Source organism: Bos grunniens, chromosome 7 (genome assembly GCF_055505025.1).
Source record: "Bos grunniens cultivar Pamir isolate PY7600 chromosome 7, Bosgru_T2T1.0, whole genome shotgun sequence".
In the NCBI taxonomy this organism is placed as follows: Eukaryota; Metazoa; Chordata; class Mammalia; order Artiodactyla; family Bovidae; genus Bos; species Bos grunniens.
This window is the reverse complement of record NC_141171.1, coordinates 10605994-10678082: the sequence shown is the minus strand read 5'-3', so window position 1 is coordinate 10678082 and position 72089 is coordinate 10605994. Positions and strand designations below refer to the sequence as shown.

Below are 72089 nucleotides of genomic sequence, written 5' to 3'. Positions count from 1 at the left end.
AATTTTAAGTGAGCTTTTTCATGCTCCTCTTTTACCTTCATCAAGAGGCTCTTTTGTTCCTCTTCACCTTCTGCCATTAGAGTGGTGTCTGCATATCTGAGGTTGTTGATATTTCTCCTGGCAATCTTGATTCAAGCTTGTGATTCATCCAGACCAGCATTTTGCATGATGTACTCTGCATATAAGTTTAATGAGAGGGATGACAATATACAGCCTTGATATATTCCTTTCCCAATTCTGAAACAGTTTTTACATGTTTGGTCCTACTTGCTTCTTGACCCACATACAGGTTTCGCGGGAGACAGGTAAGGTGATCTGCTACTCCTAACTCTTTAAGAATTTTCTGTTTGTTGTGATCCACACAAAGACTTTAGTGTAGCCAAAGAAGCAGAAGTTGATGTTTGTCTGGGACTCCCTTGCTTTCTCTATGATCCAACAAATGTTGGCAATTGATTTCTGGTTCCTCTGCCTCTGCAAAACCCAGCTTGTACATCTGGAAGTTCTCGGTTCACAAACAAGTGAACCCTAGACTGAAGGATTTTGAGAATAACCTTACTAGCATGAGAAATGAGCAAAATTGTACAGTAGTTTGAGCATTCTTTGGCATTGCCTTCCTTTGGGATTGGAATGAAAACTGACCTTTTCCAGTCCTGTGCCACTGCTGAGTTTTCCAAATTTGCTGGCATATTGAGTGCAGCACTTTCACAGCATCATCTTTCAGGATTTGAAATAGCTCAGCTGGAATTCCATCATCTCCACTAGCTTTGTTCATAGTGATGCTTTCTAAGGCCCACTTGACTTTACATTCTAGGATATCTGGCTCTAGGTGAGTGATCACACCATCGTGATTATCTGGGTCATGAAGATCTTTTTTGTACAGTTCTTCTGTGTATTCTTGCCATCTCTTCTTAATATCTTCTACTTCTGTTAGGCCCATACCATTTCTGTCCTTTATCGAGCCCATCTTTGCATGAAATGTTCCCTTGGTATTTCTAATTTTCTTGAAGAGATCTCTAGTCTTTCCCATTCTGTTGTTTTCCCCTGTTTCTTTGCACTGATCACGGAGGAAGGCTTTCTTATCTCTCCTTGCTATTCTTTGGAACTCTGCATTCAGGTGCTTATATCTTTCCTTTTCTCCTTTGCTTTTCACTTTTCTTCTTTTACAGCTATTTGTAAGGCCTCCTCAGACAGCCGTTTTGCTTTTTTGCATTTCTTTTCCATGGGAATGGTCTTGATCCCTGTCTCCTGTACAATGTCATGAACCTCTGTCCATAGTTCATCAGGCACTCTGTCTGTCAGATGTAGTCCCTTAAATCTATTTCTCACTTCCACTGTATAATCATAAGGGATTTGATTTAGGTCATACCTGAATGGTGGAGTGGTTTTCCCTACTTTCTTCAATTTAAGTCTGAATTTGGCAATAACAGGTTTATGATCTGAGCCACAGTCAGCTCCTGGTCTTGTTTTTGCTGACTGTATAGAGCTTCTCCATCTTTGGCTGCAGAGAATATAATCAATCTGATTTCAGTGTTGACCATCTGGTGATGTCCATATGTAGGGTTAGGGTTAGCATCGCTTCCTAATGCCCACTTGACTATTAGGGAAATGCAAATCAAAAACTCAGTGAGCAATCTCCTTATACCCAATAGGATCACTATTCTTAAAATAGCAAGAAATAATGAGTGTTGGATTGGATGTGGAGAAAAGAGAGCCCTCATACACTTTAATGCAGCCACTATGGGGAACAGAATGGAAATTTCTTAAAAATTAAGAATAAAACTGTCATATGATCCACCTATCCAATTTGGGGGTATTTATCCAAAGAGTATGAAAATGCTTTACTAGAAAGATAGATATATGCTCCCCTATATTAATTATGACATTATTTACAATAGCCAATACATGGAAATACCTAAGTACCCATTAGTGATTGGAGAAGGCAGTGGCAACCCACTCCAGTACTCTTGCCTGGCAAATCCTATGGATGGAGGAGCCTGGTGGGCTGCAGTCCATGGGGTCGCTAGGAGTCGGACACAACTGAGCGACTTCACTTTCACTTTTCATTTTTATGCACTGGAGAAGGAAATGGCAACCCACTCCAGTGTTCTTTCCTGGAGAATCCCAAGGGCGGTGGAGCCTGGTGGGCTGCCATCTATGGGGTCGCACAGAGTCGGACACGACTGAAGTGACTTAGCAGCAGCAGCATCAGTGATTTGATAGGAAAAGATGCAATACACACACACACACACACATACATATATATGTGTTTATATAGACACACAATGGAATACCACTAAGCCTTAAAAAGATGATATCTTAACGTTTGTGACAACAGAGATTGGCCTTGAAGATATTATGTAAAGGGAAATAACTCATATATGGAATGTAAAAAACAAATGAGCAAAATAAATGAACAATCCAAACCAAAGAAAAAAACATGTAGATACATGGAACAGAATAGTGATTGCCAGAGGGAAAGGAGTTGGGTACAGTGAGAAATAAGTAAATGAGATCAACAGTATGGTGATGAATAAAACATAATTTTTGGTAGTGCTCATGCTCTAGGGTATACAGAAGTAGAAATGTAAAATCGAATACAAACCTTGTTGTGTGGTTTTGAGCATGCTGTGTAAACTCTAGAACATTTCAGTATTAAATCTTGTTTCTCAAATCTCCCTGATGTTTTTTTCTGAGCTGAGGTCTGTGATCTTATTTAGAACCACACGGACTGATCCAGCCACAATCTTGACCCCAGTGAAGAAAATGTTTTGGGGTCTTGCTATAAATAATATGAAACAGGTGAGTGCCTGAGGCACTCCTAGCTGATAGCATCACTACCAATAGGCTGGATGCAACAGTAGGAGTCTATCTGATAAGCTAGGTGAATTCAGTTTTTTTATTTCTCCTTCTCCATGAACTCTCCTGCCTTTTAGAGCTCAGAACTCCCATCACCTTATCCCAGCCCTGAATTAAAGTTTCATCCAAGGCAGACTTAGGATGGTATCTTGATTAGTCTCCTCGGATCTTCAAAACTTTAACTTGTGGTGTGGACAGAACCTTGGTATCTCCTAGGCTGTTACTATCATGGCTTTCTCATCTCCAGCCACACTGAGCAGAGTAGGAGTGGATACAGCTCAAGCTGGCAAGATAAGTTATGTTTCCTCTAGTTAATGTAGAAATGGTGCCTGGGAATTCCTTTTTCTTTATTAAATAAAGATGATTTCATTCTCATTTGACCCAAGACTGAGAAAACATCACGTGAGCACATTAAAGTTTTGGGCACTGGAAGGTGTAGTTGCCCTGGGTGTTGATGCAGACGCTGTGGCCTTTACAGACTCTGGGTCTGTGCAGACATTTGTCCACATTTGCAAGGGTAAGGAGAGTGTGATGGATACCTGTGGCTGTAGACAGCTTTCCGGGCTGGGGTTTGGCCAAGTTTCCTGGTATAAGCATCCAGAAGAGCCCGCTCTCTCTTCCCCAGTTTGTGGGAGACTTTTCTCATTCCCATGGAGGCTTCCTATGGTTAGCATGGTGGCCCAGATGTTCTGTTGTCCCAATGTGGCCAGAAGTGACCCAGGTCCACCCTGTCTGCCAGCTCTGGCTCCCTCAGCCTCTCTGGGAAGCTCCCAGCTGGGGTGGGGACATCACAGATGCATGTGTCACAGGCTAAGGATTTGGACAAAGGCCTGGGTGGGCCTTCCTGGGAACTGAGTTCAGAGGAAATTCTGTGGTCCCTGAATAAGGCCCATATTGGCTCCCAGTGATGGACTTTGTCTGACTTCTCCAGGGCAAGTGCTGCCAACTTAGTTCACCTTGGATCCTGCTGACCCTGGCAGGACAGCACTCTCCCATCCATGCTAACTCTGCTACTCCAGCTCCATGGAGATGGACCAAGACCCACCCCTGAGCCAGGCTGCTCAAGAATGAGGCTTGTGGGCAGTGGCACAGAAAATGAGCATGATGGTAAAAAGGCCATGGTCAGCTGGGCAGTGGGCACCAGGCTGTGCTGGACACTGGAGCTGATGTCTGATCACACAGGCTTGGGGCTGTGAAAGTGCCTTTTTCTGATTCCCATGAAGGCTTCCCCCAGGCTGGCAGAAAGTGGTAAGAATCCACAGCTGATCAAGGCTTTTAATGATAAGGACTGGGTGGCTGGAGCAGGGAGCAGGTGCCCTTGGGTGAAGGGTGGCAGTTGTTTCTGCCATCTGGCAGTTGGTCTCCCACCAGGGATGTAGACCTGTGCACCCTGCTGAGTGGGGCTCAGCCTCCACCTTCTGTCCCCATGTGTTCTGGGTCATCGTGGGATCTGAGTTGATCTCCTCAGTAGGGGGTCAGGCAATGGGCAGTGATGACTTATCATCTGGTCCAGATGGAAGCGTCTTCATTTACCTGATTCTTCCAGTGGGTTGGGCATTGATGTTACTCTGACACACCCCTGACACAACATCCTCTCAGGCCCCAGTCATCAGAGCTGCCTCAGGTCCATTAACTGAAATTACTGGGGAGGGTCAGGGTGGAGCCTTGGGTGGGGAAATAGATGGGCTGAGCAACTGAGATGTGGGGTCAGGATGACAGGTGTTGTCTTTCCCGGGTGGGCTTTTTACTGGGGGCAGGGCCAGTTGGAAATAGTGGGCCTTTCCTTGATACTTTCTGCTCCCACATTTCTGAACAGGTGACCCGTGTCCACCATGACACAGGGGGTCTGAGAAGTCCCCAGTGAGGGCAGGTTTCTCCCAGCAGTCACTATCGATAGTGAAGAGGACAGATATTGTTCTGGAAACCACAGTGCTGTGACCTCATTGAATATCTTGAATGTCACGCTGTCCTTTGTTTTACACAAATAAGATGCCAGGTGGTGGGGGGATGTTCTGAACATCCAGAAGACACCCTCTGCAGAGGTTCTGAGCCTTAGGGTTCAGAGAGGGTTGGGAGACCAGGTAGGTGCACAGAATGGTCCTCTAATGCCTAGGGAAGGGGGACAAGAAGCCCAAAGAGCAGCCCTGTTCTCCTGCCCATAGCAGACCCCACAGCAGGTCATGGGTAGACACATCCTCAGGTGCAGCAAAGGCTGGAATGCTGAAGTGGTAGTGCACAGACAGTCCAGCTGAGCCTGTCACAGGGCTAAGTCTTCAGGTAACAGGCTTTGCTCCAAAGCCACAGGTTGCTCTTTCAGTCAACCACCTTGAGGTCTGTTAGGGTCCTGTCCCACCCCAGTCTTGTTCATGCATGTCTCTGTAGGGGTTGGCAGCAGTGGGTGGGAGATACTCATAGTCCAGAAACAGTGAGTGGAATTCATGACCACCATGTGCAATTATGCAGGTTATTCACTGCACAAGAGTGTCCAGCCAAGGAGTCAAATGGGAAGAGGAAAATCAGCTCAATCTCCATTCCCCAAACATGCAGCGTTCACCTGGAGATGAGGGGCCTTTATCTAATTCACATGAAGGTTTTGAATTCTGCCAAGGCTACATGTTTAAAGTGCAACATCCACCCACAGGGGACCCTGTGAACTGGCAGAGCCTTCACACAGATGCAGGTCCCCTCATTTCTCCCACCAGGGAGGCTATGCCATCCTCCATCTGCAGGGAAGGAGGGAAAGGGCTGAGACCAAGGTTGTGGACTCTTCTCTCTGCAGCACGGTGGGTCAAAGGACCCTCTTCAGAGTCCTCTGGACCCTGGACTTAGCCACTTCCTCATCTCCCACCTTCACTCTCCTCCCCTCCCTATTCTTGGTATTCAAGTCTAACCCTCTTCATGGACACCTCTTGGAGTTCTGTCTGCCCCACTGCTGGCTACCTCTGCCCCATCCCCTGCGTGTTCCCCATGGAAAGGGGGAAAAGCTTGCTGATATGTGGAGGCTAGGCTCCTCCTATGTCCTTGGTGAGGGGCTGGGCAAACACAACTGCTCTTGAACACCCACACTGGACACAGCCCCCACGGATGACCATCCAGGAGAGGGTGTGTTAGGTCATCATGACCATAATTTAAAAGCCCAATAGCCATCACTGTTTTATGCTTTGTGATCTCGTATACCTTCCCAGCAATTCTCTGCAGTAAACACCATGGTTACCCCCTCTTTATGCATCCCTTTTTTAAAAAAAATTTTATTTTATTTTTAAACTTTACATAATTGTATTAGTTTTGCCAAATATCAAAATGAATCCGCCACAGGTATACATGTGTTCCCCATCCTGAACCCTCCTCCCTCCTCCCTCCCCATACCATCCCTCTGGGTCTTCCCAGTGCACTAGCCCCAAGCATCCAATATCGTGCATCGAACCTCGACTGGCAACTCGTTTCTTACATGATATTTTACATGTTTCAATGCCATTCTCCCAAATCTTCCCACCCTCTCCCTCTCCCACAGAGTCCATAAGACTGTTCTGTACATTAGTGTCTCTTTTGCTGTCTCGTACACTGGGTTATCATTACCATCTTTCTAAATTCCATATATATGCATCTCTTTTTATAGTTAGGTAAGCTGGGGCACAGAGAGGTGAAGTAATTTGTCCAAGATCACACAGTTAACAAAAGGAAAAGTTGCTTTTGTTTTTATCTGTAATGGATAGGGACTCTTAAAAAAGAAAACACTAAATCACAATAATATTATCACATCTCAAAAGTTAAGAAATATTTCTGAATTAGTATCCTGGCCAGTGTCAAACTCACAGCTATCAGGTAGCAAAGCCAGGATTTGGGTCCCTGGCTTATTATGCCACCCTGCCTCTCTGTGCAGGTGAGATAGGAACAGTTACAATTGTCCCAACTGAGATCTGAGTGCTGCACTTGTAACCAGGCCCTGCCCCTTGGATACTGCAGGAATGACTCAGCATTTGGCTGACCCCAAACCTCATGGATGGAGAGGTGGAGGACACAGGGTCATTCTTACCTCAAAATGTGTTACCACTCTCATTCCTGAACATTGTAACCCCAGAAATAAGCTCATATGCTTGGATGAACACGTAGTAGAAGCCTTCTGCCATGTTCCAGCAGTCTGCTAATTTCCCACAGGACACTGTTAAGGGTCCACACTCACTGATGTCTGAACACAGCAAGAAAAATTGTCACTTCACTAAAGTCTGTGATCTCTCAAGGCTGAGATCCCCACACTGTACCTGACTCCCCAGCTCTGGGCCTAATGCTTACTCCATGTCTTTTTGGAAAGAATTAGACTCTTGGGCAATACTGCTGAGTCTAGGCTGCAGCAGGAGCAAACCATTCCTGAAGCTTGTGCAGTCCAGCTCTGTTTTTCTTGGTCCTCCGGCTGGCACCCCAGATGGGACACAGTGGGAAGTACTGATGTGTCGAGTGGGTGGAAGCTCTTCATCCCCCTCCTCATTCCTGAAAGGATAAACTGAGGCACAAACTCCAGACACCTGGAGACACTCTCCTTCCCAGGAAGCTAAGTTTACTCACTTCTTATCTCTCCACCTTCATATCTTTTCTCTTTTTTCAGTCCTTGATGACAGTTCTGAGGAGGAAGGCTGGGGCCCCCAACCAACATCCATGTCTTCCACAAGCGCTGGAGTATACTCCACAATCTCTGCATGCCCCGCCACCACCCCAAACCTCTGTACCATCACAACTGTCCAAGGGGTTGGTGAAGATCTCCCCAGATGAAGAACTGAATGCTGGAGCACAGCGGCAGACGGTGTCACTGATGCATAAGGAGTTCGGACGGCACCATGGAACACAGGCTGTGGGGATGGAGACTTTTTTCAGAGGTTCAAGGAATGAAGGAAACTAGCTATCAGCTACTGGTCCAAGGGCAGAAGGAGGGAGGGAAGGATGAATGGGGGGAAGGGAGGGAGAGGGAAGAGAGGGAAGAAGGGAGAGACATGGCACAATCAAAAGAGGAAGAATTCAGAACACTCTGGGCAGGAAAAAACAACTGCTCTTATTCCCAGAGAACCACTGCTGAACTTCATTTGAAAAATATGCCTCCTTCTCTCCTTTGTTGGTGACAGAACCCAGGCCCTGGCATGTAGTCTCTGTCTTCCCAATGCTCACCTCTAATATTTGAAGTTGCAGGTACCAGTGGCAACAACAGCAGCACCAAGAATCCTGGGCTAGTAAGACAGAGATGAGAAAGATAGGAAAATGGAGCTTCAATTTCAACCCCTTTCCTCATGATTCCACAATCTCATGAAGCAGCTCCTTAAATAAAGTTCTTTCTCTTCTATGCTGCTGCTAAGTCACTTCAGTCGTGTCCGACTCTATGCGACCCCATAGACAGCAACCCACCAGGCTCCTCCGTCCCTGGGGTTCTCCAGGCAAGAACACTGGAGTGGCTTGCCATTTCCTTCTTCAATGCATGAAAGCGAAAAGTGAAAGTGAAGTCGCTCAGTCGTGTCCGACTCTTAGCGACCCCGTGGACTGCAGCCTACCAGGCTCCTCTGTCCATGGGATTTTCCAGGCAAGAGTACTGGAGTGGGGTACCATTGCCTTCTCCATTCTCTGTCCTATAGATTCATCCTATTGGTTTTATTTCTCTTGAGAACCTGGACTAACACAGGTGGTAAAATGAGAAATCTCTGTTAGGTCCCCACACTTCCCTAGGAATAAGTTTCACCAACTTTCTTTTTTGAGAACTTAATATAATTGAGTTAATACCCTTCTTAAAATTCCTTCCTTCCTCTCCCTTATATAAATAGTGGGAGAGCTAGAAATAAAGCAAAAGCTGGATGTAAATCAAAGAAGGGAGGACATTCTGAAATTGGATAAATAGTCCCAGACAGCTTTAGTTGTCTGTCTCCACTGTTATGGTTCTACCTGCTAGCCTTTGAGTGTCCTAAGTCACTGCAGTCATGTCCAACTCTTTGCGATCTTATGGACTGTAGCCAGCCAGGCTCCTTTGTCTATGGAATTCTCCAAGCAAGAATACTGGAGTGAGTTGCCATGCCCTCCTTCAGGGGATCTTCCCAACCCAGGGATCAAACCCATTTCTCTTATGTCTTCTGCATTGGCAGGCAGGTTCTTTACCTGAGAAGCCCATATGTCTACTTACCTGGCAGCATACTTAGATGTCCATTTCTCAAGCTGTGGAGACCAGCAAACCCAGCCATAGAGGACCTTTTATCTTGGTATTTTCAGTATGACTTATGCTTTTCATGACCTGACAGGAAACTACAGGTCTGGATGATTTCTTTCCCCTCATTACATCTCTGAAATTTCAGAGTATTTATATTGCATTACTACTATTTGCACTGCAAGCCTCCTAAAGGTCAGTGTTTATATCTTTTTGACATAGGATAATCTATGACATGAAGAATCATTATATTGGTCTTTGCTCCTATAAGGACTTTTGTTCAGAGTGAATAGAAATATCTATTTATTACTTATTAACAATTTTTTTTTATTTTTAAGTTTATTTTGAAATATAGATTCAGAGGAAGTTGCAAAACACTACCAAAAATACTGTGTAATCTTTACTCATTTTCTCACAAAGATTGTGTTTTCATGTAATTATATAGTCCAATATCCGGGTTTCCTAGGTGGCTCAGTGGTAAAGAATCCATCTGCAATGGAGGAGAAATGGGTTTGATCCCTGGGTTGGGAATATACCCTGGAGAAGGAAATGGCAACCCACTCCAGTATTTTTGCCTGGAAAATCCCATGGGCATAGGAGTCTAGCAGGCTATAGTCCATCAGGTCGTGAAGAGTTGGACACAGACTGAGTGATTCAACAACAAAAGGTCTGATATCTAAACCAAGAAATTGACATTGGTACAATGTGTGTATAATTCCATGCCATTTTATCACGTTTAGATTCCTGTAACTGTTACTGCAATCAAGACACATCAATATTCCATCACCACAAAGATCTCCCTCATGCCACTGCAGCATCCCTAACCTTGGCAGGTCTAAAACTAAGGATTTTATTCTTCAACATGACCCAACATAGTCTGAGATTCATATTTGTTGATGAAAGAAAATATTCTTGATATGTATTTAAAGATGAGAAGAGCATACCCCTCAAACTTTCCAGTAGTCTATGTGATGGAATTATGATAATTTTCTTTGTTTGCAGTTTTTAACTTTTTTTTTTTCTATGTGGCGTGTTTATTAGGTCTGCTAAAGCTGCCACAATAAAATATAGACTGAGTGGCTTAAACAGCAGAAATTTATTTTGTCACAGTTCTGGGGCTAGATGTCCAAGATCAAGTCCTGGAAGGGTTGGTTTCTGATGAAAGCCCTCTCTGGGCTTGTACCTGGCCCTGTTCTCACTGTGCCCTCATATGACCCTTTCCCATCCATGTGGAAAGGCAGTGATCACTGGTGTCCTCCAGTTCTAAAGCTTGAGCTCTTCGTGCTCCATCTCTTAGACATGACAACACCGGTGTCCTATTCCCTCACTCTTCCCTTGGCCTCCATTCCCCTGATGAAGTGCTTCTGTGCTACTCTTTAGTGCCACTGACACCCCAAAATCTCCATACTGTTGTCCATTGTGGCTGTACCAGTTTACATTCCCACCAACATGTAGGAGGGGTCCCTTTTCCCCACATCCTCTCCAGCACTTGTTGTTTGTAGAATTTTTGGTTATGGCCATCCTGACCAGTGTGAGGCGATACTTCTTTACAGTTTTGATTTGCATGTCTCTAATAATTAGTGATGTTGAGTATCATTCATGTCCTTTATGGCCATCTCTATGTAGCTCCATAGGCTTCCTAGGTGGCCCAATGGGTAAAGAATATACCTGCAATGCAGGAGACACAGGATTGATACCTGAGTTGGGAAGATCCCCTGGAGGAGGGCATGGCAACCCACTCCAGTATTCTTTTTTTTTAAAAAAACTAATTTATTTCTTATTGAAGGATAATTGCCTTACAGAGTTTTGCTGTTTTCTGTCAAACCTCAACATGAATTAGCCATAGTTCTCCAGTATTCTTGCCTGGAGAATTCCATGGATAGAGGAGCTTGGTAGGCTACAGTTCATGGGGTTACAAAGAGTCAGACATGACTCATGCTCCCACAAATGTCTTCTTTGGAGAAATGTCTATATAGATCTTCTGCCCACTTTTGTTTTTATTTTATTTTAATATTAAGCTGCATGAACTGTTTGAATATTTTTGAGATTAATGCCTTGTTAGTTGCTGCTTCAGAAAATATTTTCTCCCATTCTGAAGTTGTCATTTAGAAAGAAATTTTATGTATCTGTTTATTTGGCTATGTCAGATCTTATTAATAGTTGTGGAATGTGGGATCTTCATTGCATCATGTGGGATATTTTGTTGCAGTGTGGGCTCAGTAGTTGCATGTGGGCTCAGTCACCCCAAGCATGTGTAATCATAGTTCCCTGACCAGGGATCAGACTCACATCTCCAGCATTGCAAGGTGGATTCTTACCCACTGGACCACAAGGGATTAAAAAGATATCGCTACAATGTCAAAGAGTGTTTTGCCTATGTTTTCCTCTAAGAGTCTTAGAGTATTTGGCCTTACATTTGGGTGTTTAAACCATTTTGAATTTATTTGTGTGGTGTTATGAAGTATTTAAAATTTTTTTTTTTGCATGCAGCTGTCCAGTTTTATCAGCATAATTTATTGAAGAGATTATCTCTTCTTCACTGTATATTTTTGCCTTCTTTGTCAGAGTATGTAACCACAGGTGCGTGTGGGTTTGTCTCTACTTTCTATCCTGTTCCATTGATGTAGATTTCTATTTTTGTGCCAGTACCATATTGTTTTAATAACTGCAGAATTTTAGTACAGTCTGATTTCAGGGACTCTGATTCATCTAGTTCTGTTTATCTTTCTCAAAATTGCTTTTGCTATTCCATACAAATTGAACTTTTTGTTTTAGTTTTGTGAAAAAGAACATATAAAACCAACCCACAGTTAGCATCATACTCAACAGTGGAAAGCTGAACGCATTTTCCTTAATTAAAAAATTTAGATAAATTCCTCTTAACCATTTCTGTAATAGTCACATCATTTTGTGTGTGTGTGTGCATTGCATATGTCAACTGGTGTTCCTGATGGTATCTCTGTGGATGATTTTTTCTTAGAGTTTAGGTTACTTTGTTGTATATCAGCTCTCTCTGGATCCAAGGAAATGTATGACTTTGTAGTTTCTAAGACTATTTCTCATTACTAGCTTGATATTACCTTTTTCCATTTTCTATTTCTTTTTTTTAAATAAAACATAAAAATTATTTACTAGTTAAAATGTGTTACCTTATTTTGCATAAAAATGGTTGATTAATTATCACAATATCTCTTTTGTAAAGTGAAAGCTACATTATCAATTATTATATTTTATTTTTTTTGGCTTAAGACTTTTTTTTTTTAATTTTAATTGGAGGTGAACTACTTTACAATATTGCATTGGCTTTGCCATACATCAACATGAATCCTCCACGGGTATACACGTGTTCCCCATCCTGAACCTCCCTCCTACTTCCCTCCCCGTACCATCCCTCTGGGTTGTCTCAGTGCAGGAGCCCTAGGCATCCAGTATCATGCATTGAATCTGGACTGGCGATTCGTTTCATATATGATATTATACATGTTTCAATGTCATTCTCCCAAATCATCCCACCCTCTCCCTCTCCCACAGAGTCCAAGAGACTGCTCTATACATCTGTGTCTCTTCTGCTGTCTCGCATACATGTTTATCATTACTGTCTTTCTAAATTCCATATATATGTGTTAGTATACTGTATTGGTGTTTTTCTTTCTGGCTTACTTCAACTCTGTATAATAGGCTCCAGTTTCATCCACCTCATTAGAACTGATTCAAATGTATTCTTTTTAATGGCTTAGCCAGATGTGTGAATACCCTCTATTTTCTTTGACATTTTAAAAATTTTGCTTTAATTTTAAGTTTTATACTTTAAATCAACATAGAGCCAAATTCATATATTTATATCAATTTACAAAGTTAGTTTTGTATAAAAAAAGACATCTTTCATAAACCTAAAAATTTATGAGTATATATGCTTTTAGGGAATTGATAACTGATTATACATTTATTTACTTTTATGATAGATTTTATGTATAATTTGAAACATAGAATTTGGTGCAGTGACACACTAAAATCTTATATAGACTACACCTTGAGACCACAATTATTAACACAGCACCACATTATAAAATCTTTCATAATGTGTATACACATATGTTTATTTTGCTGCTGATACTTGATTTTCAGTGGAGACATTATAAAACTTTATTCTTTAAAATGTCTTCATCAAATATTGAAGAATTTATAGAATATGCTAAACATAATGATAATACTAGTATTTCACCCCCCAAAATAAATAATTTCAAAGTAAAATTATCCCAGTTGTCTCCAAAATATTTTTATAATATATATCCAAACCATAAAAATTGACATAAGATTTGACTGTCGTGTTATTTTGTCACTTTGATCTAGGATAGCCTTACGCAACTTTTATAACGATACTGACATTAGAAGAGTCTGCATTTGCCTAATTGTTTCCTCATGATGTCATTTAACTTGTGTGCCTTTCTCCTGTATATCATGTGTACTGAAAGTCTGGTCACAAAGAATAGGTACCTATAAGCTTTTTCTAGAAGTGGCCAGAAGGTAAGTGTTTTTGGCTTTGTAGTCTTGCATTCTCTTTCACAAGCACTCAACTTGATATTGTAGCTTGAAAGCAGCTATGGCATTAGTCCTTCCAATGGATATTCAGGACTGATTTCCTTTACAATTGACTGGTTTGGTCTCCTTGCTGTCCAAGGGACTCTCAAGAGTCTTCTCAAACACCTAAATAAAGCCTGGATTGGTTTTAGGTTAGACTGATTTGCCACAATCTTTTATTTCACAAGTGAGATGTTGTAAACTCATGTTTTATCAGGAAATATAAAATGTCAGACATACTTTTGATGTTGAGATTGATTATTAATTCATCTGGTGGTTGTCTAATCTAATAGTGTAAAATAACACTTTGTTCCTTGTAATTAATCAATTATCTCTTAGGAAATTCTGTGGGATAGTCTTGTCTTTCAACAAGATTTTCCCTTGTGCTTTTAGTGGTGATTTACTAAATACTGTAAAGTTATCATGAACTATTTCTATCCGATCTTCCATATTTATTGGTTGTTACTTTTCTTATCACTATCCTCAAGCTAGGCTTCAGCATTATGCGAACCGGGAACTTCCAGAAGTTCAAGCTGGGTTTAGAAAATGCAGAGTAAACAGAGGTAAAATTACTAACATTCACTGGATCATAGAGAAAGCAAGGCAACCCCCCCCAAAACTTCTGTTTCATCGACTATGCTAAAGCCTTTGACTGTGTCAGTCATAACAAAGTGGGAAAACTTAAAGAGTTGTGAATACCAGACCATCTTAACTGTCTCCTGAGAATCCTGTATGTGGGTCAAGAAGCAACTGTTGAAACCCTGTATGGACAACCGACTGGTTCAGAATTGAGAAAGGATAACGATGAGGTTGTTTATTGTCACCCTGCTTATTTAACTTGTGCACAGAGCACTTCATGCTATATGTCAGCCGGGCTGGATGAGTTACAAGCTGGAATTAAGATTACCAGGACCTCAGATACATGGATGATACCACTCTAATGGCAGAAAGTGAATAGGAACTAAAGAACCTCTTGATGAGGGTGAAGGAAGAGAGGGAAAATGACATCTTAAATGTGGCAGATTCATTTTGATATATGGAAAAGCCAATACAATATTGTAAAGTTAAAAAAAAAAAGAATAGTTAAAAATAAAGAAAAAAAAAACCACTCAATATTCAAAACTAAGATCGTGGCATCAGGTCCCATTACTTCAAGTCAAATAGAAGAGGAAAAGGTGGAAGCTGTGACATATTTCCTCTTCTTGGGCTCTAAAATCATTGCAGTTAGTGACTACAGCCACGAAATTAGAAGACAATTATTTCTTGGCAGGAAAGCTATGACAAACCTAGACAATGTATTAAAAAGCAAAGATACCACTTTGCTGACAAAGGTCTGTATAGTCAAGGCTATGGTCTTTTCAGTAGTCATCTAAGGATGTAAGCCTGGACAATAAAGAAGTCAGAGCATTGAAGAATTGATGCTTTTGAACTGTGGTGCTGGAGAAGGTTCTTGGGAGTCCCTTGGAAAGCAAGGTGATCAAAACGGTCAATCTTTTTTTTTTTAATTTAAATTCTTTAAACCAATTAATTAATTTATTTTACTTTACAATATTGTACTGGTTTTGCCATACATTGACTTGAATCTGCCATGAGTGTACATGTGTTCCCCATCCTGAACCCCCCTCCCACCTCCCTCCTCATACCAAAAACTAGGGTTAGGGTTAGGGTTAGGGTTAGGGTTAGGGATGACCTCTGGGTCATCCCAGTGCACCAGCCCCGAGCATGCTGTATCATGCATCAAACCTGGATTGGCGATTCATTTAACATATGATATTTTACACGTTTCCATGCCATTCTCCCAAACCACCCCACCCTCGCCCTCTCCCACAGAGTCCAAACGACTGTTCTATACATCTGTGTCTCTTTTGCTGTCTCACATACAGGGTTATCGTTACCTTCTTTCTAAATTCCATATATATGTGTTAATATACTGTATTGGTGTTTTTCTTTCTGGCTTACTTCAGTCTGTATAATAGGCTCCAGTTTCAACCACCTCATTAGAACTGATTCAAATGTAGTTTTTAATGGCTGAGTATTATTCCATTGTGTATATGTACCACAGCTTTCTTATCCATTCATTGGCTGATGGACATCTAGGTTGCTTCCATGTCCTGGCTATTATAAACAGTGCTGCGATGAACATTGGGGTACACGTGTCTCTTTCGATTCTGGTTTCTTCAGTGTGTATTCCCAGCAGTGGGATTGCTGGGTCATATGGAGCTCTGTTTCAAGTTTTTTTAAGGAATCTCCACACTGTTTTCCATAGTGGCTGTACTAGTTTGCATTTCCATCAACAGTATAGGAGGGCTCCCTTTTCTCCACTCCCTCTCCAGAATTTATTGCTTGTAGACTTTTGGATTGCAACCATTCTGACTGGCATGAAATGGTACCTCATTGTGGTTTTGATTTGCATTTCTCTGATAATGAGTGATGTTGAGCATCTTTTCATGTGTTTGTTAGCCATCTGTATGTTTTCTTTGGAGAAATGTCTGTTTAGTTCTTTGGCCCACTTTTTGAGTGGTTCTTTTATTTTTCTGGAATCGAGCTGCAGGAGTTGCTTGTATATTTTTGAGATTAATTCTTTGTCCGTTGGTTCATTTGCTATTATTTTCTCCCATTCTAAAGGCTGTCTTTTCATCTTGCTTATAGTTTCCTTTGTTGTGCAGAAGCTTTTAATTTTAATTAGGTCCCACTTGTTTATTTTTGCTTTTATTTCCAATATTCTGGGAGGTGGGTCATAGAGGATCCTGCTGTGGTTTATGTCAGAGAGTGTTTTGCCTATGTTTTCCTCTAGTAGTTTAATAGTGTTTGATCTTACATTTAGATCTTTAATCCATTTTGAGTTTATTTTTGTGTATGGTGTTAGAAAGTGTTCTAGTTTCATTCTTTTAAAAGTGGTTGATCAGTTTTCCCAGCGTCACTTGTTAATAAGATTGTTGTTTCTCCGTTGTATATTCTTGCCCCCTTTGTCAAAGATAAGGTGTCCATAGGTGTGTGGATTTATCTATGGGATTTCTATTTTGTTCTGTTGCTCTATATTTCTGTCTTTGTGCCAGTACCATACTGTCTTGATGACCAATCAACCTTAAATGAAATCAACCCTGAATACTCTTTGGAAGGACTGATGCTGAAAATGAAACTCCAATACTTGGCCACCTGATACAAACAGCTGACTCATTGGAAAAGACCCTGATGCTGGGAAAAACTGAAGGCAGAAGGAGAAGAGGAAGACAGGATGAGATGGTTGGATGGCACCATTGATTCAATGGACAAGAAGTTGAGCAAACTCTGGGAGATGATGAGGGACAGGGAAGCCTGGTGTGCTGCAGTCCATGGGGATGCAGAGTTGGACATGTCTTACTGATTGAAGAACAACATGTACTCATTAATGGGGCTTCCCAGGTGGCTCAGTGGAAAAGAATCCACCTGCCAATGCAGGAGATGTGGGTTTGACCCCTGGGATGGGAGGGTTCCCTGGAGAAGGAAATGGCAATCCACTCCAGTATTCTTGCCTGGGAAATCCCATGGACAGAGGAACCTGGTGGGCTACATTCCATAGGGTTTCAAAAGAGTCAGACATTACTCAGTGAGTAAACAACAACAAGAACTCATGGATATTTTAAAGTTTATATATTATGATAACTTACAGTAATTTTCCATTTTGTTTCAAGTGATACAAAGAGATTAGTGGGTGTTTGCAGGACATTTATTGTAGGCGTAATCCTCTGGTTTAGATCTTGAATAGGTCACAGTTTGAGAAAGAAATAATTTGTTATATACATAAACAAAACAAAACTGTGCAGTAACAATATACACTTTTATTTTGCCAAGCTCAGTTTACAAGATATACAAATTAAGAGATTTTATTCACAGGGTTCTAATTTTACCCTGATAAAGCACTTTATTTATCATATAAGTAAAATTAGAAACTGAAAATCTCTTAATTTAGTGGAGCATATGGTGAATACTAATATATATATTTCTAATGAATAAGTTAGCAATCTTTAGAAATGGAGAGTGAAGAAGTTGAAGCATGTATGTATGGAGACCATCTGTCCTAGGTTGCCTGTAATGAAAATGTTTTTTTAGGACATAATCCAGAAAAATCTTGGGAAACCATATTAGTTGTTTACCTTCTATGTAGGGTTTGACCTATTTCCTCTCTTACTGTATTTTAAGTTTGACTTCTGAAGCTCATTCTCCTTGTCATATATCTTCAATTAGAGGAACTTGGTAGAAAAAAAAAGGTTGAGGCAGATGATTTAATCCAAGGCAACTGGGGCATTGGGTCATAGCTCCTTGATTATGCTGTTAGTGAAGCAGGCATCCCATATGGAACAGAAAACCCAAATTCTCCAGCAATCTGAATATCACATGTTCCCTTCATGCTTTCTTCCACAATGGTTCCATTAAGAGTTACTTGTAACAAACACGAAAAAGTTTTTTTTTTTTTTTTTCCCATTACAGAGGTGACAGTTCAGAATTTTCCTCATTGTCTAGGATACCAGATCATCTGGTTTACTGACTGATCCAATTATCCTGAGAAGAAAAGTGTGAAAAATAATATTTTGTTAGAAAGTGCTAGACTTTTACACGAAAAAATATAAAAGATAGTCAAAAGAAGTCAAAGAAGACCCAAAGAAATAAATAAACTTTCCATGATCATGGGTCAGAAGGCAATATAGTTAATATGGCAGCATTCCCCCAAATTGATCTATAGACTCAACACAATCCTTATCAACATCTCAGCTAACTTTTTTCAGAAATTGACAAGCACTTCTTACAATTTACATGGGACTCCACCCTTATGGCAGAAAGTGAAGAGGAACTAAAATGCATCTTGATGAAACTGAAAGAGGAGAGTGAAAGAGTTGGCTTAAAGCTCAACATTCAGAAAACTAAGATCATGGCATCTGTTCCCATCACTTCATGGGAAATAGATGGGGAAACACTGGAAACAGTGTCAGACTTTATTTTTTTGGGCTCCAAAATCACTGCGGATGGTGATGGCAGCCATGAAATTAAAAGATGCTACTCCTTGGAAGGAAAGTTATGACCAACCTAGATAGCATATTCAAAAGCAGAGACATTACTTTGTCAACAAAAGTCTGTCTAGTCAAGGCTATGGTTTTTCCAGTAGTCATATATGGATGTGAGAGTTGGACTGTGAAGAAGGCTGAGTGCCAAAGAATTGATGCTTTTGAACTGTGATGTTGGAGAAGACTCTTGAGAGTCCCTTGGACTGCAAGGAGATCCAACCAGTCCATTCTGAAGGAGATCAGTCCTGGGTGCTCTTTGGAAAGACTGATGCTAAAGCTGAAACTCCAGTACTTTGGCCACCTCACATGAAGAGTTGACTCTTTGGAAAAGACTCTGATGCTGGGAGGGATTGGGGGCAGGAGGAGAACGGGTTGACAGAGGACAAGATGGCTGGATGGCATCACCGACTGAATGGACATGAGTTTGAGTGAACTCCAGGAATTGGTGATGGACAGGGAGGCCTGGCGTGCTGCGATTCATGGGGTCGCAAAGAGTCGGACACAACTGAGCGACTGAACTGCACTTAACTAATGGGGTTCCAAATAGTTAAAAAATCTTGAGAAAAACTTATTGATAGAGTCAAAGTGAAATTTACTACAAAATACTGGAATCAAGATATATGAATGAAAGAACCTAGAGTACGACATGAACACTTATATTTAAGGTAACTTATTTTGACAAGGCTTTCAGTACAGTTCACTGGGGGAAAGGATAACCTTTTAAACAAATGGTGCTGGGACAACTGCATATCCACATGCTAAAGAATGTGCACCTCACAAAAAAAGTATAAAATTCATATCATTAAAATGTTAATTACAAATTGATATACCTGTGGAAGTCAAAGTGTTAGTTGCTCAGTCATGTTCAATTCTTTGTGATTCCATCGTTTGTAGGTCGTCAGGCTCCAGTGGCCATGGTATTCCCCAGGCAAGAATTCTGGAGTTGTTTGCCATTTCCTCCTCTGGGGGATCTTCCTGACCCAGGGATTGAACCTGGGTCTCCTGCATTGCAGGTAGATTGTTTACCACTAGCGCCACCTGGGAAACAATTACTATACGTAAAACTATATTATTATAATCAATCAGTTCAGTTCAGTCGCTCAGTCGTGTCCGACTCTTTGCAACCCCATGAATTGCAGCACGCCAGGCCTCCCTGTCCATCACCAACTCCCGGAGTTCACTTAAAATCACGTCCATTGAGTCAGTGATGCCATCTAGCAATCTCATCCTCTGTTGTCTCCTTCTCCTCCTGCCCCCAATCCCTCCCAGCATCAGAGTCTTTTCCAATGAGTCAACTCTTTGCATGAGGTGGCCAAAGTACTGGAGTTTCAGCTTTAGCATTATTCCTTCCAAAGAACATTCAGGACTGATCTTCAGAATGGACTGGTTGGATCTCCTTGCAGTCCAAGGGACTCTCAAGAGTCTTCTCCAACACCACAGTTCAAAAGCATCAATTCAGCGCTCAGCTTTCTTCACAGTCCAACTATCACATCCATACATGACCACTGGAAAAACCACAGCTTTGACTAGATGGACCTTTGTTGGCAGAGTAATGTCTCTGCTTTTGAATATGCTATCCAAGTTGGTCATAACCAATACCTATATATAATTACTATAGACAATGCCTATATGCAATTACTAAAAGTTCTGAAGTCTTGGAAGAAACATGCATGCAAATTTTTGTGACCTTGTTGCAGGCCATTGTTTTAAGATAAGACTCCCAAAGGACAAGTGAACAAAAAATGGAGAAATTGGATTTCTTCAAAAATTAAAACTTCTGGGGGATGGTCCCAAGATGGCAGAGGAATAGGATGGGGAGACCACTTTCTCCCCCACAAACTCATCTAAAGATCATTTTAATGCTGAGCAACTTCCACAAAACAACTTCTGAATGCTGGCGAGGACACCAGGCACCCAGAAATGCAGCCCATTCTCTTTGAAAGGAGGTAGGAAAAAATATAAAAGACAAAAAGAGAGACAAAAGAGTTAGGGACAGAGACCCATCATGGGGAGGGAGTCGTGAAGGAGAGGAAGTATCCAAACAGTAGGAAACCCCCTCAAAGGCAGGTCTGTGGGGAGATTTGAAATCTCAGAGGGCAACTTAACTGGGAGGGGAAAAAAAACCCCACAGAGTAGGCGCCTAACTACAACTGCCAGTGGAGAAGTAGCCCAGAAGCCCAGATATACCACCCCTGCTGTGTACAGGCCACCCTGCTGGAGGTAGAGAGGCAGGCATGTGACAGCCAGAGCTGGAAGGCAAGGGGCTGCTCCAGTCTCGGCCTCAGAGACCAGCATCCTCCACCAAACTGTGAGCAGGCTCCCAGTTTCTAACCACATCTTCCTGGGATCCTGGATGGTTGACATCTGCCAGGAAGGTCACAGCCTGACATCAGCTCCCCAGAGGAGACACATAGCACACATGAGACAGTGCTCTCATGCTCCAGGAAACCAAGTCAGGATTGAGAGGTAATTAAGATGCATTACACATCTGGGACAGTGCAGTTGCCAAGCACCTGGTTGCCTGAGCTGCTCGGACCTGGGAAGGGCACAAAACGCATGCCCAATCGAGTGTGTGCCCTTGTGGACTACCCGAGAACCTGAACCTGAGTGATTTAGACCTGGGAAGTGCACGAAGTGCAGGGCCCACTTTGGACAGTGCCCTGCAGAGCACGCTGAAGCCTGAGCAGTGTAGACCGGGAAAGCACATGCTGCTGTGACCTGGGACAAACCCAGTGTGGTCCATACACTGTGAGCACTCCCCACACATGCCAGCGATGTTTGTTTGCAGTGTTCCTCCCTCCCCACAACCCAACTGAACAAGTGAGCCTAAATAAGTGACCGCCTTCACCCCCTTGTGTCAGGGCAGAAATTAGACACCAAAGAGACCTGCAAACAGAGGAAGCCAAAATGAACAAAGAGGGAACCACTGGAAGTAACAGGTACAACAGATTAAAACCTTGTAGTTAACATTGACTAAGCATTGGAGGGGGCCTGTAGACCTTGAGAACAAGTACAAGCTGGAACAAGGAACTATTTGAAACTGAACTGACTCCACACTGCCTACAACAGCTCCAGAGAAATTCCTAGACATAGTTTTCCTATCATCACTTTTTAATTTTTTAAAAATTTATGTTCTTTATTACTCCTTTAATTTTCATTTTTACAACCTACTGTTACCTTGCAAAAAAAGACCTATTTTTAAAGCATATTTCATAAACACATATTTTATAAACACATATTTTATAAATTTTGTTTTGTATTTTTAATATTGTATTTTTGAGAGTCTAACCTCTACTCTAGATTTTTAATCTTTGCTTTTTGGTATTTGTTATCAATTTTGTACCTTTAAGGACCTAACCTTCAGTATCCATTTTCACTTAGGGCTGTTGATTACTGGCTTGATTGCTCTCTCCCCTTTGGACTCTCCCTTTTATCTCCAGGTCACCTCTATCTCCTCCTTCTCTCTTCTCTTTTCTACTTAACTCTGTGAATCTCTCTGGATGTTCTGGGCTGTGGAGAACACTTAGGGAACTGATTACTTGCTAGATTTGTCTCTCCTCTTTTGACTCCCCCCTCTTCTCCTCCTTGTCACCTCTATCTTCCTCATCCCTCTTCTCTTCTCTATGTAACTCTGAACCTTTCTCGGTTTTCCAGACTGTGGAGAGCACATACGGAATTGATTACTGGCTGGGCTGCTACTTCCCCTTTTGACTCTCCCTGTTATCCTCCTGGTCACCATGCTAATTCTCCAGAAAAGCAGGAACACAGCCCTGAGAATTAAAAGACAGGCCGTTCAAAGCCATACCAAGCCCACAGACACCACAACTCTCTACTGGACACTTCATTGCACTCCAGAGAGAAGAGACCCAGCTCCACCCACCAGAACACAGATGCAAGCTCCCCTAACCAGGAAATGCTGATAAGCCACTAGTCCACAATAAAGAGGAACCACAAATTTCCAGCATACAGAATGGACACCCCAAACAGAGCTATCTAAACAAAATGAAAAGGCAGAGAAATATTCAGCAGGTAAAGGAACATGATAAATGCCCACCAGATCAAACAAAAGAGGAGGAGACAGGGAGTCTACCTGAAAAAGAATTCAGAATAATGATAGTAAAGAGGATCCAAAAGCTTGAAAACAAAACGGAGTTACAGATAAATAAATTAGCGACAAGGATTGAGAAGATGCAAGAAATGTTTAACAAGGATCTAGAAGGAATAAAGAAGAGTCAATAAATTATGAACAATGAAATAACTGAGATCAAAAGCACGCTGGAGGGAACCAACAGTAGAATAACTGAGGCAGAAGATAGCATAAGTGAGGTGGAAGATAGAATCAGATCAGATCAGATCAGTCACTCATTGGTGTCCGACTCTTTGCGACCCCATGAATCACAGCACGCCAGGCCTCCCTGTCCATCACCAACTCCTGGAGTTCACTCAGACTCATGTCCATCGAGTCACTGATGCCATCCAGCCATCTCATCCTCTGTCGTCCCCTTCTTCTCCTGCCCTCAATCCCTCCCAGCATCAGAGTCTTTTCCAATGAGTCAACTCTTCACATGAGGTAGCCAAAGTACTGGAGTTTCAGCTTTAGCATCATTCCTTCCAAAGAAATCCCAGGGCTGATCTCCTTCAGAATGGACTGGTTGGATCTCCTTGCAGTCCAAAGGGAATCTCAAGAGTCTTCTCCAACACTACAGTTCAAAAGCATCAATTCTTTGGCACTCAGCCTTCTTCACAGTCCAACTCTCACATCCATACATGACCACAGGAAAAACCATAGCCTTGACTAGACAAATCTTTGTTGGCAAAGTAATGTCTCTGCTTTTGAATGTGCTATCTAGGTTGGTCATAACTTTCCTTCCAAGGAGTAAGCGTCTTTTAATTTCATGGCTGCAATCACCATCTGTAGTGAGTTTGGAGCCCAGAAAAATAAAGTCTGACACTATTTCCACTCTTTCCCCATCTATTTCCCGTGAAGTGGTGGGACCAGATGCCATGAACTTCATTTTCTGAATATTGAGCTTTAAGCCAACTTTTTCACTCTCCACTTTCACTTTCATCAAGAGGCTTTTTAGTTCCTCTTCACTTTCTGCTATAAGGGTGATGTCATCTGCATATCTGAAGTTATTGATATTTCTCCTGGCAATCTTGATTCCAGCTTGTGTTTCTTCCAGTCCAGCGTTTCTCATGATGTACTCTGCATATAAGTTAAATAAGCAGGGTGACAATATACAGCCTTGACGAAATCCTTTTCCTATTTGGAACCAGTCTGTTGTTCCATGTCCAGTTCTAACTGTTGCTTCCTGACCTGCATACAAATTTCTCAAGAGGCAGATCAGGTGTTCTGGTAAGATAGAATAGTGGAAACAAATGAAGCAAAGAAGAAAAAAGAAAAAAAAAAGAATTAAAAGAAATGAGGACAACCTCAGAGACCTCCACCCTTACATTCAAATAATAGGAGCCCCAGAAGAAGAAGACAAAAAGAAAAGGCATGAGAAAATACTTGAGGAGAGAATAGTTGAAAACTTCCCTAGAATGGGGAAGGAAATGGCCATCCAATTTCAAGAAACCCAGAGAATCCAAAACAGAATAAACCCAAGGCAAAACACCCCAAGACACATGCTACTCAAACTAATGAAGAGCAACTATTAAAAGTAGCAAGGGAAAAGCAACAAATAACACACAAGGGGATCCCCATAAGGATAAGAGTTGATCTTTCAATAGAAACTCTTCAGGTCAGGAGAGAATGGCAGGACATGCTTAAAGTGATGAAAGAGAAAAACCTACAACCCAGATTACTATACCAAACAAGGATCTCATTCAAATACGAAGGAGAAATTAAAAGCTTTACAGAGAAGCAAAAGCTGAGAATTCAGTGCCACCAAACCAGCTCTTCAATAAGTGCTAAGTGATCTTCTTTAGACATGAAACACAGAAAAGATGTATAAACTTGAACCCCAAACAACAAAGTAAATGGTAAGAGGACCATACTTATCAATAATTACTTTAAATGTAAATGGGTTGAATGCTGAAACCAAAAGGCAAAGACTGGATACAAAAACAAGCCCCCTATATGTGCTGTTTACAAGAGACCCACCTCAAACCAAGGGACACATACAGATTGAAAGTGAAGGGCTGGAAATAGATATTTCATGCAAAAGAAAGCAGGAGTAGCAATACTCATATCAGATAAAGTAGACTTTGAAATAAAGGCCATGAAAAGATACAAAGAAGGACTCCATACAATGATCAGAGGATCAAACCAAGAAGAAGATACAACAATTATAAATATATATGCACCCAACCTAAGAGCACCTCAATACGTAAAGCAAATGCTAACAAGCATGAAAGGGGAAATTAACAGTAACACAATAAGAGTAGGAGACTTTAATACCCCACTCACACCTATGGATAGATAAACTAAGCAGAAAATTAGCAAGGAAACAAAAAATTTAAATGACACAATGGACCAGTTAGACCTAATTGATATCTATAGGACATTTCACCCCCAAACAATGAATTTCACCTTTTTCACAAGTGCACATGGAACATTCTCCAGGATTTATCACATTCTGGGCATAAGTCTAACCTTAGTAAATTCAAAAAAAATTGAAATCATTTCAAGCCTCTTTTCTGATCATAATGCGGTAAGATTAGATATCAACTCAAAGAAAAGCAATGCCAAAGAACGCTCAAACTACCGCACAATTGCACTAATCTCATACGCTAGTAAAGTAATGCTCAAATTTCTCCAAGCCAGGTTCAGCAATACGTGAACTGTGAACTTCCAGATGTTCAAGCTGAATTTAGAAAAGGCAGAGGAACCAGAGATCAAATTGCCAATATCCGCTGGATCATGGAAAAAGCAAAAGAGTTCCAGAAAAACATCTATTTCTGCTTTATTGACTATGCCAAAGCCTTTGACTGTATGGATCACAATAAACTGTGGAAAATTCTGAAAGAGATGGGAATACCAGACCACCTGATCTGCCTCTTGAGAAACTTGTATGCAGGTCAGGAAGCAACAGTTAGAACTGGACATGGAACAACAGACTGGTTCCAAATAGGAAAAGGAGTACGTCAAGGCTGTATATTGTCATTCCGCTTATTTAATTTATATGCAGAGTACATCATGAGAAATGCTAGGCTGGAGGAAGCACAAGCTGGAATCAAGATTGCAGGGAGAAATATCAATAACCTCAGATATGCAGATGACACCACCCTTATGGCCGAAAGTGAAGAGGAACTCAAAAGCCTCTTAATGAAGGTGAAAGAGGAGAGTGAAAAGGTTGGCTTAAAGCTCAACATTCAGAAAACAAAGATCATGGCATCTGGTCCCATCACTTTATGGCACATAGATGGGGAAACAGTGGAAACAGTGTTGGACTTTATTTTTTTTTGCTCCAAAATCACTGAAGATGGTGATTGTAGCCATGAAATTAAAAGATGCTTACTCCTTGGGAGGAAAGTTATGACCAATCTAGATAGAATATTCAAAAGCAGAGGCATTACTTTGCCAACAAAGGTCCGTCTAGTCAAGGCTATGATTTTTCCAGTGGTCATGTATGGATGTGACAGTTGGACTGTGAAGAAGGCTGAGCACCAAAGAATTGATGCTTTTGAACTGTGGTGTTGGAGAAGACTCCTGAGAGTTCCTTGGACTGCAAGGAGATCCAACCAGTCCATTCTAAAGGAGAGCAGTCCTGGGTGTTCTTTGGGAGGACTGATGCTAAAGCTGAAACTCCAGTACTTTGGCCACCTCATGCGAAGAGTTGACTCATTAGAAAAGACTCTGATTCTGGGAGGGATTGGGGGCAGGAGGAGAAGGGGACGACAGAGGATGAGATGGCTGGATGGCATCAGTGACTTGATGGACATGAGTCTGAGTGAACTCCGGGAGTTGGTGATGGACGGGGAGGCCTGGCATGCTGCAATTCATGGGGTCACACAGTCGGACTCGACTGAGGGACTGAACTGAACTGAACTGAACTGAATAGGGAAAAAACTATTAAAAATACAAACATATGGAGGCTAAACAACACAGTTCTGAATAACCAACCAATCATGGAAGAAATAAAAAAGGAAATCAAAATATGCACAGAAACAAATGAAAATGAAAACATGACAACACAAAACCTATGGGATTCATAGGTTTTGAAAAACCTATCCCCTTAGCAAAAGCACTGCTAAGGGGAAGGTTCATAGCATTACAAGCTTACAAGAGAAAAACCAAATAAATAACCTAACTTTACACCTAAAGCAACTAGAAAAAGAAGAAATGATGAACCCCAGGGTGAGTAGAGGGAAAGAAATAATAAAAATTAAGGCAGAAATCAATGAAAAAGAAATAAAGGTGACTATAGCAAAAATCAACAAAACTAAAAGCTGGTTGTTTGAGAAGATAAGTAAGATAGACAAACCATTAGCTAGACTCATCAAGAAAAAAAGGGAGAAGAATCAAATCAACAAAATTAGAAATGAAAATGGAGAAATCACAGCAGACAACACAGAAATACAAAGGATCATAAAAGAGACTACTATTGGCAGCTATATGCCAATAAAATGGAACCTGGAAGATATGGACGAGTTCTTAGAAAAGTATAACGTTCCAAAACTGAACCAGGAAGAAATAGAAAATCTTAACAGACCTATCACAAGCATGGAATCGAAACTCTAATAAAAAATCTTCCAACAAATAAAACCCCAGGACCAGATGGCTTCACAGCTGAATTCTACCAAAAATTTAGAGAAGAGCTAGCACCTATCCTATTCAAACTCTTCAAGAAAATTTCAGAGGAAGGTAAACTCCCAAACTCATTCTATTGTACCACCATCACCCTAATACAAAAACCAGAAAAAGATGCCATAAAAAAGAAAACTATGGGCCAATATCACTGATGAACATAGATGCAGTAATCCTCAACAGAATTCTAGCAAACAGAATCCAGTAACATATTAAAAAGATCATACATCATGACCAAGTGGGCTTTATCCCAGGAATGCAAGGATTCTTCAATATTCACAAATCAATTAATATGATACACCATATTAACAAATTGAAGGATAAAAACCATATAATTATCTCAATAGATGCAAAGAAAACCTTTAACAAAATTCAACATCCATTTATGATAAAATCCTTCCTGAAAGCAGGCACAGAAAGAACATACCTCAACATAATAAAAGCCATATATGATAAACGCACAGCAAACATTATCCTCAATGGCAAAAAATCAAAAGGATTTCCCATAAAGTCAGAAATAAGACAAGGGTGACCACTCTCATCACTACTATCCAACATAGTTTTCGAAGTTTTAGCCACAGCAATCAGAGCAGAAAAAGAAATAAAAGGAATCTAGATTGGAAAAGAAGAAGTAAAACTCTCACTGTTTGTAGATGACATGATCTTTTACATAGAAAACCATAAAGACTCCACCAGAAAATTACTAGAGCTAATCAATGATTATAGAAAAGTTGCAGGACATAGAATTAATACACAGAAATCCCTTGCATTCCTATACACTAACCATGAAAAAACAGAAGGAGAAATTAAGGAAACAACTCCATTCACTATTGTGATGAAAAGAATAAAATACTTAGGAGTAAATCTACCTAAAGAAACAAAAGACCTATACATAGAAAACTATAAAGCACTGATAACAAAATCAAAGATGAGACTAATAGATGGAGAAATATACCGTGTTCATGTATCAGAAGAATCAACATAGTGAAAATGAGTATACTACACAAAGCAATCTATAGATTCAATGCAATCCCTATCAAGCTATCAGCGGTATTTTTCACAGAACTAGAACAAATAATTTCACAATTTGTATGGAAATACAAAGTCCTCAAATAGCCAGAGCAATCTTGAGAAAGAAGAATGTAACTGGAGGAACCAACCTGCCTGACTTCAGGCTCTATGACAAAGCTACAGTCATCAAGACAGTATGGTACGGGCACAAAAACTGAAATATAGATTAATGGAACAAATAGAAAGCCTAGAAATAAGTCTATGCCCCTATGGACACCTCATCTTTGACAAATGAGTAAAAAATATACAATGGAGAGAATACAATCTCTTTAACAAGTGCTGGGGAAACTGGTCATCCACCTGTAAAAGAATGAAACTAGAACACTTTCTAACACCATACAAAAAAATAAACTCAAAATGGATTAAAGACCTAAATGTAAGATCAGAAAGTTTAAAACTCCTAGAGGAAAACATAGGCAAAACACTCTCTGACATAAATAACACCAAGATCCTGTATGACCCACTTCCCAGAGTAATGGAAATAAAAGCAAAAATAAATGGGACCTAATTAAACTTAGAAGCTTTTGCACAAAGAAGGAAACTATAAGGAAGGTGAAAAGAGAGCGTTCAGAATGGGAGAAAATAATAGCAAACGAAGCAACTGACAAAGAATTTATCTCAGAAATATGCAAACAGCTCATGCAGCTCAATTCCAAAAAATAAACAACCCAATCAAAAAATGGGCCAAAAAACTAAATGGACATTTATTCAAAGACGACAGACAGATGGCTAACAAACACATGAAAAAATGCTCTACATCACTCATTATCAGAGAAATTAAAATCAAAACCACAATGAGGTACCATTTCACGTCAGTCAGAATGGCTGCTATCAAAAAGTCTACAAACAGTAAATGCTGGAGAGGGTGTGGAGAAAAGGGAACCCTGTTACACTGTTGGTGGGAATACAAACTAGTACAGCCACTATGGAGAACAGTGTGGAGATTCCTTAAAAAACTAGAAACAGAACAGCCATACAACCCAGTAATCCCACCGGTGGGCATACACAGGTAGGAAACCAGAATTGAAAGAGACACGTGTACCTCAATGTCCATTGTAGCACTGTTTACAATAGCGAGGACATGGAAGCAAACTAGATGTCCACTGGCAGATGAATGGATAAGAAAGCTGTGGTACATATACACAATGGAGTATTACTCAGCCATTAAAAAGAATACATTTGAATCAGTTCTAATGAGGTGGATGAAACTGGAGCCTATTATACAGAGTGAAGTAAGTCAGAAAGAAAAACACCAATAGAGTATATTCATATATTAATATATATTAATGCATATATATGGAATTTAGAAAGATGGTAACAATGACCTTATATGCGAGACAGTGAAAGAGACACAGATGTAAAGAACAGACTTTTGGACTCTGTGGGAGAAGGCGAGGATGGGATGATTTGAGAGAATAACATTGAAACATGTGTATTACCATTGTGAAACAGATCACCTGTCCGAATTTGATGCATGAAACAGGGCACTCAAAGCTGCTGCATCCCTCTGGACAACCCAGAGGGATGGGATGGGGAGGGACATGGGAGGGAGTTTGAGAGGGTGGATACATGTACACCTGTGTCTTATTCATGTTAATGTACAGCAAAAACCACCACAATATTGTAAAGTAATTAGCCTCCAATTAAAATAAATAAATTAGTTAAAAAAATTAAAACTTCTGTGTATCAGTTGACACTATGAGAGAGTGAAAACATTGAGAGAAATGGTGGGCTGAAGTCCTTGCACAATTCATATAGACCCCATGGGTCTTTGTGTTTTCACCTGTCGAATAGAAACATAGTAATACCTTATCTTCAAGTGGTGATGTGAAGAATATATGAACAGAAAACATGATAACTGTTTTTGTAAACTCAAAAATACAAATTCTTGGTAAGATTCACACTGCCAGGATCTCTCTATGACCTCTGTGATTTTCTGATGTTTTGCATTATTTGTGCGTGTTGCAAATCCCAGGAATGATTAGATACTTTAAAGGAAATTCTCAGTGTCTCTTTTGCTGTCTCGTGCACAGGGTAATTGTTACCATCTTTCTAAATTCCATATATATGCGTTAGTATACTGTATTGGTGTTTTTTTTTCTGGCTTACTTCACTCTGTATAATAGGTTCCAGTTTCATCCATCTCATTAGAACTGATTCAAATGTATTCTTTTTAATGGCTGAGTAATACTCCATTGTATATATGTACCACAGCTTTCTTATCCATTCATCTGCTGATGGGCATCTAGGTTGCTTCCATGTCCTGGCTATTACAAACAGTGCTGCGATGAACATTGGGGTACACGTGTCTCTTTCCCTTCTGGTTTCCTCAGTGTGTATGCCCAGCAGTGGGATTGCTGGATCATAAGGCAGTTCTATTTCCAGTGGGTGGGGAGATTTGGGAGAATAAGAGTGAAACATGTATAATATCATGTATGAAACGAGTCGCCAGTCCAGGTTTGTTGCACAATACTGGATGCTTGGGGCTGGTGCACTGGGATGACCCAGAGGGAGGGTATGGGGAGGGAGGAGGGAGGAGGGTTCAGGATGGGGAACACAGGTATACCTGTGGTGGATTCATTTCGATGTTTGGCAAAACTAATACAATATTGTAAAGTTTAAAATTAAATAAAATTAAAAAAAAGTCACAGAGAATCCAAAAAAAAAAAAAAAAAGGAAATTCTCAAATCTAATGTAATCCTTATACTTTACTTTTATGACTACATAAACCATGTATTTACTGTTTTCTATATACAGGGGTGGCTTCCCAGGGGGCACTAGTGGTAAAGAACCCATCTGCCAATGCAGAAAGATTCGGGAGACAAGCATTCAACACCTGGGTTGAGAAGATCCCCTGGAGAAGGGCATAGCAACCCACTGCAGTATTCTTGCTTGGAGAATCCCATGGACAGAGAAGCCTGGTAGGCTATGGTCCATAGGGTCTCAAAGAGTCAAACGTGACTGAAGCAATTTGGCACACACACATGCATATAGAGGGGTACTGGGGTTGACATGGGTTAAATGATGGTCCCGTGACTCTGGTTAGCTTGTGCGTCTGTGCTTCAGATCCACACAGTTACTGCTTATTGAACTTAACACAGGACTATTCTCTTCCTTAAGTGTTTGTGCATGAAAAAGTCCATGCTGCATGGACAAAATGGGTGCTCAAACCAGGTGGAGAATAAGAAGATAGTTATGTACAAGAGTCAAGATGAGAATAGAAATGCAATGAGCAGAAGTAAGAGGAAGACATTCTTTCATGACAGAGGAATGTCCTGAGTGAGTTTAGACGTAAACCAGTGTGAGTCATCATAGGGTATCACCTGCTTTATACCCAGTTGTCCAGTATGATAGGAATGTGCTGCTCAATGAATCAATCAGTGAAGTGCTCTGGGGCAATGCATGATCTTACCTCACTGTGTTTAGAGGGTTCCAACATGGCCCTGCTGGACAGTGTGTACTCTTCAGACTCAGTTTTCTTTTTCTTGATCCCTTTGAACCATATCTTGTATTGCTCCTGCACCTGTAGAGACAAAGCATGCTCTGCATCAGCTCACAGAGAGAAATGAGGATGAGAAGAGTCCTGAGCAGGAGTCAGACAGTGGTACCTGCTGGCTGAGGAGGCAGTACACCAGGAAGATGAAGAAACCCTGCAGGCTGTTGATGATGGTGAAGAGGTAGGCCATGACGTGGGGAGCTGGTCCCACCTGCAGGATTCCCAGACACCATGTACATCCCAAGATAAAGAGCTGAGCTGTGGCTTTAAATGTTAGCATCCTGAGTAGGAGGACAAAAAAGATTCACGATGCACCCTGACCAACACAATCAAGTCCATCTCTTTTCAACTCAAAGAATGTCTTTGACTCAGTTGTGGCCACTCTGATTTTTACTGTGAATGATTATCTAAAAGAAATGTTTTTTTGTTTCCAGAATGGCATATTGTCTTAGACTGAAGTTGATAGTGAAACTTCATAATGTGGCTTTCAGTAATAGGATGAATATCCCCAGTTTCAATCAACTAATATTACTGTGGATGTTCTGTGCACATGGCTTTGTGCTGGCCCTGTGCATTAAAAATAACAAAGGCAAGATTTCTGATTTCATAAACTTTACCACCTAGTGGGAAGACAAATACAAATGGTCAGTTATACTTGTGAAATTGAAGGTCCCTCTGCCTGGTCCCTCCAATGATGTCCCTATCTTTTCCATCTCCATGAATTGACCCAGAGCATGCTTTGTCAGATGATTCATTATGTGTAAATGAAAAGAAAGCAAAGGACATCCTTGGCTTCTTAGAAGATATGATATGTGGATAATCAACTTGACTTCACCAGGTAGAGCAGGGCAGATGAGGGTAGCGGGACAAACATGAATAAAGACATGGGCATGAAAGGGCATGCTGTGGCCTGTGTCAAGTATGTAAGTGATTTATAAGGATATATATATATTCTTAGGACTTTTCTCATAGGGTCATGGTGGTAATCCCTGTTTATCAGAACAAAATCAATTTCCTCTGTAGTTAAATTAGTTCCATTCTTGGGTTAGAGATGAATGGAATATTTTTGACTTGGGTATCAGCAACAGAACAGTATTCGAACTTCCAAGAAGGGTGGCTGAACTCCTCCTCTCAAGTCCCCTTGAAACCCTGTGAAGGGACACTAGAAGCTTGGAACTCTATGTCCTTGCTCCTGGACCATGCTTTTTATGGTGTGGGGTTGGGGGGGGTGTGGTGGGGTAGGGTGGTGATGTGTACCTCTGATCCATCTCACCTAGTCTTCCGGAGAGTGGACACATCACTGTTGAGTGAGGAGAGCTTCTTTTTCACAATCCAGAATGTTATCAGGAAGAAAACTAAATTAATCTGCAGAAACATCACAAGGGATTTTAAGTGCATCCAGATCTGCTAATCCTTCCCTGTGGCTCACCCAACATCTAAATCAGCAGGTAGGAAGGGTTTGTATTTCATAACAGTGATAGAAAACCAGACTGAACACCCGTAACTCACTTTGCATGGGGATTTACATGTTTAAACACTAAGAATGCCATGTCTAAGGAAATACTCCTTCCTGGTTTTAAAATGGAAATTTCTGCATCCTGGGACCCTCTCATTCCTGAGGTAACTGGAATAATTGGTCAACCTGTCCGCAGCCCTCTTCTTGCTTGTGCTTTAATTCACTCTCACCCAGGGAGGAAAGATCCTCTGATGTCATCCATTACTCACAGAGAAGATGGTGCAGACAGGGCCAAGAAATGTCCATACAAATCCTTTTTCTGTGCTGAGCCAGCATCTAAGAGAGGTGGTTGAGAATCAAGAGTATATTAGCCTTTGTGGATAAAGAATTGATAGATGAACATATCTCTCATTCCTCAAAGTTTTTCCTGACTTCTGTATTATTATTATTATTAATAATTATTATTGGGTTTTTTTGATCAGAATATTTTGCATAAGATCACCCTGGTACAGGGAGGGAGGAAGGAGGAGGGTTCAGGATGGGGAACACGTGTATCCCTGTGGTGGATTCATGTTGATATATGGCAAAACCAATACAATATTGTAGAGTTAAAAAATTAAAAAAAAAATTAAAAAAAAAAAAGATCACCCTTAGCAAATTTCAATACACAACACAATATTAGCCATAGGCACTATGCTCTATAGTAGACTTCCTGAACTTATTTTGCATAATTGAAAGCTTATGTATGTCCTTGATATTAGTAAAGGCCATGGGTGTATACTTATTCCCAATTGTCAGGATATACACATTAATCATGTGCAGCTTTTTTCCATGTAAATCACAATGTAAAAAAGTGGCTTTAAATAAATATAAACTTATTTTAAAAAGCCCATTTAAGTCTTGGCCCTCATATGCTGGCAGAAAAAAATGTACATGTTTTAAAGAAAAAAATCAATAAAAATTAATTTATGGTTTAAAGGAAGTGCAGTCATTAACATAGTAAGCAGTTATTAAGCCAAAAATTTTAGATACTGTGTTACTTAGTGATTTCATATTCCTTAATCTTTCAGAACTTATCTCTCCATCTTCCATGACAGAATTGTATTTTCTCATTTTAAATGCTTTAAAATATGTTTTAATCATTAAAATAATAAACAGCCTTTATGATTAAAAAAATTAATTTATGGTTTATGAGACAAATATTGAGTCTCTCTTTCTCTATCAAGGTCAGTTCTTGGCTCTGAAGATCCAGTTATGATTAAGAGAGTGATCTCTTTCTTCAGGGAGTTCCTAGCTCTGTAGGCTTGTTGATAGTTAGACAATATAAACAATCAAAATGATCAAGCTTAAGATCAAATATGAGGAGCTGTGGGAACACATAAGTGGATCTATAACCTAGTCAAAAGTGTAGGAGGTTCTGATACTGGGAAGGGTTCCCTGAGAGAATTCTGTTGTGTTTATGATGAGAAGTGAAGGATGAGTAGATGTAGATAGGAAAAAATTGGGGACAGCCAAGAAGAGAGAGAGGGAGAGAAAGTGATTGAGAGAGAGAGAGAGAGAATAACAGTAAGCCTGACACTGCTATGTCAGGCTCATGTGCATTATACAATTTATTTCTCATGACAATATAGGTAATCAAATGATTGCAAATCAGGCATCTGAGGCATAAGGATACAGAGTCAGTAACTGAAGTTCACACTGATAGAAATGATAGAATTGGTGCTTGATCCCAAATAGGAACTGTGTGTGATTTGGGAGGTGTTAGGGCCATGCTAGTTGGATCCACCAGGAAGAACCAAAGAGAGAGCTACACAGACAGGGGCTGGCATACTGCAGCCTGTGGTCCACACTAGGCTATTGTCTGATTTTGGAAATGTGTTTTACTGCGTCAGAGTTACACTCATTTTCCTATATCTTTTCTGTGGCTGCTTTTGAACTACAAGGGCAGAGGTAAAAAATTGCAACTGAGACTGACCCACAAAACCAAAATATCTACTACCTTGTGTTTTATAGGGAAAGTTTTCTGACTTTTTTGCTAAACTATCTAGAAAGGCCAGTGATCCAGAAAACATCTGATGCAGGTCAGCATCAATTTTTACCAGCATAAGAATTTGTTGTGACTTCTTTAGTTGCTAGGTTGTGTCCAACTATTTGTGACCCCATGAACTGGTACTCACAACCAATTTCTATGATGGACCATAAGGAAATCTGAATGCCAAAAATTGATGCTTTCAAATTGTGGTTCTGTAGAAGACTCTTAAGACTGCCTTGGCTAGCAAGGAGATCAAACCAGTCAATCTTAAAGGAAACCAACCCTGAACATTCACTGGGAGGACGATGCTGAAGGTGAAGCTCCAATACTTTGGCCACCTGATGCGAAGAGTTGACTCGTTAGAAAAGACTCTTGTTTCTGGGAAAGATTGAGGGCAGGAGAAGGCAGTGACAAGGACGAAATGGTTGGATAGCATCACCAACTAGGTGACATGAGTTTGAGCAAACTCAGGAAGATAGTGAAAGACTGGGAAACCTGAGCGACTGAACTGAACGGAACTGAACTGCAGCACGCCAGGTTTCCCAGGAATCTCAGAGGGCAAAATAACCAAAAAAAAAAAAAAAAAAGAAAAATAAAAAAGTTCACCACACAATACGTGCTGAACCTCAATTACTAGCGGAGAAGCAGCTCAGATGCTCAAGTCCACTGCAGCTAGTGGGGGCTGGGTGCAGAGGTTTGGGCTGCGTGGCTGGTTCTTAGGATAAGGACTGGGTTTGAATGCCCTGTGGACAATCAGAAGGGGTTAATGTAACACAGCAACCCAAACCATGTGAACACCAGAGAGAAAAAGAAAACCAAAGGACCTTTCCTGCAGGAAGGCTCAAGTGCTGCATGGTGACACTTGGCGAGCTAACAGAATAAGTATTGTGCCCAGAGAAGGAAATGGCAACCCACACCAGTGTTCTTGCCTGGAGAATCCCAGGGACGGGGGAGTTGGTGGGCTGCCACCTATGTGGTTGCACAGAGTTGGACATGACTGAAGTGACTTAGCAGCAGCAGCAGCAAATACCAAAGGAGAGTAAGCTGCTGCCATTTATGACCCTCCTTCCCTGGAGTCAGAGAAGTAAGAGTGTGACAGCCAGAGCTGGAATGCAAGGGGCTGCTGCAATCTTGGCCACAGAGACTGCATTTCCCACCAAACTGTGAGCAGGCTGTCAGTCAATAACCACATCTTCCTTGGATCCTGGACAGTTCACATTGGCTGGGAGTGTCACAGTCTGAGACCAGCTCCCCAGAGGAGAAACACAGCACACCTGGCATAGTGCCCTTTTCGTGCAACAGAGAAATTGGACAGCTTGGACTGGGGAGGTGCATAAGATGCATGGCCCACCCAGGACAGTGTTCTCGCCAAGCACCTGGTCGCCGGAGTTGCTTGGACCTGGGAAGGGCACAAAATGCACAGTACACCTGGGTCTGAGCCTTATGGAGGCCACCATCATCCTGATACCAAAACCAGACAAAAACCACAAAAAAGAAAACTACAGGCCAATATCACTGATGAACATAGATGTAAAAATCCTGAACAAAATTCTAGCAAACAGAATCCAACAACATATTAAAAAGATCATACATCATGACCAAGTGGGCTTTACTCCAGGGATGCAAGGATTCTTCAATGTTCTCAAATCAATCAATGTGATACACCATCTTAACAAATTGAAATATAAAAATGGTATGATTATCTCAATAGATGCAGATAAAGCCTTTGACAAAATTCAACATCCGTTTATGATAAAAACTCAAGAAAGTAGGCTGCTGCTGCTGCTGCTAAGTTGCTTCAGTCATGTCCGACTCTGTGTGACCCCATAGACGGCAGCCCACCAGGCCTCCCCATCCCTGGGATTCTCCAGGCAAGAACACTGGAGTGGGTTGCCATTTCCTCCTCCAATGCATGAAAGTGAAAAGTGAAAGTAAAGTCGCTCAGTCATGTCCGACTCTAGCAACCTCATGGACTGCAGCCTACCAGGCTTCTCCGTCCATGGGCTTTTCCAGGCAAAAGTACTGGAGTGGGGTGCCATTGCCTGAGAAAGTAGGCATAGAAGGAATATACCTCAACATAACAAAAACTATATATGACAAACCCACAGCAAAAATTATTCTCAATGGCAAAAAATTGAAAGCATTTCCTCTAAATCAGGAACAAGGCAAGGGTGCGCACTGTTACCACTACTATTCAACATAGCTTTGGAAGTCCTAGCCACAGCAATCAGAGAAGAAAAAGAAATAAAAGGAATCTAGATTGGAAAAGAAGTAAAATGGTCACTGTTTGCTGATGACATGATCCTCTACATAGAAAACCATAAAGATTTCACCAGAAAATTTCTAGAGTTAATCAATGAATATAGCAAAGCTGCAGGATATAAAATTAATGCACAGAAATCCCTTGCATTCCTATATACTAACAATGAAAAATCAGAAAGAGAAATTAAGGAAACAATTCTATATACCATTGCAACATTAAGAATAAAATACTTAGGAATAAATCTACCTAAAGAAACAAAAGATCCATATATAGAAAGGTATAAAACACTTATGAAAGAACTCAAAGATGACACAACTAGATGGAGAAATATGCCATGTTCTTGGAATGAAAGAATCAATATAGTGAAAATAAGTATACTACCTAAAGCAATCTATAGATTCAATGCAATCCCTATGAAACTCCAATGCTGTTTTTCACAGAACTAGAACAAATAATTTCACAATTTGCATGGAAACACGAAAACCGTCAAGTAGCCAGAGGAATCTTGAGAAAGAAGAATGGAACTGGAGGAAACAACTTTCCTGACTTCAGACTACACTACAAAGCTATAGTCATCAAGACAGTATGGTACTGGTGCAAAGACAGAAATACAGATCAATGGAACAAAATAGAAAGTCTGGAGATAAATCCATGCACATATAGACACCTTATCTTTGACAAAGGAAGCAAAAATATACAACGGAGAAAAGACAGTCTATTCAACAAGTGGTGCTTAGAAAACTGATCAAACACCTATAAAACAGTGAAATTAGAACACTTTCTATTTCTGGGAGGTGGGTCATAGAGGATCAAGTGCAGCCACTATGGAGAACAGTGTGGAGATTCCTTAAAAAACTGGAAATAGAACTGCCTTATGATCCAGCAATTCCACTGCTGGGCATACACACTGAGGAAACCAGAAGGGAAAGAGACACGTGTACCCCAATGTTCATCGCAGCACTGTTTATAATAGCCAGGACATGGAAGCAACCTAGATGTCCATCAGCAGATGAATGGATAAGAAAGCAGTGGTACATATACACAATGGAGTATTACTCAGCCATTAAAAAGAATACATTTGAATCAGTTCTAATGAGGTGGATGAAACTGGAGCCTATTATACAGAGTGAAGTAAGCCAGAAGGAAAAACACCAATACAGTATACTAACGCATATATATGGAATTTAGAAAGATGGTAATGGTAACCCTGTATACGAGACAGCAAAAGAGACACTGATGTATAGAACAGGCTTATGGACTCTGTGGGAGAGGGAGAGGGTGGGAAGATTTGGGAGAATGGCATTGAAACATGTGAAATGTCATGTATGATACGAGATGCCAGACCAGGTTCAATGCACGATGCTGGATGCTTGGGGCTGGTGCACTGGGATGACCCAGAGGGATGGTATGGGGAGGGAGGAGGGTTCAGGATGGGGAACACATGAGAAATAAAGGAATAAAAAATTAAAAAAAAAAAAGACTGAACTTAAAAAAAAAAGAACACTTTCTAACACCATACACAAAAATAAACTCAAAATAGATTAAAGACCTAAATGTTAAGACCAGAAACTATAAAACACTTAGAGGAAAACATAGGCAGAACAGTCTCTGACATAAGTCACAGCAAGATCCTCTAAGACCTACCTCCCAGAGTAATGGAAATAAAAGCAGAAATAAACAAATTGCACCTAATTAAACTTAAAAGCTTGTGCCCTATGAAGGAAGGTATAAACAAGTGAAAAGACAGCTTTCAGAATGGGAGAAAATAATAGCAAATAAAACAACTGACAAAGAATTAATCTGCAAAATATATAAGCAGTTCATGCAGCTCAGTACCAGAAAAATGAATAACTCAATCAAAAAGTAGGCCAAAGAACTAAACAGACATTTCTCCATAGAAGACATACAGATGGCTAACAAACACATGAAAAGATGCACAACATCACTCATTATTAGAGAAATGCAAATCAAACCACAATGAGGTATCATTTCACCCTGGTCAGAATGGCCATTATCAAAAAGTCTACAAACAATAAATGCTGGAGAGTGTGTAGAGAAAAACGAACACTTTTACACTGTTGGTGGGAATGCAAACTGATAGAACCATTATGGAGAACAGTGTGGAGATTCCTTTAAAAACGGGTCATAAACCTGTCATATGACCCAGCAGTCCCACTGGTGGGTATACTTCCCAAGGAAACCAGAAAGAGACTCATATACACCAATGTTCACTACAGCATTATTTACAATTACTAGGACATGGAAGCAACCTATATGTCCATCAGCAGACGAATAGATAAGGAAGATGTGGTACTTATATAGAGTGGAATATCACTCAGCTGTAAAAAAGAAACTCATTTGAGTCAATTCTAGTGAGGTGGATGAAACTGGAGCCTATTATATAGAGTGAAGTAAGTCAGAAAGAGAAAGACAATGTGAAATTTAGAAAGATGGTAATGAAGATCCTATAAGCAGGGCAGCAAAAGAGGCACAGATGTAAAGAATAGACTTTTTGGACTCTGTGGGAGAAGGGGACAGTGGGATGACTTGAAAAAATAGCACTTAAACATATATATTACTATGTGTAAAACAGATGACCAGTCCAAGTTCAATGCAAGCAGCAAGGCACACAAAGCCGGTGCTCTTGTACAACCCAATGGGATAGGGTGGGGAAGGATGAAGCAGGGGGGTTAAGGATGGGGGGACACATGTACACCTGTGGCTGATTCATGTTGATGTATGGCAAAGCCACCACAATATCATAAAGTAATTGTCCTTAAATTAAAATGAATAAATTAAGAAAGATAAAATTAAAGTGCTATGTTGGTTCTATAATGGCCATAGTCATGCATGAGAAGTTAGGATGGCGGGAATTTGGTTTTACCGTTTGGGTGTTCCATAAAGATGAGGCCTGGATGCAGAAGAAATGGCCACAATCACAGCTGGGACTCCATAGCCCACTGGGAATGTGAGCTTCTTCATGAATCTGTTGGCACTGGAGTAGTTGACCACCGTCAGGTTGCGTGCAGTGAGGAAGAGTTGCAGACCCTCCAGCAGCATCCAGGTGAAGGAGGCCAGGTAGAGATAGTGTAAGGCACCTGCAATGATGGCACACAGCACCTGGGGGAGGAGGAAGGTGTCACCTGGATGGTTTGTCAGGATGGATCATGGCCCCAGGACTTCTTCTATGACTTGCCACTGGGGATAACTCTGATGTAAATGAATGAATTATCAATTGAATGTTTGCTTTCTAGTTCTGTCAGTCCATGTGAATTGGCTACTTATCCATCTAATATTACCTGGAATCCCACTATATTAAGGAGTCCAATGCAGTATGGCCCCATGAACTCAGCATCCCTGGGGCAGGGATATTTTGGGACAGTATACATACCTTGCTCTCAGTTCTGTCGATGGCTGTCAGGAAGAGCAAGTGGGCCAGGAAGAGGCAGAGCGAGAGCTGCAGATGGAGTGAGGTGCTGATGCTCTGGATGGCTTTGCACAGCAGGAAGGTGAGGGCCGCCAGGAAGAGACACAGCAGAGAGAGGCTCAGTCCCATGTAGGTGATCACAGTCAGTGCGGGATCCTCCTCCTGGGACCCAGCAGAGAGAAGATCAGTCATGCTTTCCTGCTATGGGGTAATGACCCTTTCACCATTTTTATTTGTAGACATAGAAAAATCAGGAATGGAGGTGCTGAGTAGATTATGTTATGGATAGGTTTACAGATATGTTATGTTTATGGATAACTTTCTCCCAGTTCCAAAATATAGAAATTTATGGGATCTGAATGATAAAATCTGTGCCTGGAAAGATTGAGGGATAAGAGAGTCCTAATGAAGACCAAGACCTGGATCTCACAAGGGTTTATTTCCCTCTAGACTTTTGAGCATGACTAAGCTTCTCAGTTACCTCAATAGGTTCACAGAGGCAAGAAGCTACATTTTGAGCACCATCCTCCATCCCCGTAATGTAATGATCTATGACAAAGTCTCTACCTGTTGTCATGATGTCCAGGTATCAATTCCCAACTCTTAATTCAGCACAGTTTATCCCTGTAATATTTCTTCATGTTTGGCCACTAATCCTTACAGATTTAGAGCTAAACTCTTGGGTAAAAGAGAAAAACTACTATGCTTGGATGTTGGCTGTAGCTTAAAATTGATAATGTCTGCCTCTTTTTGGTGTGCATGTGTTCTCAGTCACTCAGGCGTGTCTGACTTTTTGTGACCTCAAGGACTGTAGCCCCTCAAGCTCCTCTGTCCATGGAATTTTCCAGGCAAAAATATAGGACTGGGTTGCCATTTCCTCCTCCAGGGGATCTTCCCAATCTAGGCATTGAACCTGAGTCTTCTGCATCTTCTGAGTTGGCAAGTGGATTCTTTACTACTGAGCCACCTGGGAAGCTTGCTTCTTTTTGGAAATCATCCTAAATACCTGAGCACAAGGAAAAAATATCTCCCAATTTCCTTTTAGTATAAGTCTGGGTGAAGAGAGAGAGGGAGAAAGACAGAGGGAGGTGCAAAAAGGATGAAGAAAATGAATGTTAAAACCTGCAAATTAGGTGTTTCTGGGTAAAAAGCAATTGAGTATGGTAGCACCAAATTTATTTTTGCAGCATGTCTCTATGTTCAATTTTGTTTAAGAATGAAATATTTATACATAAATAACTGGCCCTCCAGATGATTCTGATGCACTTTAACTTTTGAGAATGTTTGGCTTATTGAATAAAACTAATTTTTGTACTGTATTAAAGTTCCCAAGAGAGGTCCACATGGGAAGAAATGCAGGTAGCCCCTGTTGGGAAGTGCAGTGCAAAATAGCCTTGAAGGAGAAGGTCCTTGGGAAAATGGCAGAGGGCCAGAAGTACTCAGGCTTTGCGATAGCTGAAAAACATCTCCTGCTTTTAGCTATGCTTGGCGCCAAGATTTAATAATATTAAAGATGTTGCTTGAGAAAATGGGTCATGGGATAAACACCTGGGTCATTTAGAACGCACTGTCCTTGAAATATCTTTTACTGATTATGTCTTAACCCTGTATGCGCTCTGCTGGCCATATACTCTAAGCTCTTTGTTCCTGCTTCTATAAAAAGGCTTGACTGAAGAAATAAATTTGTCAGTCCTTGCAAGAGACTGTCCGAGTGTTGTTCTTTCAGGTTCATTGTTTCCAAGTCTAGGGGAGAAAATCCCCACAAGTGGCGCCTGAACAGGGACTTGAAAGGAAGGCTAAACAAAGCAATGAGCCCTGCAGAAAGAGGTAAGCAAGATGGGACAACATAGCAATAAGATTCCTTTCATTTCTATAATGCATCATTTTCTGAAACAAAATGGTATTAGTATTTCAAGGGATCAATTGAACGACTGCTATCATATTTTACTGGAACAATTCATGGTTCCCATAAGAGGGGACACTCAATCTAGACATATAGAAAAGGGTTAAAAGTAATGTTTTGCGAGCATATTGGCAAGGGTTACATGGTCACTCATATGGGCTATCATAGAACAAATTGAAGGACATAACGTTGATTTGGAAGTAAAGACTATTCAGTCTTTATATGAATATGAGCTTAAGGAACAAGATATGCAAGGTGCTTTGAAATACAAGAATGTTATGGTCAATCAGACACAATCCTTAGAAAAACAACTTAGAGACATATATATACAGGATGTGTCAAAACTGAAGCCACTTAGAACAGAGGTCATTTCATTCAACGGACAGCCCAAATCTGAGGTTTTTCCTTCTGCTCCGCCTGTAACAGCAGTTGCTAACTTTGCTCATACTAATCATTTCACTCCTTCTTGGGAGATGCCTGCTTGCACTTTTGCTTTCCCAATACAGTTTAATCAACCTGCCCAAGGCCAAAATACTTGGGCTAATCTAGATTTTGGCATGTTGTCTAGCTTTAAGAAAGCATGTACTCTGTATGGACCTACTTCTCCTTACTGTGTAGAATTCCTCAGAGGATGGGCTGATCACTGGATGCCATATGATTTTTTTCAAATAGCAAAGATGGTTCAAAATCCTCAACAATTACTTCAGTGGCAAATATGGGTTAATGATGAGGCCCAACAAATGATGATTGACCAGCAATCTCATGGTAACCCTGCCAATTTAACCTATGATATACTCACTGGAACAAGATCCATGGTCGATATAATCGTGCAATTAGCTAGTATTACCCCTCAGATGTTACATTTCATTAAAGAAACTGCCTACAGGATGTGTGCAAAGGTTGATAGCGTGAACTCTGATTGTTCATTTGTTAAGATTATTCAAGGACTTGAGGAGGAATATTCTCAATTTATAGGGAAATTAAAGGATGCAATCAAAAAATCTATCAAGGATGTGATTTTACAAAATATTATTTTAAAACAACTTGCTTTTGAAAACGCTAATGAGGAATGTCAATCTGTGCTTAGATCAATTCGAGAGACTGGCTCTCTTACGGAATATTTGAAAGTTTGTAAGGATATCGGATCTATGTCCCATAGAGCAAAATTGGTGACATTAGAAACTTTTAATGTACAGAAAGCTACTAATGCCAAATGTTTTAACTGCGGGAAGGCCAACCATATGAAAAAAACAATGCCGCCTGCCAACACAGACCAGAAAAAATACTACTACTTCTATAAGGAGAGACCCCCAGGAGTATGTCCAAAATATAAAAAGGGGTTCCATTGGCTGAATGAATGTCATTCTAAATTTGATAAGGATGGAAACACATTGACCCCCGGTACACAACAAAAACAACAGGGAAACTAATAAAGGGGCCATCCTCTAGCCCCATTACAAAAGGAGGACCCAAAGTTATGACGCTACAAGTAGCTACATCTAAGAGTGCTTACATTGATATACCTAGTCCTTATGACATGTAATTAATGGAATTATATAACCTCCACAAAATTCCCACTGGATGTTATGGCCTGATTCCATCTGGGATGATGGGACTAATTTTGGGACATAATAGCTGCACAATGAAAGGTTTAATGGTATTGACCGATGTTATGGATGAAGATTATAAAGGGGAAATACATGTTATGGTAAATGTTGTGAAAATGGGGAATGTATATTTACACAAAGGGGAACATTTTGCACAATTATTACTTTTACCACATATCAAACCAATGAAAGCATCTGATAAAATTTGGCATGGAAGGTTTGGTAGTACCAACCTTACTGCTGCACTATCCACCTTGTTAAAGGAACATCAGAAACCCATGCTCACTTTACACATACAGGAAAAAAATTTAACAGGCATGCTAGATACCGGAGCTAACATTTCAATCATTAGAGTGGAAGAATGGTCCCTTGATTGGGGTAAAATTGTGGCTCTTCAAGACTACTAGGAGTGGATGAAACTGATGTAATAAAAAAGAAATCAAGAAAATGGAAAATGTTGATAGATCTAAGAAATGTTAATAATACTATAATTCCTATGGGGCCATTACAACCTGGATTACCCTCCCCTTCCATGGTACTAAAAGGCTAATCTATAATTATTATTTTATAAGATTGCTTTTTTACTATACTTTTGCATCCTAAAGATAGAAAATGCTTTGCTTTTTCAGTTCCTTCTATAAATCACATGGCTCCTGTTAAAAGATTTCAGTGGAAGGTTCTACCTTAGGGAATGATGAACTCTCCTACCATTTGCCAATATCTCATATCTGTTTTATTACAACCCATTAGAGATAAATATCCTACTGCTTTCATAATTCATTACATGGATGATATACTTCTCTTCATGGAATCTGAACTCTGTTTACAACAGTTATAAAATGAAGTTACTACTACTCTTCAAAATCATGGCCTACTTGTTGCACCAGATAAAATTCAATTGAAAGCACCCTTTAATTATTTAGGGCATGTTATGGAAGAATCTAAAATCAAACCTCAAAAAACTCAAATTTCTGTGTAGTCTCTACGCACACTGAATGATTTTCAAAAGTTGCTAGGCGATATTAATTGGCTACGGCCATCTGTTGGCATCCTCACCTATGCCTTACAAAATCTATTTAAAATTTTAGAGGGATCCCTTAGCCCTAATAGCCCTAGGCAGCTAACAAAAGAGGCCAGAGAAGAGCTAGCCTTAATGGAGGAACACATTCAACAGTCTTTCTCAACTCGGCTAGATCATGATCAACCGGTTTCTTTATATATATTCCCCACTGAACATTCGCCCACTGCAATTATAGCTCAACACAGCCCAAAGGAATGGGTGTATTTGCACACTAAACAGTCTAAAAAAATCATATCATATATTGAGAAAATAGGGCAATTTATCATGTCAGGGAGAAGTCACGTACAAACTTTGACTGGATTTGATCCATATACAATACATGTCCCCTTGACAAAAAAGGAATTGCAAATTGCCTTACAGTATAACCTGACCATGAAAATAGCATTAAATGATTTTCAAAATGTTATCTCTTTTCATTTGCCAAAAAGAAAATTATGGGACTTTCTACAATGTACTAAATTCATTATAACTAATATCATTGCATCCCAGCCTATTTCCAGTGCACCCACCTATTTCATTGATAGCAACAAGAAAGGCATAGCAGGGATTGTCGGCCCTAATATCAAAGAGAAATTACCCACTACCTATTGAATTGTATGTTTTATATGCTCTTTTGTCTCTTCAACCATTATCCTTCAGTGTATATACTGATTCCAAATACCTTGCTTCCCTTTTTCCCGACTTTTTATACAATCAAGATGAAGAATTACATACTCTTTTCACAGACTCAAGCCTTAATTCGCTCATGTACAGAACCTTTCTTCATTGCACATATACATGCTCATTCAGGTTTACCTGGCCCTCTGGTTGCAAGAAATGATGCCATCGACAGGCTCATAGCTCCCGTCTTTACGTCTGCCAGTGACGAACATGCTAATCTTCATACCAGTGCTAACAGATTGCACTCTAAATACCATTTTCCCCCACTGAAGCAAGGCATATTATTAAAACCTATGACGTCTGTGCTCCTCTGCACTTACGAACTACGATTTCAAGAGTTAACCCCCAGGGGCAGTAACCTAATTCCCTTTGGCAATCTGACTTCACTCACTGCTCCCTAAGAAAGTTTTCTTTGCTTTTTGTCTCAGTAGATACATTTTCCAGCTTTATCTGGGCAATACCTGTCTCTTCAGAATCCAGCAAACACGCCATTTCCACACTCTTACTCACCTTCCCCGTTGTGGGGATTCCTTCAGTCCTGAAAACAGACAATGGACCTGCATTTATCTCGCACTCATTTCATTCATTTTTATCGGAATGGAACATCACACACATTACAGGAATACTCTATAATCCCCAGGGTCAAGCCATTATTTAAAGAGCCCACCACACCCTAAAAACTCATTTATTAAAACAGAAAGGGGGAATTTGGAAGAGGAGATACACTTCTTATCCTATGAACCCTCAATTATTATTATCTTTAACTCTTTATTCCCTAAATTTTTTAAACTTAACAGAAAATGATTCTAACACTCGTGCAGATAGACATTTTGCAGAAGACAAAAACAACAAATTAGAAATCAATAAATACATCAATATGGTATAAGCAATTTAATCAATGGCTGCCAGGAATCTTACGACTCCTAGGCAGAGGTTATGGTCTTGTCATTGCAGATGGAGAGGAAATCTGGGTTCCCCTTCACCATGTCCATTACCGAGAAGGACCCCAAGACCGGACTCCCTTGGCAAATGACAAAGCTGATGCGAAGGGTCTCATCAATGACCTTGGAGGAGCCAATGAGGAAACACCATTGTCTGAATCCTTACCCTACATGGGCTCAAATGAAAAACATGACTCATCAGGCTGAGCAAACACTGAAGAACACTAGAACTCCTATGACTCCAGATAAGCTATTTCTGGCAATGTTAGCCGTTCTTTCCTGTTCCTCTGGGGTAAATGTGGAATATGTTTATTGGGCATATATACCTAATCCACCTTTGTTATCCATAATGGATTGGGTTGACAAGGCCCCTATGGTATTCACCAACGATAGTCTGCACTTCTCTGCCCCATGGTCAGCACAGAGGCCAATTCACAAAGAAGATGAAGGAAAAAAGATAAATGTTTCAATTGGATTCAAAACACTACCTATATGATTCGGACCTCACTCTTTGTGCATGACTATATTCCCACAATGGCGGGCTTACTCTGTACACAATGTTTCCACCTATAGTATAGGAATGTTTGCAACTGCATCCTTCCTCTTAAATGGTTCTGAAAGACATTATCCTGGACAAATAGCTAACTATACTAACTCACTTTTCCAGCCTGCAGAACTAATATGTGATGCTGTATCTTGGAGAAAGAAACGATCAATTCAACCACTATATTGGTCTGACTGTTGGGGACAGTTCAGGAAGGTTTCTATCAAACAACAAAATCAATCCATATTCAAATTCATGGACTGGGGGCTCCATGGGTTATTTATGAATTGCTCTGAGGAGCAAGAAAAAAATCATAGCTGTTCCTGGTATCATAGAGTCAACACATGGGGATTCCATAAGACCAATATTGGCTTTTGGACTGATAAGGATGTATTGTTAAACTAGTATAATGGAGGGTTTTCTCCACCTCAGCCCAGAATTATAGTCCCTCTTATAGGACCTGAACAATGGCAAATTTGGAAGATTCCTGCTGCACTGGAACACTTTGCCAATATACATGGGACTGCGAAGGCTTTAAAACCCCAAAACTATACCTTTATGTATAATAATACAGGTTGTATCCAATCCTATGTGCACCTCCCGTACATGTTTATTGTAGGTAACTTTGATATAGATCTTTCTGCTAAAATTGTTAACTGTACAGCTTATGCTTTATATACATGTTTAAACCATACTATTTCTTACCACAATGCCAATGTCACTATAGTCAAGCAGAGGTCTGAACTATGGCTTCCTGTCAATTTAACAGAGTCATGGACCGACTCTATATTCCTTTCAGTTCTGCTCAGAAATGGTCTGAAAAGGTCAAAGTGCATAATAGGGTGGATTATTGCTGGCATTCTTAGTCTTATATCCATTGTTACAGTAGGAACTCTGTCTGGTATGGCATTACACAATTCTATACAAAACCATGATTTTATCACTGCATGGCACAAAGACTCTCATGATCTTTGGACTCGACAAGCCCAAATAGATCAGCAACTACAAACACGAATTAATGAGTTACAAACTATGATAATCCACTTAGGAGATCAAATTCAGCAACTGACTTTCCAAACACATATACGTTGTCACTGGAATTTTACATCTTTTTGTCTGACTAACATGCCTTATAATAGCACTGAGTATCCTTGGGATAAAGTTAAAGCACATTTGCAGGATCTCACAGACAGCTCAAGTTTTAGACATCAATCTGTTGAAACAACAAATTGCTAATTTTCAAGTTGAGGTACCTAAGGAATTGTACAGCACTCAATTTTATGGTACTTTAACTAAAACCCTATCGTCCCTAGACCCTAGAACTTGGTTTTCAGGAAGCAACATTTATATATATATTAATCACCCTACTTTTTCTGTCATTGATTATAGGATACAGATGTCTCTACTCAAGACTCCATGCCTCTCACAATGGAGTCCAACTAGCAGCTGCCATGCTTAAACTAAAAACAAAAGGAAAATATGTTGGGAAGCACAGTGTAAAATAGCCTTGAAGGAGAAGGTCCTTGGGAAAATGGCAGAGGGCCAGAAGTATTCAGCTTTGCGATAGCTGAAAAACATCTCCTGCTTTTAGCTATGCTCAGCACCAAGATTTAATAATATTAAAGATGTTGCTTGAGAAAATGGATCATGGGATAAACACCTGGGTCATTTAGAATGTGCTGTCCTTGAAATATCTTTTACTGATTATGTCTTAACCCTGTATGCCCTCTGCTGGCCATATACTCTAAGCTCTTTGTTCCTGCTTCTATAAAAAGGCTCGACTGCAGAAATAAATTTGTCAGTCCTTGCAAGAGACTGTCCGAGTGTTGTTCTTTCAGGTTCGTTGTTTCCAAGTCCCAGGGAGAAAATCCACAGCCCCTAAGAGCTAAACATGGACACCTGTTGTCAGATAGGAAGTCAAGAAGACCTCAGTCCTACCACCACAAGGAACTGAATTGTGCCCAAAATTAGAGGGTTAGAGGAGGACTGCAAACCTCAGATCAGAATTCAGTCCAAGCTGACAGAATGATTTCAGCCTTGGAAGAACTTGAGCAGACATCCCTGCTATACCATGCCAGATCACTGACGTGCGATAACTGGGAGACAGCATTTTTTTCAGGTTTAACATGTGTTAGAATTTGTTCCACATCAAGATATTGAAGGAAGCCCCTCTGAAGGGTGTCACCTGCACATTGTAGTAGGCCATGAGGACAGCAAAGCTGCTGAAGTGTGTGCACTGGCAGGTGGTGCTGTCGTCTCTGCTGTCCATAGTCCTGCAGCCTCTGGTTGCCCAATGGCCACTTCCATTCTGGCCCTGCTCCCAGAAGACACAGTGCACCTTCCCCTTTGTTTCAGGGGTCCTTGACTGTAGAAACAGAAAGTAGGTTTGAGCTGGTGGTTCTGTTGCTCAGAAATGCTGACCCAAATCTAGCTCATGATGGAATTTCCTTGGGATATGATGCACCCGTGACGGACATCCCTGAAGCACAAAGGCTGTGCCCAGGACTCAGGTCTCTCCTACACCCACATCTTCATCCCTCCAGGACTCACATGTTTGAAGACAAATTTGACTGGAGAACTGAGGTTCTGTGTGTTACTGTTGCTGATAAAAACAGATATGACATCTGACAGCAGGATAGGGGGAACTTCCTGCAGCAATTCCCCATGTGTCTCATGTGGAACTGCCTGTTCCTCAGCATCCACAACCAGGGGGACTTTATCCAGCAACTTTTCAATCCCAGGTATGGAGACAAGGCCCACCACAATGGGACCTGCAGGACAAAGGCAAGGTTGATATCTTGGGGTATCCATGACTCCTCCTTTAATGAACTATTTCCCTGTGGCCCCACCATTACCCATAGTTTCCTTTAAAGTATACATTTCTGTTTATTGCTTCTTTGAGTATCATGTTCCATTTTGAATTCCTAGGGATCTGTACCCTGCCACAACCATTACCTGAGTCATTAGATTCATGCACTGCATCCCAGATCAGTATCATCTTTATGTTATTCTGAATCAAAGTGACCTTCTTATCTTCTTTATCCAGTGCCTTCAGTGACATTTCTGAGTTGTGAGGGTTATAGAAGGGAGTTAGATTAGTAATTGTGGCTATGATGGTACACATACTACCATTATTTGCATACATAAAAATAAGTATTTTAATATATTATGTGCTGTGTGCTGCCCTTATTTGGTCAATCGTGTCCAAAACTTTGCAACCCCATGGGCAGTAGCCTGCCAAGCTCCTCTGTCCATGGGGATTCTCCAGGCAGAATACTGGAGTGGGATACCATGCCCTCCTCTAAGAGATCTTCCTAACCCAGGGATCGAGCCCAGGTATCCTGCATTGTAAACTTTGGATTAATATTGGAACCTTTACTGTTGATCCACTAGGGAAGCTCAGTAATATTAGTCTCGGTAGCCTATCCCTTCTCCAAGGGATCTTCCTGATGCAGGAATCAAATCAGGGTCTCCTGTATTGCAGGAAGATTCTTTACCAGCTGAGCTACCAGGGAAGCCCCTTAATATATTATATAAATATGTAGACAGTTTATATATTACATAATGTATATTATATGGGCTTCTGTGGTAGCTCAGGAAATGATATATTTTTATCATTGATTTACATGATATCTAAATATGATGTCAAAATATCTACATCATATGACATATCATATATTTATATGTATAATCATTTATATGATTATGTAATCATATAAATGATTATGTATCATTTTATCAATAATATATAAATAATATTTATAACAATGTATATTATAAATAATGATATTATTGTTTTAAGCAATATCATTTGGTACAATAATAGTGGTATATATATATATCATTTAAATTTACAAAGGATTGTAAGAGAACATATGAGCAATTATTCAACAACATGAAATGCAACCTAAATAAAATGGGGAAATTCCTAAAGACACAAAATACAAAAAGTTGATTTAAGAAAATGGAAAATCAGAGCAATCCAGTAACAGATAAGTAGATTGAATCAGTATCCAAAACTTTACAAAATGAAAAGATCAGAACAGATGACTTCTATAGTGAATGCTCTCAGGCATTCTGGAAGAATTAATACTAATCCTTTGTAAACTTTTCTATAGAATAGAAGAGAAATACCTCTACTTAAATAGTTCTATGAGACCATCATTATCACAAGAACAAAACAAGATAATGCATCACAGCAATCCCAATAAACCAATGTCAATTTGAACATAGATACGCAAATAGTCAACAAAATACAAGGAAAATTTTTACCCAAGGAAACTCAAGACTTGTATATTGAACACTACAAAAGACTGTTGAAAGAAATTAGAAACTCTAAATAAATCATAAGACATCCTGTGGTCATGGATCAGAACCATCATATTAAGATCTCAACAGTCCCCCAAATGATTTATCAATTCAATGCAATCTGTATCAAAATTCTGACATCATTAAATTAATTTTCAGCACAAATGGAAAGCTCATCCTAAAATCCATAATGGATTGCAAGTGACCTGGATAAACAAAGCAATCTTAAAGGTGAAAAAACAAATTTGGAGGCATTACAATTTCTGATTTCAAAACTTACTGCCAACCTACAGTATTCAAAATGGTGGGAAATTGCTATATGAACAGAACTGAGGATCCAGGAATAAATCCATGCATCTATGGTCAGTTGATTTTCACAAAGGGGTGTCAAGACCATCAATGGGCAAAGAAAAATCTCTTCAACAATGATGCTGAGACATCCAGCTTTCCACAAACAATGAAGGAATTCAGTGACCTACTTCATACAATAAATTTTAATAAAGAAAGGGGTCAAAGACCCATTGGGGTCAAAATGGCTCAAAGATCTACATTTAAAAGTTAAAACTAAAACAAGTAGGATAAAAACACATGAGTAACTCTTCCTGACCTTGGATTTGGAAATGGACTATTAGATATGGAGTAATTATGCAGGAGCAACAAAAGTGCCAACAGATTATATGGACTTCATCAAAATGGAAATATCTATTCATTAAAGTGAAAAGACCACAAAAAAGTGAAAAGGTAATCTACAGAATGGGAGAATATATTTGCAAAGACATATCTGATAGGATCTAAATTAAGATCTATGAAGATCTCTTATAGCTTAACAACCAAATGTAAAAAATTGAAATTGAAAAGAAAGAAAAATACCCGAGTAGATGTTTCTCCAATAAAATATAGACAAATTCAACAATGACATGAAAAGAGGTTCAACATCTTAGTCACTAGGGAAATGCAGATAGAACCATGATGAGATATCACCCGACACACACTAGAATGGCTACAAGAAAAAGAAAGCAAAATGGAAGTAACGTGTTGCTGAGGATGAGGAAATTGGAACCCTTATACATTGCTGTTGATAATGTAAAATGAAGAAATAGCCACTGTGGAAAACTAGTTTGGTGGTTCCTCAGAAAGCTGAAAATAGAACTACCACATCACCAAACAATTTTACACCCTATTATGTGCCCCAAAGAACTTTATTCAACAGTTATTCAAACCAAAACTTATGCTACAGGGACTTCCCTGGTGGTACAGTAGTTCCAAGACTCCGTGCTTCCAATGCAAGAGACACAGCTTTGGTCTCTGGTCAAGGAATTAAGATCCTACTTCCCATATGCTGTGAGGTGCACAGAAAAGAAACACCACATTCATAGTAGCTTTGGTCACAACAGTCAAAAGGTGGCAGTCAGCCAAAGTCCATCAATGGATGAATGGATAAACAAAAGGAGGTACATCCATGTACAATACATTATTATTCAGCCATAAAAGAATGAAATACTGATACATGCTACAACATGAATGAACCTTGGAAACATTATGCTAGGTGAAAGAAGCTAGACATTCAGGTCTATATCTTTAATTCTACTTATACAAAATTTCCAGCATGGCAAATTCATAGTGACAGAAAACAAATCAGTGGTTGGCAGGTACCAGGGGAACAGAGGATTGAGGAGTGTTTGCTTAGTGGCTACAGTTTTTACTTTTGGAGAGTTGAAGTTGTTTTGTAAATAGAGGTTATGATTACAACCTCGCTGCTCCTCCTAAGTCGCTTCAGTCGTGTCCGACTCTGTGCGACCCCGTAGACGGAGCACACCAGGCTCCCCCGTCCCTGGGATTCTCCAGGCAAGAACACTGGAGTGGGCTGCCACTTCCTTCTCCAATGCATGAAAGTGAAAAGTGAAAGTGAAGTCGCTCGGTCATGTCCGACTCTTAGTGACCCCATGGACTGCAGCCCACCAGGCTCCTCCATCCATGGGACTCTCCAGGCAAGAGTACTGGAGTGGGGTGCCATTGCCTTCTCAGATTACAAACTTATGATGTACTAAATGCTACTAGATTTTACACTTTGATTAAAATTGTGAACTTTAGTGTCCATCAGTGGAAGAATGGGATAAAAAGATGTGGTGATTATGTAGAATAGAATATTAATCTACCACAGCAAAGAATGAAATTCTGCCATTTGCAACATTGTAGATGGACCTAGAGAGTATTATGCTTAGTGAAATAAGCCAGATAGAGAAAGGCAAATACTGTATATCATTTCTATGTGAAATATAAAAATAATATAAACCAATATATGCAAAACAGAAACAGATTCATTGATATTGAAAGGAAACTAGTGGTTACCAAAAGGGAGATGGTAGGGTGGAAGGGCAAGTTAGGGTTATGGGATTAATAAGTGCAAACTGCTATGGCAACCCACTCCAGTGTTCTTGCCTGGAGAATCCTAGGGATGGGGGAGCCTGGTGGGCTTCCATCTATGGGGTTGCACAGAGTCGGACACGACTGAAGCGACTTAGCATCAGCAGCAGCAGCTATGTTTAAAATAGATAAGCAACAGGGATATATTGTTTAGGATAAGGAATATAGCCATTGTCCTGTAAGAACTTGTAATGGAGTGTATTCTGTAAAAATACCAAATTACTATGCTATACTCCTGAAACTACTATAAATAAAAATAAATTTTTAAAAAATAAATAAATAATTGTGCTAAACAAAACAAATACTCAATTGAAACAAATTATACCTACATGACAAATAACATGAGAAAGTTATGTTATTCCAAATTAAAAATTTTCCCTTTTGTAACCATTTCTATTTTGTCTTAAACTTTTCATTATCATTATTTTTATGCTCATAATTTATTTACAATGAAAGTGTATATTATATATAATTTTATTCATTTATGTTTTTCTTACTGAGGTATAATTGACAGGTATAGTGACTCCATACTTGAATATATTGCAAAACAATCACCACAAAAACTAGCTAAAATCTGTCATCATACAGAGTTCCAAATTTTTCTGTGGTAAGTCCTTTTAAGATGTACTTTCATAGCAATTTAAAATACACAGTACAGTACTATTAACTATAGTTACCATGTTGTACATTCCCGTAACTTATTTTTAACTGGAAGCTTGTACCTTTTGACTTCTTTGCACCATTTCCCGTACTGCTATCCTCGTCTCTGGCAATCACCAATTTGTTCTCTATGTTGATGACCTTGGTGTTTGTATAGTTTTTTGAAAGTGTTAGTGGCTCAGTTGTGTCTGACTCTGCAACCCATGGACTGTAGACTGCAAGGCTCCTCTGTCCATGGGATTCTCCGGACAATAGTACTGGAGTGGGTTGCCATTCCCTTCTTCAGGGGATCTTCCTGACTCAGCGATCAAGCTCAGGTCTCCTGCATTGCAGGCTGACTCTACCATCTGAGCCATTAGAGAAACCAGGGTATTTGTCTTCCTCTGTCTTATTGTTTTGCTTAGCACAATAATTTATTTATTTTTTAAAATTTATTTTTGTTTATGAGGTCAACTTGAAATACAACCCTGGTCACTGGGCTCTAGTGAGGTTGGGAAAGGAATGAACCAGCAATGAGCAGAGCAGGAGCCTGGAGGCTGTTCCAGGTAATTACCTGTGCCTGAAGGTGAACTGAAGTGCAGTGACTCATTATTCAGGGACTTGCTCAGTCCTCTCAAGACAGTTTCCAGGCCAGTGAGCAGGTTAGAGGCCACAAGGTGCTGTTCTGAGTTGGGCAAGGTTTCTAGGTCCCGGGGGGCCTCCAGCATTTCATCCACCCCCTGTATGAGGTTCTGTGGAGATAAGGACACAGAGCCAGTAGATGACACACCTGAGAGTTTGTATGAAGCCATTACCCACTCACTCACAGAAAACAGAGATTGGAAACTGTTTGAGGGATAAAGGCAGTGCCAGGTAGGATTCTTTGGGTGGTCTTTGCATCTGGAATCCAGCCATTCAGAGGTCAATCCTGTACATGAATGCCAAGGATGATGCAAACCTAATATTCAGGAGCTGCAAGATTAAAGGTTTTTAAAAGGTGCATGTGGGAGTGACTACACATGTCCATACTTCCCACCCACCCTGGGAGAGGCAGGGCCTCGGAGCAGTGTGCCATTATGTTGAGATATCTCCTCCTGGATCAGATTTTCCCACAGGACCTGTGGGAAGCCTCCACCTGCCTCCCTGGGTCCTACCCTTACCTGGATAGTGTACTGGACAGGGACTGACTCCACATTTTCCCTAAGATTCTGGACTCTTTCGAAGAAGCAGGAGAGCATCTTGGGGGGGAAGAATATGAGGAGGTTAGAACTTGGGGAAAATAGGTGGGCTATATGGAGGGATTTCCTGTTGCGTGTTGTCTGCTGGGCCACTCACCGAGCTGTTGATACTTGAGGGTGCGGTCCAGGTGTGGATGGAGATCTCTGCAGGGAACAGTACAGTGGATCATTAGGGGTGAGAGCATTTGTGTGTGTGTATGTTGTGAGTGGGATCTGGGGTCAGGTCAGGCCAGGTACCATCCCAGACATTAATCCCTGAATATTTGGTTCCTCAGAGTAACAGTTTAAGAAGAACCATGAATGTAAGAATGAATCAAAAAGAAGGAACAGAATGCTTGATCCTGTATATTCCAATTAGGGAACCAAAGACTTTATGGCTTCACAGGACTCATGACATCATGATGAGTCAGGGCAGCTGTCTGGTCCCCCCAGATCAGAGTCCTCATCTCTGGACCTAAGGGTTTCCCTTCTAAGGCCCCAGACCCAGGTGGAGGGTCTGCAGTAAGACAGAACAAGATATAGGAGGGATGCACAACTGAGGGATTCAAGTTCAACCTCTAACTGGGCATTGAGACATCTTCCTGTCTTCTTAGATAGTGGCAGTTGCTGGAGACCTGTCTTAAAGGTTGATGAGATGAGATGGAATTGAGTGCAGGATAGTGGAAATGGGGTGTGAGGAGGGGAGGATATGAGGATCTGGAATTCCTCAACCTGACAAGTGTGCTCCTAGGAATGAGCTGGGACTAGCAGCCATATCTCTTCTCCATGTTCAGCAGTTTACAAATCTCCATGAGATACACATACAAATGCATCAAAGAAACTCTGGGAATACCTCTAGAGTGACAGAAAGACTGAACATCAGTCAAAGAACTTTTTTGATGACAAAATCTGATAAGATTTACTTTTATAAAAAATGTTAAGTAACACATGGATACTTGGAAAACAAAGATAATTTAAAACATGAAAAAAAAAAAAAAAAAAGAAGAAAGAAAGAAAATCACTCGTACGTCCATTACACAGATCCCTGGAAATTTCTTCAAAATTTTTTTCTCATCATATTGCACATATTAAGAATATTTTTCTTTAGTAGCAATAAATGTCCATCAAAAACTTTTATCAGTAGACAAGGATTATTTCTTGTAAAAACTATATAATTCTCCCCTACTTTTTAGTATTGTGGTAAAATTCATAAAACATAAAATTTACCATCTTATTAACTTTTCAAGCAATACAATTTCCCTTATGATCCTATATTGTTGAAAATAAAGCCTTTAAATTTTAGATCTGGATCTTGGTTCTATGACCCTACTAAACGTGTGACTTTGGATATATAACTTAAGCTCTTTGGGCCCAAATATGATTATTGAAAAAAAGATTCTACCTTGAAAATGTAAAACTCCTAGAATAAAATATGACAGTTGGGCAAACTGGGAGAAGGTGGGGAAAAAATCTAAGTGTGCTAGCATCCTGGGTCTGCTGTGAGGATTGATGTGGGAAACCACAATGGTCAGTGAGGAGGAGTTCCTGGTGAGCTTGAGATAGTGAGAGAGCCTGAGCTTCCTTCTTGGAGTTTCTTTCCTTCTGTTGGTTCATTTATTCCCCCCTTTCTTTTTGCCATAATAATAATAATAGTGTAACACTATGAATGACGGTAATAGCTCTCATGTGTTGACAATTTTCTCTGCACTAAGGTCCATCTAGTCAAGACTATGGTTTTTCCAGTGGTCATGTATGGATGTGAAAGTTGGACTATAAAGAAAGCTGAGCACCAAAGAATTGATGCTTTTGAACTGTGGTTTTGGAGAAGACTCTTGAGAGTCCCTTAGACTGCAAGGAGATCCAACCAGTCCATCCTAAAGGAAATCAGTCCTGGGTGTTCATTGGAAGGACTGATGTTGAAGCTGAAACTCTGATACTTTGGCCACCTGATGCGAAGAGCTGACTCATTGGAAAAGACCCTGATGCTGGGAAAGATTGAGGGCAGGAGGAGAAGGGGACGGCAGAGGATGAGATGGTTGGGTGGCATCACTGACTCAATGGACATAGGTTTGGGTGGACTCTGGCAGTTGGTGATGGACAAGGAGGCCTGGCATGCTGTGATTCATGGGTTCGCAAAGAGTTGGACATGACTGAGCAACTGAATTGAACTGCACTGAAACTTTAGCTTTTCTTAACTAAGGTAAATATTAAATCTAAGTTCATCCATATGGGGTAGGTACGACTACCTCTGGTTTACAAACTAGCAAATAATGCACAGAGAGGAAGACAACTTCCTAACTGTCAAAGAGCCTGTGTCGTAGCCCAGCTCTGTGTGTTGGCTCTCAGCCCTCTTCCAACTGATCATGAAAACAAGATTACCCACTCCCCTCATACTTTCCTGTGCTGTCACTTTTATGTTACGCTTGTTAAAATACTTTTGAGCTGCTCCAATGGCTGAGGGCTCTGGAGGTCCCATTGTGTCCTCCCACAATCTCTATATACCACCCCCAAGCATATGCCACCCACAAGTTAATGCCACTCCCAAGCCTCTGTACCATCACAAGTCTCTGAGCGGCTGGTGATGACTTCCCCAGTTGAAGATGTGAATCCTGGAATGCAGCGACAGGTGTTGGCATCAACACATTTGGAGTTTGGAGGGCACCACCGAGCACAACGAGTTATGATAGAGGCTGTGTGGATGAAGATCATGGTCAGAAGACCCAAGAAACTGAGGAAGTCATCTGCATGCTAGAGACCCAATAGTAGAGGAGGGGAGGAAAGAGTTGAATGGCTGCCACTAGAAGTGAAAAGCCTCAGAAAACTCTGGACGTAATGGGGGAAGAGTAACAGCTGTTAGTATCCTTAGAGGATACTTTTGCAGAATAAACCTCCTTTCCCCATTTTATTGGTGAGAGGACCCAGACCATGGCATACACTCTCAAGCTTATGTCACCAATGGAGCTGGGTGCAGAGACTCACTTTTAAGGTTCTGGACTGTAGTGTTCATTGTCTCCAGCAGTAGTAGCTCCAGTTCTGTGGCAGAAAGACAGAGATGACAAAGAGGAGAGAGTTGAGTTCTAATTGCAACCACTATACCCATGGCCTTTGCCTTCTTACTGGATGGCTCTGGCTCTATAGCCCATCACTCTGAGCAACATTCCTGAGGCTCCTGTACTTTACTTGGAATCAAGGAATCAACACTTCCCCTCCATTTCTCAGGCCTCTTGAGGGATCAGTCACTGATAGACAGCCCTGTGGAACCTCATGTGCTACATGTTTGTAGAAAGAATAGTTCTCTCCCATCCATGCTAGCTCAGATTCTAGCTCCATGAAGCTGGTCCAAGACCCATCCCTGAGCCAGGACCATCAATAAGCTTTCAGGAAGGGGTGAGGTGTGTAAAGATGATGCCAGAACAGGCAGAGGCTCCTGGACACTGGGGACCAGACTGGAGATACAATGGAGGTCTACTTCCATCCATGCAGACTTGGTGTTGTGAGGATCCATTTCCTGTACCCTTGGAAGGCGTTTTCCAAACTGAAATGAAATGGTAAGACTCATCATCTGAGTGAGGCCAGCTTTGTGGGATGGCTGGGTGCCTGAAGAAGGAAGCAGGTGCTGATGGATGAGGAGTGGCTGATGTTTCTGTCTTCTTTGTCCTGGGCATCTAGCTAGGGATGCAAACTTGTGGGCTCCTTCTGTGCAAGGCTCAAGTGGTCTGAGTCAATGTAGGGCCTTTGTTGACCTCCTAAGTAGAGAGTTGGGCCAGGACAATGAAGCCCAGTGACACTCTCTCTTTCCATCTATGCCAGATGGGAGCCACTTTGAGTATATGTGGTGTGGTTCATGTCATCTACCCATTCTGACATAACATCCTCCCGGTCCCAGTCATTTGAGTTTCCCATAGGCTTGTTAATAGAAATTATTGGTCAGGGGCATGGTGGATACTTGCATAGTGAAATAGACAAAGGCTGAGTGGCCAAGGAACTGGGTAAGGTTACCCAGGGGCAGGGCTGGCTGGGGAAGATGGGACCACCCTTGAATATCCCCCTTCCAACATTTCTAGACAGAGTTCTCAGGTCCATCATTCCAGAAGAGTCTGAAAGGACCCCTAGCTTGCTCAAATCTGTATGGGATCCAGGTGAGAAAGGTCTCATCTTGGCAATTAATGATGAAGAGTACAGATAATTCCCTGGGGCTCATTGCACTGGACAACAACTCCTGAAATGTCTTGAATACCACTCTTCTGTTTATTTGAGAAAATAAGATGCCAAGTGTCAAGGGGGCATCCAATATTACAGAAATGACACTCTATGTGGGGTTCTGACCCTTGGGGTTTGGAGAGAGAGGGGATACCAGTAGGTGCTGAGAACAGACCTCTGTGGCCTAGAGTAAGTGGCCAAACTTAATGAATGAGGAAATGAAAGAAATGGGTTCCTTCTTACCAAACATTTTCGTAGTACACTCATTCTCAAATTCTTTTTGAGAAAGAGTTCTCTTTCCTCTGCATTCATGCTGTGTATTGTTAAAGTTCTGGCAGTCTACATATATTCCATGGGACACTTTCCATGATGGTCCACACTTGTTGATATCTGGAACACAACAGGACAAAATGTCACCTCTCAAAGGGATGAATTCCATTGTGAATTCACATGGTACTCACCTCCATCCTGATCTTGACACAAGACTGAACTGACTCAGCTCCTCATTAGCTCTTGTAGGGTTAGGCTGAACTAGCATCAGTTGCTCCAGAAAGCTGGCTTACTGTTCTGCTCATCCCTGCTCTCTGACTATCTGCATGTACCTTGATTCAAACACTCTGCTGTGTCATATGGGGACTGGAAGGAGGTCTGCCTCCCCGCTGCAGGCCTTTTGGGGTAGACAGAAAAAATGACTTGGTTCGGGACCATCCTCTTGGTTGCTGTTTGCATTATCAGGGGCATGCATTTGAGCTCCAGTCATTTCTAACTGTGAGTGACAGTGACACTGAAGGCTTCCCAAGATGCTGAGGAAATGGAGGCAGTCATGGCTGGGGAATTGTCCAGAGTGATATCCATCATTTACAGCTGAGGTTAGGGGTAGGTGATCAGGCTCTTACCCATTGATCCCCTCAACCTCCATTTTAGTCATAGCAGTCCTAGTACACCCCACAATCTTCATCAAGCACTCCCCCAGCTCTCATGTTAAGACTTCTTGAGATTCCCCAGGATGTCTCTAGGGGAGACTTGTTCTCTCCACTTCTGTAGAAATCACATTTTATCAGAACCTGTTATGCATGGGAAAGAGGAAGCAGCTCACAGCTGAGTCACTGCAGGTATTCTCTGGCATTTTACCTCTCCCTGTTCCTAAACAGGAGGAAAGGTGCCCATGAGCCAGGTCCCCTTGGAATAGGTCAGGGAACCATAGAGCAAGTGCTGGGCACCAATGCTAAAAACAACAGCAACTTAGTAAAAATGCAGGAATAGAATGTTTGGCTCTTGTACATACATGATCTCCTTCCAGTCAGGGGGTCAAAGACGTTTAAAGCCTGGAAGGACTCACACGGCCATGATCAGTCAGGGTAGACAACTGGTCTTTCCCAGGTCAGAGTTTCTTATCCAGACTTTTGACATTCCCTTCTAAGGCCCCAGATCCAGGTTGTGGGTAGTATTAACATAAGGATATGAATGGAAGGGGGAGGGATGCACACCTGAGGAATTGTTGTTTGGCCCCCATCTGATCACTGAGATTTCCTCCTCTCAGATGGAGACCCATATTAAAGGCTGAGGGATAGGGAGGAGTGAGTGGGGGCATATGGGAATGAGTGCTGGAAGGAGAAGACATGAGGATGGGAGATTCCTCAACCTGACAAGTGTAGTCCAAGGAAGGAGCTGGAATCCAGTTATAGCAGCAGCCAGATTTCCTCTCCATGTTCAAGAGTCTGCATATCTCCCTGAGACACACACATGCAAGTTCACAAAGGAATCTTTTGGATACTTCCAGGGTCAAGTAAGGGCTGTGCAGTAATTGCAACATCTTTTCCTTTCTTTGATAAAATTTACTTTCTCCCAAATTTTAAATAATACATCAATACTTAGAAAACAGGGAAAAAGTTAAAAAAAAAGGGGGGGGGGATCACCCAGAATTCTAGTATTCTAGAATATTGTAGATTTTTTTCTTTTTTTTTCACTCATTGTTTCAAATATGCTAGGAATAATTTATTTTATTACCAATAACTCAGACTATTTTGAGCAGATGAAGAATATTTCTTCATGAAAAATCATATAATTTTCTTTTCCCTCATTAAAAAAATTGCAGTAAAATGTCCATAACAAAAGTTTTCATCTTAACTTTATGTTTAATAATTTCCTTTTGTCGTTCTATTTTTTTAAAGAATAAAAACTCCTTGGCTTTAGACATAGTCTGTTTCTACTACCTTATTAGTTATAGAACTTTGGACATCACTCAATCTCTTTGAGGCTGAATTTGCTAATTACAAAAATCAGGCTACCTTGAGATCATAAAATTCATAGAAAAAACCATACTGTATAAGCTCCTTGACATTGGTCATGGTAATAACTTTTTTTTTTTTTTGGATTTGACACCAGAAGCAAAGCAACAAAAGCAAACTAGAAAGGTGGGACTCCATCAAACTACACAGCTCTGTACAGCAAAATGAAGTGAAATTGCTCAGTCGTGTCCCACCTCATGGACTATACAACCCATGGAATTCTCCAGGCCAGAATACTTGAGTGGGTAGCTGTTCCCTTCTCCAGGGGATCTTCCCGACCCAAGGATCGAACCCAGGTCTCCCACATTTCAGGCAGATTCTTTACCAGCTGAGTCACAAGGGAAGTCCAAGAATTTTGGAGTGGGTAGCCTATCCCTTCTCCAGAGGATCTTTCCGACCCAGGAATTGAACCGGGGTCTCTTGCATTGCAGGCAGATTCTTTACCAACTGAGCTATCAGGGAAGACTGTACAGCAAATGAATCTATCCAAAAAATGAAAAGAAAATCTACAATATCAGGTAATAATTTACAAATCATACATACATAAGGGGTTAATATCCAAAATATATAAAGAACTCATATGACTCAATAGCAAAAAAAAAAAAAAAAAAAAAAAGAACCAAATAAAGTGATTGAGTAAAAAATGGGTAGATGACCTGAATAGACATTTTTCCAAAGAAGACTACCAAATGGCCAACAGGTACATGGAAAGGTGTTCAACATCACCAATCAATGAAATGGAAATAAAAACCAGATATCACCTCACACTTGTTAGAATAACTATTATCAAAAAGACAAGAAAGAACAAGTGTTAGTGATGATGTGGAGGAAAGGACTTTTTTCCATTGTTGGTATCAATTAAATTTGCAGCTCCTCTGGGACTGCTCACTTCCTTCATGCTTTCTTAAAGTGTCTCCTTTCTTATTCTCAACAAAGTGCTTCTGTGCTGCCCTCAGAGCTGAATGCTATAGATGTACCACAGCCTCTCCCCAAATATGTCTGAGCATTTCCACCACCCCAAGGCTCTGTACCATGGCAACTCTTCAAGGGGCTGGTGAAGCTGTCCTCAGATGCAGAACTGAATCCTGGAATGCAGAGGCAGGCATCAGTGTTGACACATGGAGGGTTTGGAGTGCACCACCAAGCACAGGCTGTGAGGGAAGAAGCAGTGGGGATAGAGGTCAAGGAATTGTCAAGGAATGAACAAAGCCTGCTTCAGACTGGTGATCTAATAATAGAGGAAGGGAAGGAATGGATGGGATGGCTTCCATTGGAAGTTATTTTTGTTTAGTTACTAAGTCATGTCTGACTACTTGTGACCCCATGGACTTTAGCCCACCAGGCTCCAGGGGATTCTCCAGGCAAGAATGCTGGAGTGAGTTGCCATTTTCCTCCTCCAGGGGATCTTCATGATCCAGGAATTAAACCTGTGTCTCTTGCATTGGCAGGCACGTTCTTTACCACTGAGTCAGCTGGGAAGCCCTTTCTTGGAATAGGAAGAGACAAAAACTTCTGAGCATGTTGGAGTGTGGAGGAATAGCTTCTCTTACATTCATAAAACTGTGTCTGGACCTTACATTCAGCATAAGCCTACTTTCTTAATCCTTTGTTGGTAAGAGGACACAGACCTCAGCATATGCTCCACAGCTTATGTCACTAATGGGGCTGGCTGAACAAACTTACGTTTCTTGTTCAAGGATGTGGATTCCAATGGCAAAAACAGCAGAATCAAGAATCCTGGGGGCAGAAAAACAGAAAGATGACAGAGTAGAGTCACACTCAATTTCATCTCCTGTCCCCATAGCCATTGCCACCTGGGGATGTGTTTCTGGGCCCTGTATCCTTTAGCTTTCCAGTGGCATGTCATATTCTCCTGTACTGTACTCAGGATCGAGAACTCAGCCTTTCACCTGAGTCTTGGGTCTCCCTGAGGAGTCAGTCAGCAACGGACACAGTCCTCATGGAAAAATCAGGTGCTACAGGTAAAGGACAGGCAATATATATAGACCAACAGCTGATGTTAGTAACACATCTTTGAAATTCCAACCTCTTCCAGTGGAAGTGTTAAATTGTGGAGGAGAAAGTTCTTTAGATTGTTGTACCTAGGTTATTTGTTCTCTGACAGTGGCAGAAATCTGCTCTGAAGGTTTCTCTTTCAGGATCTCTCTTCACGTTTAACATACATGACAAAGATGGGTATGGGTAGTAGAAATGGAACAGCCCTGAGTTGGAGCCCTAGCTCACAATTATGGCAGCAGGGCATGGAGCCCTGGAATCAGGAGACAGGGAGTTTAGAGCATGTGAGAAGTAAGAACTAATGAAACTTCTAAGGTAGAAGAACTAAGGTAGAGTCACTATAACCTTGTTAAATGGCCTCTCCACATATAGCACCAATAACTTCTATGAAACTGAAAGAGTTAGTGGCTCAGTCATGTCTGACTCTTTGTGACCCCAAGGACTTTAGCCCACAAGGTGACTCCTCTGTCCATGGAATTCTCCAGGCAAGCATACTAGAGTAGGTAGCCATTCCTTTCTCCAGGGCATCTTTCCCACCCAGGGATCAAATCTGGGTCTCCTGCATTTCAGCAGATTCTTTACCATCTGGGCCACCAGGGAAGTCCAATGACTTCTATGGTTCCTTCCAAGTGAACTCCTGGTCCTGCTATAGTGTATCAAGATCACAGCCTTTTTTCTTGATCTCCCAGTTTGGTCTGAGAAAATGAGTTACTGATCAAGTTTTCTGTTATGAAAATAACCCTTATATGTGGAATCTAAACAGAAATAATACAAATTAACTTACAAAACAGAAAGAGTCTCATAGAGAATGAACTTATGGTTGCCGGGGGGTGGGGTGGGAAGAATGGAGGAAGGGATATTTAGGGAGTTGGGGATGGACATGTACACACTGCTACATTTAAAATGGATAACTAACAAGGACCTACTGCATAGCACAGGGAACTCTGCTCAATGTTATGTGGCAACCAGGATGGGAGGAATTTCGGGGGAGAATGGATACATGTACATGTATGGTCAAGTCCCTTCACTGTTCACCTGAAGCTATCACAACATTATTAATTGGACATATGTGTGTGTGTGTGTGTGTTAATCATTCAGACGTGTCTTACTCTTTGCAATCCCATGGACTGCAGCCCGCCAGGCTCCTTTGTCCATGAAATTCTCCAGACAAAGATACTGGAGTGGATTGCGATTCTCTTCTCCAATCAAACCCACATCTCATTATGTCTCCTGCATTGGTAGGTGGGTTCTTTACCTTCTGTGCTACCTAGAAAGCCCCTAATTGGCTACACTCCAATACAAAATGAAAGTTAAAAAAAAAAAAAAAAAACGAATAAAAAAGAAAATAACTATGGGTGCAAAGATAAAATTTACTCTTATAGGCAATATGTGGAGCACATATTAGAGTCTGTTATCTTATCCATGGGAGCCAGTGAACCTTATGAAAATTTTTTACGATCTGTGAGTCTGCACAGAATTTTCCCCAAATGTGCCCAGAATTAAGAAAGTCATGTTCCACATATCAGAAGATAAGAAATATGGCCATTCTCATAAAAACCAGAAAACAATTTACAAGCAATGAGGACAACATATAAGGAACATTTGACTTACTAGGTAACAGGTATTATTCTAAACAGTGAAGAAAATAAAGATTCATCAGAATTAAGCTGACCTTTCTGATACTGTTTTTTCACCAATTCACTATTGAAAGTGTTGGTTGCTCAGTTGTGTCCAATTCTTTGCCTCCGCATAGGCTGCAGCCCACTAGGCTCCTCTGTCCATGGGATTTTCCAGGCAAGAATACTAGAGTGGTTTCCCTCAAATCATTCCATCCTGCATAAAGCCTATAGATTAAGTAATGGTGTTTTTCTTATGCCATTAGAATTTTCACATAGGTTGGTTTTATGCTCTTCTGGAAAAAAAAAAAAAAAGTTTACCAGGCTTGTCTCAGCCATAGTACCCAGATATTTTGTCAAACACTAGTCTAGATGCTGCTGCGGAGTTTTGTTTTGCTTTTTAAAAATGAGATTAACATTTAAAGCAGGGCTTCCCAGGTCACTCAGTGGTAAAGAATCTGCCTGCCTAGCAGGAGATGCGGGTTCAGCCCCTGGGCTGGGAAGATCACCTGGAGAAGAAATTAGCAACTTGCTCCAGTATTTTTGTTTGGGAAATCCCATGTACAGAGAAGCCTGGTGGATTACAGTCCATTGGGTCCCAAAGAATCTGAGACGACTTTGAGATTAAACATGAATGCACACACACATTTAAATCCATAGACTTTGAGTAAAGCAGATTACTCTCCATTATATAAGTGATCCTTTTTCAAACAGTTGAAAACCTTATAGTAAAAAGACTGACCTCACTGAGGAAGAGAGAATTCTTCCAGATTGCATTTGGACTTGAGAAGCAGCATTAGGTCTTCCCAGGGTTTCCAGCCTGCCTCCCTGTCCTGTAGATTTTGAATTTTCCAACCTCTGCAGTCCCATGAACCAGTTCCTTCAATAAACCCCTTTCTCTTTCCTTCTCTCTAAACATTCCAGTGAATTCTCTTTCTCAGGAAAACCTGGACTAATACAGGTGGCAAAATGAGATATCTTTAAGTCTCCAATTTGCCCAGAAGTAAGTTTGACCAGTTTTCTCCTTTGAAACTTACTATCAGTGTGCTAATATCCTTAAAATTTCTACTTGTCTATCCCTTATAGAGATAGTAGGAAAGCAAGTTAAATATCAAGGATGAAAGAAAGAAGAGAATATTTGCAGACTGGATAGAGTCCCCAAACAGCTCTATTAGTCTATACCCTGTGTTATAATTCTACACACCTGGAAGCAACCTTAGATAGCCGTTTTTCATGATGTAGAGACCAGCAAGTCCAGCCACGGAAGACATCTGATCTTGGTCTGTGCGTGTTGAAAAGACTTCTTATTTTAAGTGTTACTTGCACTTTGAATAAGTTAACTGAGGAAAATGCTGATCTGGATTCTTTCTTCCCTTTTAATCTGCCCTATGATTAGCTTCTTAGAAACTGCAGTTCTGTTTTTAAACTATGTGCATGGTATTTATACTGAATTAGTATTTGGGCTTCCCTTATGGCTCAACTGGTAAAGAATCTGCCTGCAATGTAGGAGACCCTGATTCGATTCCTGGGTCAGGAAGATCCACTGGAGAAGGGAAAGGCTACCTACTCCAGTATTCTGGCCTGGAGAATTCCATGAACTTCATAGTCCATGGGGTCATAAAGAGTGGGACACGACTGAGTGACTTTCACATAGTATTTGTACTGAAATACTCATTGAAGGTGGTTTTTTAATCTCTTTTGTATCAGCTCAGTTCAGTTCACTCAGTCATGTCTGACTCTCTGTGACCTCATGAACTGCAGCACTCCAGGCCTCGCTGTCCATCACCAATGTTGAGTCCGCCCAAACTCATTTCCATTGAGTTGGTGATGCCATCCAACCATCTCATCCTCTGTTGTCCCCTTCTCTTCCTGCCCTCAATCTTTCCCAGCATCAGGGTCTTTTCCAATGAGTCAACTCTTTGCATGAGGTGGCCAAAGTACTGGAGTTTCAGCTTCAACATCAATCCTTCCAGTGAACACCCAGGACTGATCTCCTTTAGGCTTGACTCATTAGATCTCCTTGCAGTCCAAGGGACTCTCAAGAGTCTTCTCCAACACCACAATTCAAAAGCATCAATTCTTCGGTGCTCAGCTTTCTTCACAGTCCAACTCTCACATCCGTACATGACCACTGGAAAAACCATAGCCTTGACCAGACAGACCTTTGTTGGCAAAGTAATGTTTCTGCTTTTGAATATGCTATCTAGGTTGGTCATAACTTTCCTTCCAAGGAGTAAGCGTCTTTTAGTTTCATGGCTGCAATCACCATCTGCAGTGATTTTGGAGCCCAGAAAAATAGTCAACCACTGTTTCCCCATCTATCTGCCATGAAGTGATGGGACCGGATGCCATGATCTTCGTTTTCTGAATGTTGAGCTTTAAGCAAACTTTTTCACTCTCCGAAGATGTGATACTATGTATAAGAAAACCTCCCCAACATGAATAATCATATTGGACTTTTTACCCCTGTGAGGCCTTTAGGTCAGAGTGAGCAGAATTATATATTTATTATTGATTAGTGGACATTTAAAAATTGTGTTGTAATGGGCACATAACACGATAATAGTTCCAAATGTGAAATGGGATTATTTGATATTTGTATATATTGCCAAATGATTACCAAAATAAGTCGTTAACATCCATCACAACACACAGTTACAAATTGTTTTTGCTTGTGATAGGAAATTTCAACTTTTTGGCCAATTCAAAACTAACTCAATTAAAAAATTCAACTGAATTAGGCAAGTTAACTCATAGGCAGGTGTTCTTTGATGCCCCTCACATTTATTTTCTTAATCATCAAGGTCCAAGAGCTCCAGTTATGAACAACGATGACCACCGCCCCGGCCCCATTTCTAAGGTACATTCTATTTGACCATAAACAGCTATGGTGCCCCACCCCCAGTCAGAGATTGGTTTCAGAATGGATTGGTGACTCCATTCTTGCAATGAGGACCAAAAGCTGTGGGGCTTCTAGTAAGATTCCTCCTTCCTAAGAAAAAACCCCTGATATCCCTTTTCTTTCTGAACATTGCAATTTCTGGATGCAATGCTGGAATGGCTCCATCCAGCAGCCTGAAAAGGGGCACCAGTCCAGTCAGAAAGGCAGAGCAGAAAAATGGACCTTGATGACATTGTTGATCAGCTGAATCACCCAATGCTGAAGTTTGTTTGACCTCAGAACTTCCCAATATGTAAGACAATAAATTTCCTGATTGCTTAATCTGGTGAGTATGGAGAGAGAGAGAGAGAGAGAGAGAGAGAGAGAGAGAGAATGCCTCTCACTGTGATTACTGTCAGTGGATAAGACTGATTTTGAAAAATCATTAAATTCTAAATGGAATATTGAAAAAGAAAAGCTTTACTTTGTTAGAAACTTTGTAATACAATATTATTAGCTATTGTTGCTTTGTTGCACGTTATATCTATATGACTTATTTTATAACTGGATGCTTGTACCTTTTGATCCCCTTCACCCACTCCCCCTCTCTGTCCTCTGTTCTCTATATTTACAAACTTGTTTTTTTGTCCGATCTTGCTTCTCTAAATCTTTTAGAGTCTTATGTTTGTCTGATATATAAGATGTTTATACACATGCTAATAAAGTAATGCTCAAAATTCTCCAAGCCAGGCTTTAGCAATACGTGAACTGTGAACTTCTAGATGTTCAAGGTGGTTTTAGAAAAGGCAGAGGAACCAAAGATCAAATTGCCAACATCCGCTGGATCATGGAAAAAGCAAGAGAGCTCCAGAAAAACATCTATTTCTGCTTTATTGACTATGCCAAAGCCTTTGACTATGTGGATCACAATAAACTGTGGAAAATTCTGAAAGAGATGGGAATACCAGACCACCTGATCTGCCTCTTGAGAAACCTGTATGAAGGTTAGGAAGCAACAATTAGAACTGGACATGGAACAACAGACTCATTCCAAATAGGAAAAGGAGTCCATCAAGGCTGTATATTGTCACCCTGCTTATTTAACTTATATGCAGAGTACATCATGAGAAACGCCGGACTGGAAGAAGCACAAGCTGGAATCAAGATTGCTGGGAGAAATATCAATAACCTCAGATATGCAGATGACACCACCCTTATGGCAGAAAGTGAAGAGGAACTAAAAAGCCTTTTGATAAAATTGAAAGAGGAGAGTGAAAAAGTTGGCTTAAAGCTCAACATTCAGAAAACGAAGATCATGGCATCTGGTCCCATCACTTCATGACAGATAGATGGGGAAACAGTGGAAACAGTGGCTGACTTTATTTTTCTGGGCTCCAAAATCACTGCAGATGGTGACTGCATCCATGAAATTAAAAGAGGCTTACTCCTTGGAAGGAAAGTTATGAGCAACCTAGACAGCATATTGAAAAGCAGAGACATTACTTTGTCAACAATGGTCCGTCTAGTCAAGGCTATGGTTTTTCCACTGGTCATGTATGGATGTGAGAGTTGGACTATAAAGAAAACTGAGCACGAAAGAATTGATGCTTTTGAACTGTGGTGTTGGAGAAGACTCTTGAGAGTCCCTTGGACTGCAAGGAGATCCAACCAGTCCATTTTAAAGGAGCTCAGTCTGGGTGTTCATTGGAAGGACTGATGTTGAAGCTGAAACTCTGATACTTTGGCCACCTGATGCGAAGAGCTAACTCATTGGAAAATACCCTGATGCTGGGAAAGATTGAGGGCAGGAGGAGAAGGGGATGACAGAGGATGAGATGGTTGGATGTCATCACCGACTCAGTGGACATGGGTTTGGGTGGACTCCGGGAGTTAGTGATGGTCAGGAAGGCCTGACGTGCTGCAGTATATGGGGTCGCAAAGAGTCGGACATGACTGAGCGACTGAACTGAACTAAAGGCATCCTGTAAATTGAAATCAACGTCCTCTTTAACACCATCTCTTGTTTGAATTCTGACTTCTGTATTATAAGGGTCACCTTGGAATATATGGGGCTTCCCTGGTGGCTCAGAGGTTAAAGTGTCTGCCTGCAATGTGGGAGATAGGAGACTTGGCTTGTACCACTGAGGACTGATTTCAGTTCACCACACACAGACACACACACACAAGCATATGCAAACCCCTCTGCCCACACACACACCAGACCATTGCTTCCTGTGCTGTTCTTACTATACTTTTCTCATACTCAGCTCCTGTGGTTAATCTATTAATACAAGTGGGTATAACTCAATCTGACTGGATCACATCATTTCTACAAAGAATGTAGAAATGGTAACTGAAATTCCAATTTGTACATTTCTTATGGACAAATAAAATTGAGTATTCAGACTGGCATACTCATTTTATGTCCTATATCAATGGAAACAGAAAGAATCTGCTCAATAAACAGGAAAAGACAGAGAAAGAGAGAGAGCAAGAGAAATTGGACATGAATAAACATGAAAAGAGATCTAATAGCTCAAGTGGGTCTTGAGAAATGATGGGAAAGAAAAAAAAAATTCTTTTCACTCCAATTCTTACAGCTCCTTGATAGATAGGGAAAGT

General features: G+C 40.7%; 1 protein-coding gene and 1 pseudogene across 2 annotated transcripts; one reads left to right on the top strand and one right to left on the bottom strand.

Annotated features, from left to right (window-relative positions):
* Positions 1-17265: 17265 nt before the first annotated feature.
* LOC147368356 (adhesion G protein-coupled receptor E2-like) lies at positions 17266-64590 on the bottom strand. The gene is made up of 18 exons (XM_086413564.1): positions 64583-64590; positions 63986-64164; positions 60910-61056; positions 59446-59499; positions 59022-59156; positions 56585-56631; positions 55824-56001; positions 50834-50941; positions 50429-50649; positions 50064-50243; positions 41107-41304; positions 40600-40835; positions 33690-33756; positions 33238-33329; positions 32077-32245; positions 31881-31991; positions 19476-19683; positions 17266-18145 (listed from the first exon to the last, which is right to left on the bottom strand). Exons 1-17 carry the CDS (start codon positions 64588-64590, stop codon positions 19501-19503), a joined length of 2313 nt encoding a protein of 770 aa, XP_086269690.1. The 3' UTR covers positions 17266-18145; positions 19476-19500.
* LOC147368357 (endogenous retrovirus group K member 25 Env polyprotein-like) lies at positions 47453-49689 on the top strand (annotated as a pseudogene). Its single transcript, XR_015166601.1, has one exon. The product of XR_015166601.1 is annotated as an endogenous retrovirus group K member 25 Env polyprotein-like (transcript).
* Positions 64591-72089: the final 7499 nt, after the last annotated feature.

Bases quoted from the DNA above. Each gene is read 5' to 3' on its own strand.
- LOC147368356 (XM_086413564.1), bottom strand. The intron at 56,632-59,021 runs GTACAGAGGCTT...TGTTCCCTGCAG, and splicing joins CCGCTCAGAGACTTGTGATG to AGATCTCCATCCACACCTGG. The intron at 19,684-31,880 runs GTAAGATCATGC...ATTGTTTCCCAG, and splicing joins AACCCTCTAAACACAGTGAG to GTGGCGCTAGTGGTAAACAA.